Source organism: Nyctibius grandis, chromosome 7 (assembly GCF_013368605.1).
Source record: "Nyctibius grandis isolate bNycGra1 chromosome 7, bNycGra1.pri, whole genome shotgun sequence".
In the NCBI taxonomy this organism is placed as follows: Eukaryota; Metazoa; Chordata; class Aves; order Nyctibiiformes; family Nyctibiidae; genus Nyctibius; species Nyctibius grandis.
The window spans coordinates 36,542,828-36,614,916 of record NC_090664.1 but is presented as its reverse complement, the minus strand read 5'-3'; the positions used below and the strand labels follow the sequence as shown (position 1 = coordinate 36,614,916).

Genomic DNA, 72,089 nt, shown 5'->3' with positions numbered 1-72,089 from the left:
GTCCAGGAGGTTCCTCCAGTGCATTGATGATAACTTTCTGATGCAAATGGTGGATGAGCCAACTAGGAGAGGAGCGCTGCTGGATCTGATCCTCACTAACAAGGAGGGTCTGGTTGAAGAGGTGAAGGTTGATGGCAGCCTTGGTTGTAGCGACCATGAGATGGTAGAGTTCAGGATCTCATGTGGCAGGAACAGAATAGCTAGCAGAATGGCAACCCTGAACTTCAGGAGGACCAACTTTGGCCTTTTCAAGCAATTGCTAGGGGAAATCCCATGGGACAGGGTACTAGAAGGTAAGGGGGCCCAAGATAGTTGGTTAGCGTTCAAGGACTGCTTCTTCCGAGCTCAAGATCAGAGCATCCCAACAGGTAGGAAGTCAAGGAAGGGTACCAGGAGACCTGCATGGTTAAACAGGGAACTGCTGGGCAAACTCAAGTGGAAGAAGAAGGTGTACAGATCGTGGAAGGAGGGGCTGGCCACTTGGGAGGAATATAAGTCTGTTGTCAGAGGATGTAGGGAGGCAACTAGGAAAGCTAAGGCCTCCTTGGAATTAAACCTTGCAAGAGAGGTCAAGGACAACAGAAAGGGCTTCTTCAAATACATTGCAGGTAAAACCAACACTAGAGGCAATGTAGGCCCACTGATGAATGAGGTGGGGGTCCTGGAGACAGAGGATAAAAAGAAGGCGGAGTTACTGAATGCCTTCTTTGCCTCTGTCTATACTGTTGGAGGCTGTCCTGAGGAGCCCTGGACCCCTGAGGCCTCAGAAGAAGTCAGGATAGAGGAGGAATCTGTCTTGGTTGATGAGGGCTGGGTCAGGGACCAATTAAGCAACCTGGACGTCCATAAATCCATGGGCCCTGATGGGATGCACCCGCGGGTGCTGAGGGAGCTGGCGGAAGTCATTGCTAGGCCACTCTCCATCATCTTTGCTAAGTCGTGGGCAACGGGAGAGGTGCCTGAGGACTGGAGGAAAGCGAATGTCACTCCAGTCTTCAAAAAGGGCAAGAAGGAGGACCCGGGTAACTATAGACCGCTCAGCCTCACCTCCATCCCTGGAAAGGTGATGGAGCAACTTGTTCTTGGTGCTGTCTCTAGGCACATCAAGGATAGGGGGATCATTAGGGGCACTCAGCATGGCTTCACCAATGGGAAGTCTTGCTCAACCAACTTGATAGCCTTTTATGAGGATGTTACCCGGTGGATAGATGATGGTAAAGCTGTGGATGTGGTCTATCTCGATTTCAGTAAAGCGTTTGACACGGTCTCCCACAGCATCCTCGCAGCTAAACTGGGGAAGTGTGGTCTGGATGATCGGGTAGTGAGGTGGATTGTGAACTGGCTGAAGGAAAGAAGCCAGAGAGTAGTGGTCAGTGGGACAGAGTCCAGTTGGAGGTCTGTGTCTAGCGGAGTTCCGCAAGGGTCGGTTCTGGGACCAGTTCTATTCAATATATTCATTAATGACTTGGATGAGGGATTAGAGTGCGCTGTCAGCAAGTTCGCTGATGACACAAAACTGGGAGGAGTGGCTGAGATGCCGGAAGGCTGCGCAGCCATTCAGAGAGACCTGGACAGGCTGGAGAGTTGGGCGGGGAGAAATTTAATGAAATATAACAAGGGCAGGTGTAGAGTCCTGCATCTGGGCAAGAACAACCCCATGTACCAGTACAAGTTGGGGACAGAGCTGTTGGAGACCAGCATAGGGGAAAGGGACCTGGGGGTTCTAGTGGACAACAGGATGACCATGAGCCAGCAGTGTGCCCTTGTGGCCAAGAAGGCCAATGGCATCCTGGGGTGTATTAGAAGGGGTGTGGTCAGCAGGTCGAGAGAGGTTCTCCTCCCCCTCTACTCTGCCCTGGTGAGGCCGCATCTGGAGTATTGTGTCCAGTTCTGGGCCCCTCAGTTCAAGAAGGACAGGGAACTGCTAGAGAGAGTCCAGCGCAGAGCCACGAAGATGATTAAGGGAGTGGAACATCTCCCTTATGAGGAGAGGCTGAGGGAGCTGGGTCTCTTTAGCTTAGAGAAGAGGAGACTGAGGGGTGACCTCATTAATGTTTATAAATATGTAAAGGGCAAGTGTCAAGAGGATGGAGCCAGGCTCTTCTCAGGGACATCCCTTGACAGGACAAGGGGCAATGGGTGCAAGCTGGAACACAGGAGGTTCCACTTAAATATGAGGAAAAACTTCTTTACAGTGAGGGTGACTGAACACTGGAACAGGCTGCCCAGAGAGGTTGTGGAGTCTCCTTCTCTGGAGACATTCAAAACCCGCCTGGATGCGTTCCTGTGTGATATGGTCTAGGCAATCCTGCCCCGGCAGGGGGATTGGACTAGATGATCTTTCGAGGTCCCTTCCAATCCCTAACATTCTGTGATTCTGTGATTCTGTGATTCCAGGGATGCTCACTTCCACCTGCACCTAGGGCACCGAGGTGGAGTGGGGTGATTCGTGATGCCATATTAGAAGGACACTGGAGTACAGCAGCAAATCTAGGAGGAGTAGGAGCTTTTCCAGTGCTACAACAGAATGGAGTAGCTACTTGGGAACCACATGATTGGAAAATTCTCCAACAAGCGAAAGCTGCAGTTACCCAGTATGGAGTAAAATCAGATGCTACAAGGAATATAGTCTCCTGGATTTTTTCTGCGGATCTTTTATGCCCGCATGACTCCCGGAATTTAATGAAACTGTTGCTGACACCTACTCAGTTCCTGTTGTGGGGTTCAGAATGGGCACAACGAGCAGCCAATGAAGCTGCACGGAGAATGAACGATCCAAATGATCCTTTACATGGAGTTACTATGGATATTCTCACAGGCCAAGGAGCTTATTCTACGGTGCAAGCACAGTTACAGTTACCAGCAGTAGTACTACAAAAATCTGCACAGCTTGCATTTGAAGCATTCCAAGCCTTGCCTGGCTCCGCGATCCCGTCATTCGGATCGGTGGTTCAAGGAGCTACGGAGAAATATGAGAACTTTATTAATAGACTATGGGAAGCCGTAATGAATCATCCTGATCTTGATGAGGATAACAGGCAGCAGATGTTAAAGATCCTGGCTTTTGATAACGCAAACAGACAAACTAAACAGTTGCTCGCTAGCTTACCTAAAGGTGCAGGAGTGGAAGAAATGGTGAAGCGAGTCGAACGTGCTGATATGCAGAGAGCTAACAATACCGTTGCTGCTGCTGTGCAAAGTGCTGTTAAGGAGGTGGTTCGACCTTTGGCAGCGCTGGTACAACAAAGAGGGACACGACGACCAACGCGAGCGGGACAATCCTTTCAAGGAAATTGCTATCGATGTGGAGAGAACGGACATGTCAGAAAAGATTGCCGAGCTGCTGTCTGGTGTGATACCTGCCAGAGGAATAATCATTCAACTAAGGCGTGTCAGGGAAACTTCCACAGGAGCGCGGAGAGGGGCCGCGTGAGGAAACAAGTCAACCCATCATACGAACCAAAGGTTTTTTACAACAGCACCAACCAGCAACCCAAGGAAGCCTGGGGTTCGACGTGGAAATTACAGTAGATGTCACCTTGCGAAGTCAAGAAGTACAGAAGGTCCCTACTAATGTACAGGGTCCGCTAAGCGGGGGTTTCGATCCCATGGGAGGACTTCTGTTAGGACGATCTTCTGCTGGTATAAAAGGACTTATAATACTTCCAGGAATCATAGATGCAGACTATACCGGGATCGTATATATTATGATGTATACGCTTAATCCACCTATGTTTGTGCCAAAAGGTAGTCGAGTTGGACAAATAATCCCCCTTTCTGCCTATCAACAAGGTGCTAATACGACTACCTACCGTGGAGATCGTGGATTTGGCTCCACAGGACCAGCGGTATGTTTTACCACGAGAATGGACAACAGACCAAATATGTCAATCACAATGTCTCAGAACAACACTCGTATAAAGGTACAGGCCTTGTTGGATACAGGTGCCGACGTCACCATTGTCAGTTGACGCATCTGGCCAAGTAATTGGACACTAGAAACACCTGATTCAGACATTGCTGGCATTGGTGGGAATTCTATGACAGCTGTTAGTCATCACCCTGTGACCTTACACTTTCCAGAGGGACAGCGTGTAACTTTGAAAGTTTATGTCTTGTCCTTGCCTGGGGTTTTGGAAGCACTCATAGGGCGAGATGTTTTAAGTCAGATTGGTGCGGTTCTTACAACCACCCATTTTTGATAATGGCCGCTGGAGAGCAGTCGCCCAATCCACCCTTGACTTGGTTATCAGATGAGCCTGTGTGGGTTGACCAGTGGCCTATGACTGAAGAGCGACTGCAGATTACTAAGGGACTGGTGGAGGAACAGTTAAAAGCAGGACATATCAAACCCTCAGTTAGTCCTTGGAATACACCCATTTTTGTCATCCCTAAGAAAAGTGGAAAGTGGAGATTATTACATGATTTACGGAAAATTAATGAGCAAATGCAAGCAATGGGAGCATTGCAACCAGGTATTCCGTCACCTAACATGTTACCAGCAGGATGGCATATATTGATTGTAGACTTGAAGGACTGTTTTTTCACCATATCTTTACATCCTCAGGACACCATGAGGTTTGCCTTTTCTGTTCCTGTTATCAACAAAGCGGAACCAGCTCAAAGGTATGAATGGGTAGTTCTACCGCAGGGCATGAAAAATTCACCTACGTTATGTCAGCTTTATGTGGCATGGGCACTGAAACCATTGCACCAGCTATGGCCACAGACTATCATCTATCATTATATGGATGATATTTTGTTATGTCAGGCCGATCCTTTTTCAGAAGAAAGTCTCCACAAACTAACAGCAACGTTGGCGGAGAAAGGTCTCGTGATTGCACCAGAAAAGATTCAACGAACTGATCCCTGGAAATACTTAGGATGGACAATTTCAGATGCTCAAATCCGGCCTCAAAAGGTGGAGCTACATACAGATTTGAAGAACCTGAGGGATGTACAAACACTTCTCGGAGATATTCAGTGGGTCCGTAACTGTGTCAGTATCTCGAACACTGAGATTGCCCCCCTCACCGAACTGCTGCGACGATCACACCCTGCTGACACCATACAGCTGTCTGAGACTCAACAAAGCACGTTGCGGTCAATCATCGCCAAATTACAAACTGCATGGTCGTCGCGACGCATTTGTGAACTACCTGTGTCTCTGCTTGTAATTAACAGTGAAAATATGGTTTGTGGTGTCATTTGTCAGTGGCAAAACAAAAACGGGGAACTCCCCCAGGGCTACAACCAATGCCACTACAAATGCCACAATAAAGATGAAGCTTTTTGGGTGTTGGAATAACAGAAAATGAGGTAAAATCTATTGTTCAGGCATGTCCGAGGTGTGGGGCTCAGGGACCAGGCATTGGTATTGGTGTAAACCCGAAGGGTTTGGCAGCACTTGAGCTATGGCAGATGGGTGTAACACATATTCCAGAGTTTGGGAGACAAAAATATGTACATGTCACAGTAGATACTTTCTCGAGGTTAATCTGGGCATCTGCAATGTCCGGAGAAAAGGCACAACAGGTTTGTAAACATTTGTTGGCGTGTTTTGCCGTTATGGGGGTGCCAGAACAGATCAAAACAGATAATGGGCCAGCATGTACCAGCCAAAAGTTTCGTGTATTTTCAACACGCTGGGGAGTGAAACATGTTACTGGTATACCACACTCCCCGACAGGTCAAGGGATCATCGAACGCACCCATAGAACCATAAAGGAATATTTAAGAAGACAGAAGGAGGTAGATACTGATCCAACATCGCGGTTGCATAAAGTGTTGTTTACTTTGAATTTTCTGTGTTTAACAGGGGACCGAGAAGAACCACCGGTTGTTGTACATCACCAGCAGTTGAAATTTAATAACAACACCATTATACCTCAGTTACAGGTGATTTATCGGGAACCTGCTACAGGGGAGTGGAAAGGACCGGTGCCAGTGATCCTTAGTGGCCGGGGATATATGTGCGTGGCCACTGACCAGGGACCACTTTGGGTGCCGAGCCGATCAGTAAAACCACACCTCCCCGAGAAATCGCATGGGTGATGGAACTGGTAAAAATGGTTCTTACAGGAGTTCTTGTGATTGCAGTTATATTGTTAATGTTACCATGTTTATTTTCTTGTTTGCAGAAAGCATTAATGAAACTTGTGAATCAGGCCTGGCTTGCTCACAAACAAGAAGGGGGAATTGTAGAGGTTTGGTTGAGTGAGAAGGGGCACGATCCTGTGTCAGTCACCGAGCAGTCTGAGCAACCCAGGCTTTGAGCAAGGGTTAAGCCCAGAGCTAGCGACCTTGCACTCCCCTTGCACGGTGCAGAACAAAGAACCCCGTGGTGCCTGCTTCGCGGGAAGCAAAACTACATCCGGGAGGGGAGGGGGCGGTCACGGCTCCGAATATGTAAACCTATGGACCAATCACAAGTGCGATCGGGGCGCGTGATTAACATATGCATAGTCTACATAACCACTGCTTTCTTTGTTAATAAACGAGAAGCTTCCATACTCACATTGAGATCACGTAGCTTACTCCGGACCGATCCCCAGCACCTGCGAGCGCGCCTCCCCCGGTTTTCCCCGTACTACATTTACCTAATCCCTCTTTGCACTGTCTGCCTTCCTAAGATCCTGTGCTAAAAAATTTCAGAAACTCACTGAGGAGAAGGAACACGCCTCCACAAAATCCAATGTGAATCAAAGTGAAGACATTTATTAAGCATAAGCTGTCCCTTTTATACATTTTGTACTTTCCCTGGCTGTAAGCATGTGCATTGCTATTCGTTAATATTACTAAACATACTCTTCTTTGATGTGTTGATTGGTCACTGCTCTGCCACTGGTCCTTCCTTAATTGGCTCCATCAGTTCTTGTTTCTTCTCCTCCGTGTTCGGCTCCCACCGGCTACTCCCTCAATTCTTGTTTGCTCAGCTGCTGTTTTTCCTCATCTCTCGAAGGTCGGCTTGTTGACACTAGCTACATGAATCTTCTCACGCAGCTAGGCCTTCACTCCATACTCTCATACTTCTGGCTCATTACATGACCATTCTGCTCCAAAAACCCCTCTACAATTCCCCCTTTCTTTTCTTGAGCCAGAAAGGCCGTGTTTATTGTCCGCTGCAGGGCCCTTTGCAAGCAGGAGAATAAACACGGTAATACAAGGATGATAATACAAATCACAAACAATCCCATCAATAGCATTTTAATCAATCCGACCAGCCACCCTCCAATTCCCAAATTACCCAACCAGTCATCCAGGAACCCATGCTGTTCCCGTATTTTCTGTGTGGCATCCATGAGCTCTTTGATCTGCTTATGAATTGACCTGGAATGATCGTTCAGATCCATGCAACACATCCCATCAAACTCCTGACATCCGTGACCGTGCACTAATAATAAAAAATCTATAGCAGCTCTATTTTGTAAGGTAGCATGTCGGATACTATCTACATCATTGGCTAATGTTCCTAAAATTCTAGAAGTTTGATCAGCTCTTTTTGCAACCCAGCAAGCTAAATTTCGCAATTGTGTTAGTCCTTGTGCAGCAGCCACACCCGGTGCAAAAATAGAAGAAAGAACTACTTTGGTCCTAGACCATAGTTCTACCTCATCTTTACATTCTTTCCCTAAGGTAGTGACACTTCTTTTAATCTTGTGTAGGTTAGTGTGATTTAATATGACCTTTCGTGTAGGCATTAGTAAGCTTAATTTACCTATGGTACACGGACCTCCCAGTTTTTTACTGGGCAGCCCTGGCCAAGCCCTATCTCCACAAATTAGGAATAAACCTTCTGGTAATTTTCTAGGCATGGCCAAATCCGGTGCTGGCTCTGTTCGACTACGCCCTACGTTTGCACACCAGATAGATTCATTTTGCCACAATGGATTACTGGGTGTGACATTTTGTAATCTCTTTATGTCGTTCTGATAAATGTTTGATCCCTCTGTGTAATTGAAAAACACACAAGATTCTGCCTCTAAAGTTCCTAGGATGTCAAGTTCTTGGGGCTCTAAGGGACTGACAGGCAAGCTATCGTCCCATAAATCCCAATGTTCGCCACATTTTATTGCATTCTCACAGAGGCTCTGTTTCAGCACATTCAACCCTGCCACTATCTCCTTACTTTCAGATCTGTTTAAGGGGACCCCCACTAGAAATGTATGAAAGGGTTGTTCAGGCTGAGCTAAGGAGGCACAAAACTGCGTCTGGTTCAAGCTCCGCATCAGAGTCACCCAAACGTTGTGACTCCCCTTCCATGGTGTAGGTGGAAGGACTATCGGTTGATGACCTTTTGTCAGGTCCAGGATCCAAAGCAGGCTTAACACAGAAAAAACAACCCCTTGCTTTATCATGACTGCGCCTTTTGCTCCCTTTTCTATACCTCCCACGCAAACCTTTTTTCACACTTCCCGCAGTCAGGGCACTGGATCTCTCGAGAGGTCAGTGTTCCGAGGCAGATCCTGAGTTGGCTCCTGTAGTTCAGGTTGTTTTTGTAGCCACGGCTTCACCCACTTAGCTGGTACCCATTTGGCTCCTGTATCTGTAACGACACATGCATACCCTCGACCCAACGTTATTAATTTCATTGGACCTTCCCACACACCAGTCACCCCATTTTTTACCATCACTTTGGCTTGTTCCTGTTCTTTCTGAAAAGCCTCCATACCTCCCTTTAACCCTGCACCATGTTTTACTGCTGGAGGTACAGAGTAGTCCTGTGGCAAGCGTAAAAAGTTTAGTACATAAAGCGCTTTACACAACCTGTCAGGAGGAGATAGCCCTGGCTCTCCCCCTTTTTGTTTTTGTAAAAGGTGTTTCAGAGTTTGATTCATGCGCTCCACAATAGCTTGTCCCGTTGGTGAATGTGGGACACCTGTTATATGTGTTATACCCCACAGCTGGAAAAAGTCCTGTGTGGCACGTGCCACATAGCCTGGGCCATTGTCCGTTTTAATCGTCTGTGGAATGCCCAGGGCCGCAATAGCAGAACGCATGTGTCGTTGAACGTGTTTGCTGGATTCGCCTGTTTGTGCTGTAGCCCAGGTAGCAAGGGAGAAACAGTCAACACTCACGTGGACATATTTCAGCCGTCCAAATTCGGGGATGTGTGTTACATCCATTTGCCATATCTCCAACGGTCCAGTACCGCGGGGGTTGACACCAGGTGCTAAACCACCCCCAAGATGTTGACAGTCTGGACAGGACTGGACTATCCCACGTGCATCTGCACTGCGTAGCCCAAACTGACGCCGCAGTACCTTAGCAGATTGATGGAAAAAGGCATGAGATCGTTGTGCTTGAGCGAAGCGATCAATTGAAGGCGCAGCCCAGGCAGGTGCGACAAGTTTGTCTGCCCGAGCATTGCCTTCAGCTAAGCCTTCCAGGAGTCCTGTGTGACTACGGATATGTGTGATGAAATATGGATGCAGTCGCTCTGTCAGCAAAAGCCATAATTCATGAAAAAGTTGGTATAGTTGTTCATTAGCTATCTCTTTGAGCAGAGCACGCTCCATCCTCTGGACAATCCCTACGACATATAAAGAGTCACATACCACATTAACAGGTGCTGTGTTCCATCGCCTGAAGACCTCCACCACAGCTCGCAATTCTAATTGTTGTGTAGACCCTTGAATGTCAGATAAAATTACATCATGCCACTTCCCATTGTCTAACCATGTTAGTGCTGCTTTTTGAGCTTTGCCTCCAGCATCTGTAAAAACGGTGACACCACTGACCGGACGTTCTGACCTTTTTGGTAATTCTTCCCATTGACCCAATTGCAGCACGGAGAAGTATTTGTGAGGGGGTAGATGTACCTTCAACTCGCCCCTATAATCCAATAACGCAACTTGTAATGGTATGGAATTTTGTAATGCCCATTGTAGATACTCTGCAACCAGTGGAATAACCAAAAAAGCAGGTTCGACGCCTGCTATCTCTACAACCCTCTGCCTTCCTTTCATTACAAGTTGTGCTATGGCCTCTACTTTCGTAGTGATGGTACGTTTTGGTTGCATAGGCAAAAAGATCCATTCCAGCACATGTAGAGGATCCTTGTCAGTCACCCACTGCATAATTAATGCCAGGGGGTGGCGATCGTGATTGATAACCAATACTCCAATACTGTAATCTGGGTCCCAACGGTGAGTGTATGCCATAGCTATTTTGGTACTCAGGTGTTTCAATGCCTGCTCAGCTTCCTGTGTCAATGTGCGGGGGGCATCTGCACCGCCTCCTCCCTTTAGCAATTGCATCAAAGGTGCCAATTCAGCATTGGTGAGACCACACAGGGTTCGCACCCAATTGAGGTCTCCCAACAGTTTTTGTACATCATTTAAAGTACTGATATTCACACGAATTTCTAGTTTTTGGGGTCTAACAGTTGTTTTGGTAATTTCCCACCCAAGGTACTTCCAGTTTTCCTCCTGTTGTACCTTTTCTGGAGCTATTTGCAATCCACCTTTTGCTAGTTCAGTCTGCAGTGTATGAATCAATTGTTTTTTATCCAATTGTTTCCCTGCTATTAGAATGTCATCCATATAATGGTATATAATCAAATTTGGAAAATTCCTTCGCACAGGAGCAAGTGCCCAGGCCACATACATTTGGCACATTGTCGGTGAATTTTTCATTCCCTGTGGTAACACAACCCAATGATAGCGTTTCATAGGTGCAGCTTTGTTCACTGATGGCACCGAAAAAGCAAATTTCTGATAGTCATCAGGGTGCAAAGGGATGGTGAAGAAACAATCTTTTAAGTCAATGATTAAAATGTCCCAGTCTTTAGGGATCATATTGGGGGATGGGAGCCCTGGTTGTAGGGTTCCCATATCATCCATGACCTCATTGATTTTTCGAAGGTCATGTAACAAACGCCATTTGCCACTTTTTTTCGGAATAGTAAATATTGGGGTGTTCCATGGGCTTGTTGTGGGCTCAATATGACCTTTTTCCAGTTGCTCCTGTACCAAGCTTTCGAGGTGGGCGATTTTTTCTGCAGACAGCGGCCATTGATCAACCCAAACTGGGGTTTCTGTTTTCCAGGTTAGTTTTAGGATTGGTCGCCCTTCATCAATGGCCGCCTCTAAAAACCCTCACTGTTAGTTACCAAGCGTGCCCCTAATTGACTTAATGCATCTCTCCCCAGTAAACAAATGGGGACAGGCATCACATATGGTCTTACTGTACAGGTACTCCCATCCTGCAATTTGCAACAAATCACATTTGTACTGATTTTAGTGGTCTGTATTCCCCCGACCCCCAAAATGGGCGTAGGGGGGATCTCCAATGGCCACGAATGAGGCCACGCTGCTTGACTGATTATTGTAACGTCTGCTCCAGTATCAATCAGCATAATTACCACGCAAGTTTTCCCACCAGGTTCTTTTAGTGTTACCCGTTCTGTTGGTTTTGCCTTACTGATATCCATTGCCAGATAAATGTCAGCCTGGCCTGTTGATCCAAAACCCCCAGCCCCTCTTATCTGATTCCCAGCTGTGGGCACAGCTGATTTAAAGGGGACCAGTTGTCCAATTTTTTCTCCTTTGGGTATATGAATTGGTGGCAGGGGGGTCCATACCATAATAGATATGACCCCTGTAAAATCGGCATCGATTATACCGGGTAAAACGAAAAGACCTTTTCGGGTCGTAGAGGATCGCCCGATAAGTAAGGCACTCAACCCGTGACCCAGTGGGCCTTTCATATCGGTGGGTATACATTGCACTTGCGGGTCTATCAGAGTCACCTCTACTGCTGTGGCAATGTCGACCCCAGCACTCCCTCTTGTGGCGGCGGCGACGCCATCCAGGCAGCCCGGGTGGAAGACCTGTTTTGTGTCATCGCGCTGGGTCTCCTCGCGCTCGCCCCCCCGTTTCCCAGCCGAGTTCCCTGCTTAGTGAATCTAGATCGGCATTCATCTGCACGGTGACCGTATTTCCGGCAGCGATTGCAGGTCCCTGCAAACTCGTGACTTTTTTACTCGGCATTGAGCCTTAAGGTGTCCCGGTTTGCCACAGTTGTAACATTTTGGTCCCTGATCGCCTCTCCCTGATCGTACTAGAGGTTTCACCGCAGCCGCAAAGGCTGACGCCATGTATCCTGCTGTTTCTTCCGTTGTTCCTACGCGCTCACACGCATCCATCATTTCTGCCAGGCTAGAATTTTTGGGTAATGTCTGTAAAATGCGCTTACAAGTAGGATTAGCATTGTCGACTGCCAACGACATTAGCAACGCCTCTCGAGCTACATCGGTCAGCGATGCCCTTTCCAATGCTTCACGCAATCTTTCTAAAAATGTCATATAAGGCTCAGATGGACCTTGCCTTATTTTTGTATAGGCAGGAATTACTTTCCCATCTTCTGGGAGGGTTTTAAAAGCCTCTTGGGCTAAGGTGGCAGTAAGTGCCAAGGCTTCTGGTCTAAGTCGTGCCTGTCGTTGTGGATCACTAAACTGCCCTTCTCCCACCAGTTGGTCAAATGTTATCCCTAAAAGAGGATCATTATCTCCCCTCCCCAGGTTTTCCACCGCTGCAGCCTGTGCTGCGTCATGCCACCTCGTCCGCCACAAGAGTTCCTGCATCGGGGTTAAAATCATCGCCATCAATTGCTTAAAATCAAAAGGTGTTAAAAGCATAGACATAAAGATACTATTTATAAATGCTTGGGTATAAGGTGCATGCAACCCATTTTGTTGTACCGCTTTCCGTGCCTCCTTAACAATCTCCCACTGTAATCCTACCCAGTGCGGTGGTTCTCTCCGATTTCCCAAAATAACTGGGAAAGCTGTGGGCAGAATCTCCCCCTCCACTAGCGCATTCCGTATAACTCCTCGCCACCGTAATCGCGGATCGTCTCCTCCCCCGTCCCCCATGACAGAGTGCATACCAACATTCCCATCCATATTTCTCATGCGGCTAGTCCCAGCCGCCTCAGCACCCCCCCCGGCCCCCCTGGCCCCCCCGCGTAGGCGTTCCCTTTCTTCTTCTCTCCTCTGCTCCTCCTTATGCTGTCGCTCAGTTAAGGTCGTCTGTCTTTCCAGGTCTTGTAATTTTGCTAACAATTTTTCCGCCCAAGCCACCGGATCCTTAAATTTCCCTGGACCGCCGGCAGGCGATGGGGGAGACGACGGGGGCAGAGGGGGATATTCGTATTCGGCGCGATTTGCGAGATTGGCGGCTCGCGGAGGCTTGAAGGGTGGGGGGGTGGGCTCGGGCTGATGCTCATCAACCTCCATTTCCTCCGGTTTAGGGGGCTCCCCTGTTGGTTTAGGGGGTATTTCAATTTTCTCCTGCTCTTCTGGTGGTGCGGAGGGGTTTGAAAAAACCGGTATTGGCGGCTGACCAAAAACACGAAGACCTCTCGCCCCAGGGTTAACCTCTGTTGGACGCAGAGCCGTAAAAGCCCCTGCTGCAACAGCCCTCTCTGCTTTCATTTCTTGAAGAGCAGTAAGAACAGCCCTCCATGCAGTCGCCAGTTCTATTGCCTCCTTTTCCCCACTGCTTATTGCTTCCCATAAACCCTTTCCAATATCTTCCCAAGTGTCCACCTTAAAAGCGCTCTGGGGGTCCGAAGGGAACCCATGCTCTCGACACCAAACTAACAGTCTCCGGAGCAAATGCTCATCATGTTTCACTCCTCTCTTAGAGAGGATATGTAGGAGAAGCCTTACTATCGCACTTTCTTCTTTAGAAATATTTTGGCCCATCTCCTTTTTCCCCCGGCTGCTCACCTCACTAAGTGTCCCGTTGCAACGTTCTTTTCTTTTCTTGCGAGTCGTCCTCCGTCTCGCCCCGGTCTTCAGACCTGCTGAGCCGTACTCCAGCCGGTGTACCTCCTTCTGGGCTATTCCCCGAACTTGCCGTCGATCAGCGTCTCATCAGGGTCACCATCTGAGGAGAAGGAACACGCCTCCACAAAATCCAATGTGAATCAAAGTGAAGACATTTATTAAGCATAAGCTGTCCCTTTTATACATTTGTACTTTCCCTGGCTGTAAGCATGTGCATTGCTATTCGTTAATATTACTAAACATACTCTTCTTTGATGTGTTGATTGGTCACTGCTCTGCCACTGGTCCTTCCTTAATTGGCTCCATCAGTTCTTGTTTCTTCTCCTCCGTGTTTGGCTCCCACTGGCTACTCCCTCAATTCTTGTTTGCTCAGCTGCTGTTTTTCCTCATCTCTCGAAGGTCGGCTTGTTGACACTAGCTACATGAATCTTCTCACGCAGCTAGGCCTTCACTCCATACTCTCATACTTCTGGCTCATTACATGACCATTCTGCTCCAAAAACCCCTCTACAACTCACTACCTACTGTGTAAAATAGTATTTTGTTTCATCCCTTTTAAATCAGTCTCCTATTAGTTTCAATTAGTGTACTGCAAAATTTGATCAATAACAGTTCTGTATCCATTTTATCCACCACCATCATGATTTTGTAACCATCACCAATATCTCTCATCAGCTTTCTCAAGTCCAGATTTAAGTATTTTCCTTCTAGTTCCTCTCTTATAAGACAGTTGCTCTGTCCCTAAATAATTTTACTTGCCTTTGTACCCTTTCAAACCCCATGTTCTTCCCACTTCAAACAATACTCAGGATGTGGGTAGGACACCACACTCTTGCATAGCTGAAACAATGTACCTAAGGAAGTGTTTGGTTTTTTTTTTTAGCAGAACTAGCAGAACCCTTTCTTTTCCTCATGTATTTCTGAGCAAGTACTGGTAGCAGGCATTTCATTTAGTTAGCTACCTTAATTAAACACTGCTCCTGGAATCGCCATATTGTTTTGTAGTTCATCTTAACTTTGGTATTGATGCATAAAGGCAGTAATCTGCAACAGTTTTCACCCTTCTCCCACACATTCTGTAAGGTGTTTGCCTCTAAAAATCAACACAAGGAAAATGTGTGCTGAGGTGGGGGGTGGTAGATAAATATAGCATGACGTACACTAAAGCTTATGAGTAGTGAAGCTGAGGGCAGGAAAAAACATACCTTTATTTCTAAGAGTCCTGTCCCACAGTATGTTCATCGCAATCAGAAGTTAAAAGGAGATGCCTCTTGCTGCTGACATGAGAGTAAACTCTAAATACGAATTCACCTGGTGACTAGTTAAGCATTTTAAAGGAATTTACTCAAACTACAAATAAATGTTGCTTGGATTTACCACAGCTGCAGATGAACAATGCACCCTGTGCTCCTGAAGAAAATCTTGCTTTAACCATTTTCTTTGTGTCTTGGGGAACATTCTCTGTGAGCCATTATTAATCTCATGCAGCACTCAGCTCGGAAGGGTCAGAGTTGGTATTGCTGCCTGTTGAGTATACCTTAGGAAAACTACTAGAATGCTTTTGTAAAAATAAATATTTATAATCCAGATATTTTCTACAGAACTTCATGAATTTTAACAAATTGAAATATGACCTTAGACTGAGTGGGAACAGATTCAGTTCTAAAGGATAACATTTAGAGTTGATGACTGACAAGTTTTACTTGATTCTCCCCAGTTTTCCTAAGGAACGGATGCTTGTTTGAATCCTTCTCTCTCTCTCTGAACCGCTTATTCAACCCACCCCCCTGCCCCGCTTCCTGAAGTTCCTATTTTTCCAAATGCTCCTTGTTAATATGTATCTAACCCACTAAATGCAATCCTTGGTGGACTTAAGAAAATATCATGTCCCCAAACCAGAACTGTTAAATAAAATTGCTTACTTTCAAGCTGTTTACAGAGAAGTAATTTTCCTTTTAAATTGCTGTCGGGTTTCAGCTAGCTCCATATAAACATTGGATACAGTCTGCTCTTGTTTTCTTCTGGCTTTTTTAGCAATATAGCGCATTTTCGACATACAAATCACTTGGAAACACCAATAGTCTAAAAGCAAAAGAAATTAAAACAGTATATGTAGTGACTCACGGAAAACATGAGTATATTGTCATTCTTTTTTGTAGTGACTACTTCCAGCTGTTGTTAACATAACAATAATAATACAGGAATAATGTAGCGAGAGTGTTTATACGTAAAACAGTGACACAGCACATCACAGAATCACAGAATCACAGAATCAACCAGGTTGGAAGAGACCTCAAGGATCATCGAGTCCAACCGTTGCCCTTGCACCACCCTGTCAACTAGACCATGGCACTAAGTGCCATGTCCAGTCTTTTCTTAAATACATCCAGAGATGGTGTCCTGGTTTGGCCTAAACCAGGCCGATTTTCCTTTCAGTGATTTTTACTTTCAGCTAAGTCTCCTTCAAGTAACTGCATTTTCTGAAACTAACTGCATGTTTTTGCAGACAGTGTCTGCTTCCAGGACTGATAACGCTCGAAGTTTGTAGTTATCACTGAGGCACCGGTAGGGATGTTGTGCAGAAAGGCTCTTGCTGTACTTGTTCTTGAGAGAAACCAAGGTCACTGCTGAATTCCTCATTGCTTACGAGTGAAGAGCCGAAGGGGGGTCGCAGCTGCAGGGGGGAGCAGACAGGGCAGGTGACCCAAAATTGACCAACGAGGGTATTCCATTCCATACACGTCATTCTCGGTATAAAGTGGGGGGATCACGAGGGTCTCTCTCTCTTTCTGCTATGGCCGGTGTCCAGGGAGGACTCCGTCTGTTTTCCTGCTGCCCCCGATCCCGATCCGTGCGTTCCTGAATCCAGCTCTCGACCATCGCTAGGCCCAGGCTGGGCCTTCCCGGAGCCTGCCCTGCAGTGCCGGTGGTGACGTGGCTGACTTCAGGGGAGCTCAATCTTGGTTTTGTATATATATTTGTATATATTTGATTATTTTTATTATTATTATTATACTTTTTTTTTTCATTATTATAGTTTATTAAAACTGTTTTAATTTTCCAACCCAGAAGTCTCTCTCCCTTTTCCCTTTCCCTTTCCCTCTGGGGGGAGGGGGGGGGATAACAGAGGGCATCTGCCGCAGGTTTAATCGCCAGCCCAGCTTTAAACCGTGACAGATGGTGACTCCACCACCTCCCTGGGCAGCCCATTTCAATGTCTAATAACCCTTTCTGTAAAGAAATTCTTCCTGATGTCCAACCTGAACCTCTCCTGGCGAAGCTTGAGGCTGTGTCCTCTTGTCCTATCGCTAGTTGCCCGGGAGAAGAGGCCAACTCCCACTTCACTACAACCTCCCTTCAGGTAGTTACAGACTGCAATAAGGTCACCTCGGAGCCTCCTCTTCTCCAGGCTAAACAACCCCAGCTCCCTCAGCCGTTCCTCGTAGGTCAGACCCTCCAGACCCTTCACCAGCTTGGTCGCCCTCCTCTGGACTCGCTCCAACACCTCAACATCTTTCTTGAAGTGCAGGGCCCAGAACTGGACACAGGATTCAAGGTGCGGCCTCACCAGTGCCGAGTACAGAGGGACGATCACTTCCCTAGACCGGCTGGCTACACTATTCCTAATAGAGGCCAGGATGCCATTGGCCTTCTTGGCCACCTGGGCACACTGCTGGCTCATGTTTAGCCGGCTGTCCATCAGCACCCCCAGGTCTCTTTCCACCGGGCCGCTTTCTAACCACTCTTCCCCCAGCCTGTAGAGCTGCATGGGGTTGTTGTGGCCGAAGTGTAAGACCCGGCACTTGTTCTTGTTGAACCTCATGCCGTTGGTCTTGGCCCATCTATCTAACCTGTCCAAATCCCTCTGTAGGGCCTTCCTACCCTCCAGCAGATCGACACTCCCACCCAGCTTGGTGTCATCTGCAAATTTACTGAGGGTGCACTCAATCCCTACGTCTAGATCATCTATAAAGATATTGAACAGCACCGGCCCCAGAACTGAGCCCTGGGGAACACCGCTAGTGACCGGCCGCCAGTTGGCCTTTGCCCCATTCACCACCACTCTCTGGGCTCGGCCATCCAGCCAGTTTTTAACCCACCGAAGAGTCCACCCATCCAAGCCCCGGGCAGCCAGTTTGTCTAGGAGGATGCTGTGGGAGACAGTGTCGAATGCCTTACTGAAGTCTAGATAGACTACACCCACAGCCCTGCCCTCATCTACTAAGTGGGTCACTTGGTCATAGAAGGAGACCAGGTTGGTCGAGCAGGACCTGCCTTTCATGAATCCATGTTGGCTGGCCCCAATGCCCCGATTGTCCTGCATGTACCGTGTAATGGCACTCAGGATGATCTGTTCCATCACCTTGCCTGGCACCGCGGTCAGGCTGACAGGCCTATAGTTCCCTGGATCGTCCTTCCGACCCTTCTTGTAGATGGGCGTTACATTTGCTAATTTCCAGTCAGCTGGAACTTCTCCAGTTAACCAGGACTGCCGGTAGATAATCGAGAGTGGTTTGGCAAGTTCATTTGCCAGTTCCTTCATTACTCTGGGGTGAATCCCATCCGGGCCCATAGCCTTGTGGGTGTCCAGCTGGCACAGCAGGTCACTAACCGTCTCCTCCTGGATTACGGGAGGTTCACACAGCCCCCCGTCCCTAACTTCAGGCTCTGGGGGCCGAGTCTCCTGAGGACAACCGATCTTGACATTAAAGACCGAGGAAAAGAAGGCATTGAGCACCTCTGCCTTTTCCTCATCCCCTGACACTACACTACCCTCCTCATTCAGCAAGTGGTGGAGGCTCTCCTTGACCCTCCTTTTGCTGTTGATGTATTTGTAAAAGCTTTTTTTGTTGTCTTTGACTGTAGCAGCCAAATCAAGCTCTAATTGAGCTTTGGCCCTTCTAATCTTCTCCCTACATGACCTGGCCACGTCCCTATAGACCTCCCAAGTTACCCAACCCTTCTTCCGGAGCAAGTAGGCTCTCTTTTTTTCCTTAAGTTCTAGCCTAAGTTCTCTGTTTAACCAGGCCGGTCTTTTTCCCTGATGGCTTGCCTTCCTACAGACTGGGACAGCCTGCTCCTGAATATTTAACAATTCCCTTTTGAAGCATGTCCAGCCTTCCTGGACTCCTTTGCCCTCCAGGACCGATTCCCAAGGGACTCTCTCCACCAGCCTCTTAAACAGGCTAAAGTCTGTCCACCGGAAATCTAAGGCAGAAGTTCTGCTCTTGCCCCTCCTTACTTCCCCCACTATCGAAAACTCTAACATTTCATGGTCGCTACTCCCAAGACGGCCACCGACCCTCACATCTCCCACTAGTCCTTCTCTGTTCACAAACAACAGGTCAAGCAGGGCCCCTCCTCTAATGGGCTCATTTACCACTTGCATGAGGAAGTTGTCCTCCACACATTCTAGGAACCTCCTAGACTGCTTCCTCTCTGCCATGTTGTATTTCCAGCAGACATCTGGCAAGTTGAAGTCGCCCACGAGTACAAGGGCCGGCGACCGGGCGGCTTCTGACAGCCGCTTGTAAAACACCTCGTCCGCCTGCTGATCCTGGTTGGGTGGTCTATAACAGACTGCCACCGTAATGTCTGCCCTGCTGACCTTCCCCCTGATCTTCACCCATAAACATTCAACCTTGTCATCCTCACCATCTTCCTCAATTTCAACACAGTCCAAGCACTCCCTAACATATAGCGCTACCCCACCGCCTCTCCTGCTTCGCCTGTCCCTCTTAAGGAGCCTATAGCCATCCATAGTTGCACTCCAGTCATGAGAGTCATCCCACCACGTTTCTGTGATGGCAACCACATCATAACCTTCCTGCTGTACAGTGGCCTCTAGCTCTTCCTGTTTGTTGCACATACTGCGTGCATTGGTGTAAACGCACTTCAGCTGGGCTAGCGGCCTTGCCCCCGACACAGGCCTGTCACCCCTAGGTTCATTTGTGGCTGCCCTGGTCTTATCCCCCTCCCCCATCGAACCTAGTTTAAAGACCTCTTGATCAGCCCTGCCAACTTCTGGGCCATAACCCTTTTCCCCTTCTGATTCAGCTGTTCCCCATCCGGCATAAGCAGGCCCGCTGTCATGAAAGCCGCCCTGTGGTCAACAAACCCAAAATCCCACCTACGGCACCAGTCTCTTAGCCACATATTAATCTGTTGAACTTTCATAGTCTTTTCCCTATTTTCACCAAATACCAAAGGAATTGAAGAGTATATCACCTGCGCACCTACCCCCTTTACCAAACGCCCCAGGGCCCTGAAGTCCCTTTTGATTGCCCTGGGACTTCTCTCTTCAATCTCATCCCTACCCACCTGGAATACTAATAGTGGGTAGTAGTCAGAGGGCCTCACCAGTTGAGGAATCCTCCTGGCAACATCCCTTACCCGTGCCCCAGGGAGGCAGCAGACTTCCCTGTGAGTCGGGTCTGGCCTGCATATGGGTCCCTCCATCCCCCTTAGCAGGGAGTCGCCTATAACAATTACTTTTCTTTTCTCCTTTTTGGAACTGGTTGCAACCCTCTTACTTGGTTGCTTCTGTTTACGTGGCCCCGTAGAGGATCTTTCACCTGGATTTGTATCTTCCTGACACTCAGGAAGACGCTCAGGCTCCAGCACCTCATACCTATTCTGCAGGGGGACATGGGGAGGGGAGGAAGGTCGGGATGGGATTCGCTTGCCACCCCGAGCAGGGACCTGCCTCCATTCCCCCCCGTCCCCTAGGTCTCCTCCTGCTCCTTGTGGAGGAGGAAGAGGATCCTCCACTACCTGGGGAGCATTAGGCCCGTCCGTTTTCCCCAGGACAGGCAGGGAACAGCACTGCCCGTCATCCTCTTCCTGGGATGCTCTTGTACTCCTTAACCTTTCCACCTCCTCCTTGAGCTGGGCCATCAAGGAGATCAGGTCGTCGACCTGTTCGCACCTCACACAGGTGAGGTCTCCGTTACCCTCAAGTGCCAGGGCCAGGCTCTGGCACTCCCTGCAGCCTGCCACCTGCACCTCCGCATGCTTCCGTGGCAGGCCCGTTTGGGTTGCCATGTCTTTTCTGGCACCCACAAGGGACTTAGGGCCCCGCCGAGTGGAAACCATACCTGCCTGCCCGCCTACTCCGCTCGCCGCCCTGCCTGCGCGAACTGCCGTGCAAACTGCCACGCCCCTGGGGCTGTGCCCTCCCCCGCCCCGGGACACACACAGGCACTGCTGACTCACACAGTCACTGCTGACTCCCCCTCTCCCCTCTGGGCAGGGACTAGTCCCTGTCCTCCCAGAGGCTCTTTATCACCCGATCACAGGGGGTGGTGCTACGCCCCCTCCTCTCCTGATTCGTTGCCGGGAACTTCCGGGTCCAGGCGGGTCTCGGGCTGCTGCTCGGGGGGGCCCGGAGCACGGAAACCGCACGGAAACCGCTCGCCCGCTACGGCCCGATCTCACCCCTCACCAACCTCAGTCGCTGCCGCCGCTGCCGCCGCCGCTGCCGCCGCTGCCGCTGCCGCCGCCGCCGCTGGGCATCATGCTGACAAAGGGTTGAGAAATGCTCCACAAATAAGGGAGTCACTGCCCAAAGGAGTTTAGTTTTTACTCAATGCCTCAGGAACACATTAAAGCTGCTTTAGGTATGACTAGTCTTACGCTCTCCAAGATCTCTGAGTGAGGGTGGTAGATTTGAGTGTATACATCAACATAGCCAACTTTTGTTCTGTTAGCCTGCCTATACCACAGTCTTTGCCTGTATAAAGATATTGGCTTTACAGTACCTATGTTCCCCACCAACTGCAAGATAAAATACTCTGTTGTTTGACAGGGATGCACCAGGGTCATCACTGATGTAATTTTGAAGGTTCCTGTCATCAAGAAAATGGCCATTCATGCTTTTAATTCTGATGGTCCTTTTATGATGGCTTTAACCTAGGCTGCTATGTAATAGCACACAATCCCAGCAGCTCGAGGAGGAATCTGGCCTTATCCACAGGCAAGAAACTGGAGAGAACAGTGGTACACCTGGACACTTGTCCCATGATATTTTCTTTAAATGTTCATATGAAGTAAACATTTTTGAAATTCAGTTTCTAGCCTTGGCTAAAACTCAGGTTGGGAACTCATCCAGGATATTACCCAATACTAAGAATCTTAAACTGATATGTAAAACACCTTCATAAGTAGTTAGTTTAATAAAGAATCCATTTAATTTGATAAGAATGGAGCTCTTAAATCATATTTCACAGAGGACCACACATGAAAGATTAAGGATGAAAACAGCATAATAAAAAAATATTAGCAAGACAAAGAATTAATTTAGGGTTTTATGCAACACTATCACTAAAACTAACCAAGCTTTCGTTTTTAATTTGCTAATTGAGCCAATGAATATTCATGATCTCTACCTTGTAGTAATTCCACAGTTCATTTGTCTGCTATGTGATTTGCAACATTGCCATAAAAAATCCAGACTAGGAGAAAATGTCAAAGAAAACTAGCTGACTGTGCAAATTTCCCTTCTTTGCACATTGCCTCTTACTCCCCACGCAATAATACAACACTATACTGAAGACCCTGCTCAGACTTAAATTCATGTCCTTTTGAACAGGGAAAGCAACTGACCACAAAAGATGTTTATCATTTAGAGCTCTATATTAATTGTACCTTTCTCTGATTCACCACAGTTGAGAGAACTGGCTTTACATTTTTTGCTTAAAAAGATGGCACTTGCAATTGTCCACTATTTTTCTACTAGAAACATAAACCAAAGATAAAACTGTAAAATTACTGAACATACCAAGTACTGCAGTGATAACTCTGTGCAATGATTGCTTAAGGTTGGCAATAATTCTAGATTACTTTCTTAATGGTTTAACATAAACCATTGGATTAATGTTTGATATAAAAAAACCCTTCTAATTAAAAAAAGTGTGACTAAATAATCATAGAATCATAGAATGGTTTGTGTTGGAAGGGACCTTAAAGATCATCTAGTTCCAACCCCCCCGCCACAGGCAGGGACACCTTTCCTCTAGGCCAGGTTGCTCAAAGCCCCATCCAACCTGGCCTTAAACACTGCCAGGGAGGGGGCAGCCACAGCTTCTCTGGGAAACCTGTTCCAGTGTCTCACTAATCTCACAGTAAAGAATTTCTTCCTAATATCTAATCTAAATCTGCCCTCTTTCAGTTTAAAACCATTTCCCCTCGTCCTGTCACTACTTGCCCTTATAAAAATGAGTATTTTAAACTGTGTAATTTTAAAAGATTTCTTTGTCTGTAAGTTATTAACCTGTCAAATAAAACATTATAGTTATTTGTTGCCACACCTTTTTAACCATGTTTGTTTTGTTTAAGAATACACTGTAGGACATGCCCAAAAGATAGAATTACTGAAACCTCTGCTGAATTTGTAAGACCATGATGAATTTCACTGACTAAAGTGTTTGTGTAAGTGCAATTTATGCCATTCCAAAACCAATTTAAATGTAGAAAGTAACTCACTGGTTGTGACTAACATTTGCCATGCAAAATTCATCACAACAGGTGTCTCAACTCCCTGAGATATTTTCTCAAGGAAAGAGAGATAAAGTACATCAGCTAGATACTCACAAATTATTGGAGATGAATTCATCAATACACTTCATCTATCATAATTATACAAGGCTACAGTCCTGCCAGTCACTGCATGATGTGCAGCATAGAGCACTTGACCAGAGTGAGCAGAGCCTACACAGGAGCACAGATAAACCCAGCTTACATTAGGCAAGCCTCCATTTTTAGCAGCAGTGAATTTCAAATAAGCAGCTATACATGGTTACAGGCTTGTTTACATGTAGGTTTATTATTTCAGTTTTAAATATGATATTTAAAATGTTTTTGCTAAACTTGAAAAAAAAGTTGGCGTATCATTTGTTTTGTTATAAAGAAACTTTGTATTTTTCATTTTAAACTGACTAAACGTCAAGCTACAGTTCAATGAATATGAGGGCATCTGTGCAGTAGACTGAACCAATGTAATGATTGATTCAATTTTGTGTACAAACAAGAATAAAACCTGAAACTAATTATAACTGGAAATAGTCAGTGTTCCTTGACTTTTTTAGTTTCCAGGCAGGAAAAATATAGCAACCAAAGAGCAAGAAAGGATATTACTACAGGGATTTTTGTCTGGTCAAAAGATATTCTTTCTTTTGCATTTACAGACACAAAAATAGCAAAACAAACCTCCCTTCCCCCAAAAAAAAACCCCAAAAAACTGTCAACGGCTAGAAAGCTCTTAACAATATAAGAAAATATAAATCCACAAAAATCTATTAATATCAAACAGAATCCTAAAATCTTGCCCTGTGAGTTACTAGTATACTCATGTACAAACCTTATTTTCTTCAGCAATTTAACAACTGGGCTCAACTGCCTTTTAAACTGCATCATGACTAGGGTTTCACAGTTAATAGCACATCAGGAAACCAGCAATTATGGAAGTTGTCCTACAGCTCTCTCCAACACTCCTGTTATTCTCAGCCTTCTCTATGTTCCGGCAAAATCCTTTCTCTAGCTACTGTAATTATCTCCACAAGTCCAGCTGCCAATTTCTTCTCCTTCAGTTATCTACTTACTTCACATCTAAACACTGTCACAGATCAAACTGTTGTGCAATACAGCCAATACTAAACATTTTGGACAATTTAACCACCTGACAATGAGAAATCCTGTGGTGCTGCCCCTGTGACACACATAGTCCCACTGACATAACAAATCCCTGATTCCATCTGTCCTGACCTCAAGCCTTTCCCCTAACTACTTTTCCTATTCCTATTTTTCCTTAGACACAACTCTTAGTTCCTTTGTTGGCTATCCCCCAAGATACTCCATTTACTCAGTGTCAGCTCTGATTTGCCCCAATATCCAGCTCCTACAACTCTCCTCTTAGAATAGGTCTTGCGTCACCTCCTCTACAAATCATCCATCTTCCCCTTCACCTAGACTTTGGGATTGCTCAGTCTTTTGTAGCTTCCCTCTATTTGCCCTTTGTTTAAGGCACGGTATATAGATTCAAAGCGGATATGCACAAATATAGGAACAGGTTATAAATAAGTAAATATGGGGGTTTTGTTTTAGTTTTCACAGAGACAAACATATCTGTTAGCTATTCAGCAAGCTGTAACTTTAGTTCTGCCTGCTTCAACACATGCAATCTTTTGGGATAATGCCCAGCTGAGAATTTTTTAATTCCTGATCATTTCAGAAAAAAAGACCCCAATCTTGGACAAGATTCACAAGAAATGAAATTTACAGGGGATTTATTGTTTCTCTGAAATGGAAGGATTAGAAGACCTTTGAAAGGGGGGAAAAAATACCTTTTGAAGTCAGTTTCTTCTCTCTGAAGATTTTTACTTGTTATTGTTAGAATGGACACTCTGGGGGGACTGTCTCAACTGAAGACCCAATTGCATAATATTGGGAGATCTGGACTCAGGTAAGGAGGTCCTACATTCTTAGGATACAAGCAACACTGGAAATCATTCTTCTCTACTTTTTTTGAATTTGTAATAACTTCCCCTGTGTAAACTTCCTATCTTATATTTTCCTTTTATAACAGATTTTTTGATTTCCAAGTGTTCAACACAAAAGAGAAGAAATATTCTTTAGAAAATTCAAAATATCATGAAATTATGCAGAATTTGCCACAGATGTATAGGAAAGCTTGATTCTGATTCTAGAAAAGGAATTCAGCTATAGCTTAAGATTGCAAATTCCCCTTGAAAGCAAGTGTGCTAGACTTTCTATTATGCAACTGAAAATAAAATGGTTACTTCTTTACATAATCTTTTGATTACTCAACATGAAACCCATATGATAATGATCCTTCTTTGTAGTCCTGGAAAAAAAGTAAAATGAAACTAGGAGTGTAAACTACTATATTAATTTAGAAGTTCCTGTTATTGTAACAAAACAGTCTTTGATTTAATAAGAATTGCAGTGTTTCCCCACTCATTTCAAATTATTTGAATTGAATAACAAATACCTGGTATCTAAAGTAAAAAGTAGCAGTAAAGTACTGATGAGATAAATGAGAGGAAAAATATAGTCCTACCTCTAATAGATGATTTGCCCTCAAAATTCCCTATTTTGTCTTGAATATTTTGTCTGTGATAAAGTCACTTTTGTTAATATTTCTTCAAACCTGTTCAGTAAACATGTTCCTGGCCAATGAAGGGAAAGTACCTTAAGCAGAATTTGTTTAAACAGTCTTAGCTGTTCACGAAAAACAATCATTTCAGTATGATTCAGGAATGCCCAGTAATTTCTTCAATGTAATTATTTCACCTACTTTCATCAGCCTTTTTGTATTCATTTTCTTTTCATTTTCTCCTACAGCATACACATGTTCAAGTGTGCAGGAGCCTTTTCAGAGGAGTTGAATTATACAGTGGTTTTACTTGCCTATCAGTTCTGAGATGTCAACAATCTTGACAGGCTTACATCTTCTAAACATTTTCAAGAGATCAGTACAAGCTTCAGCTGGATGAAGGAGATGTATCAACTATATAAATCCAGGTATTTCATTCTTTTGTTTTCTTTACTACAGCAAGCAGGAAGTGTAAAGTATTGGTTGGAGAGGCAAAGCTTCACTTAAAAAAAGGCTTCTAAGCTGTTTGAATTGATTTACAGTATATGTGCACGTATGCACATGCACTTCCATAGAAGCTGTGGTATGGCCTTTTAGATAGATTCCTCAGCATTCAGTTTGGCTTGGAATCATTTCCAGTCACCTGTTCTTCACTCCTGTATTGGTACAATTCAGTATCTGAGAATTTTGAAGGTAGGGGTGTGATCGTATAGATAAAGGTTGAGTAGATGAGCATTTTTCAGACTAATATTTCTCAACAAAGGCTTTCTTAGGATAGTTAAAATCATTGAACTCCAGGAACCTTTTTCAATGGTGGTCACTGGCAAGGTGGACCCAAATTGCTTGGAAAGCCTTTCTGACAGTCCATTATGTAGCCAGTGAAATAACTGTATAGTCATGTTAGTAACAATTAAATGTGTTTCCTAATATATGCTTTAGAGGATAAAACCCACAAATATTTTTGGGAGGAATGAGAAGAGAAAATACTGTGAAATAATGGGTTTGTCCAATTCCACTAGAACCTTTAGACGCAATATTATAATTTCCACTTTGTATTATTCAGTAAGAGTAGGAAATTATTTCTTCAGCTGCTCACTGCCCTGTAACTGCAGTTATGGGGACATGGTAATCAATGTTTCTGATGATACAGACAGCTTTCAGGTATCTCTTATTTCCCCAGCAGTTGTAGGACAGCATTTGGTGTCACATAGCTAGGCATAGAGTACATTGTTTATTTCAGGAGGCTGTAAGTTTATCAGTTAAAAGAAAGCTGAGGTTGATTTTCTTCTGAAAAGACTTAATTTAGTAGGACAGCTGGCTTCCTCCTGCAAAGCCTGAGAAATTCCAGAGATGACAGAACAGCAGAAAACTGGAAAAAAAAACACCCCAAAAACAGCACATCACCTAATCAGAAGACACACATCTCTGAATGTGATAAGGTGGTTGAATGGATGCTGGTTAGAAGGCTGCTCTGCTGAAAAGCATTATTAGTTGCCCTGTCCTAGGTCTTCTTAGGTTAAGCAATCAGCATTCTAAGAATCCTTATATTGGAAGGACAAATTAGCCTGTTCTGTATTTCCAGCATGGTGCAAAGGTAAAGACAATGATGAAGGTTCATTACTTAGTCCCAAAGGCAAATTATTAAAGGATGTTTTTAAGGTAAGTGAGAAGCAATGAAAGGCCCAGAAAAGCAATCTTGCAGGAAATAAAACAGCATATTTCTGAAACAAAGCTGACACTACAGAAACAAAGCTGGGAGACTGTTTAATGTTTGTTTCTGTTGTTGATGGTAGTGGGAAAATATGTAATCTCTTTATAAAATAATCAAGAGATATGATAGAAGAATAGCTTGACAAGAATTGATTCAGATAAGTCTCACAATCTCTGGTCTCTGATTAAAACAGTTAATTACCATGCTGTTTTCTGGCCTTGTAATCTATTAATCCCTTGTGCTATATAAATATTTATTTGAATTTGGCATAGCCCTACATACTTGCTAAGCACCTGAATCAACAGAAAAGCAGTATCTTTAAGTATAATAAAGTCAAACACTCAACATTTTTCACAACACTGAACATAATGGATTTCTACTCACGTTCTGAGCTCTTATTAAGGCACCAGTATGGAAGTTCTCAAGATAGATAGTCTCTTAGTAAACAGAGCTAGAAGCCACTCCTGATGAAGTATACTTGTGGCTTTTAGTGTTACAGAAAGTGTCTTCTGGTTAGTCAGTGGAATCTGTCTCCATGAATGATTCCATACAAATAAACAGATCATATTTCAGGCTTGTGCTTTAAATGCTGGAAAACCATTAAGTAAGCGAGCATGGAACTTGAGTGCATATTTTCTTCAGTAGAATACATATGGCAATGTCTTGTGAAAACATACACTTTCTTTTCTAAGACAAAATTAAACTGCTATAAACTGTCAATTCCTGAGTGGCAGACAAAGGAAAGTTAGCTGAGTATTTTAGACAGTAAAAGAAACACTTTGAAGGAATCACGCCAGTGGACACGTGCAAGACAAAGTACATTTTATAGTCCTATGAGATACTTAGTGTAAGGTATTTCATCTCTTTATGTCTCTGAAAGGACACTACACCTGCTTTTGTGAAAGCAGTGATGAAGACAACAGTCTGTTGCTCAAACGTCACTGGGTACTTATGCAATAGGTGAGAGTCATGTACCTTTTAGAAATATTTCAGGCTTCTGACATGTTTATTTAAAAGATAATGTCATAGAGCCATACTCAAGATACTCAAGAACTTGAAGCTTATTCTTTAGCTGAGTGAAGCTCACTTCTTTTCAACCTTGTCACTAGCAACAACAAGAATTATTAGAACAAGTAGTACTACAGTGGCTCAGACCAGAAGTCCATCTAATAAATTGTCTTCTCTCTTACAGAGTCTAATAATGGACACTTACAGGAGCGTACAAATAAGCATATACTGAATAATTCTTCCCTGCCACACTATCCTGTTTTCTTTGAATTGAAGGTTTAGGAACCTCCTGAGCCAGAGGTCACATTTGAATGACTGTATTCAGCAGGCCCTGTGGAACTATCCTCCAGAAACATGGCAAATCCATTTTTGACAATATGCCATCCCATCAGTCTTATAAACGTAAGCTCCTAGTGCATTTAACCTTGTTGCGTCCAGTAACCCCATAACAACGTTGATCATTTTATTAACTGTCACTGCACATATATTTTTAGGGTTAATTTTCCCAAATACATTAATTTGACTTTCAAAACACTAAAGTTAATTTCCATTTTATTATCTCCTAACTCAGCTGTGGACAAATCTTCTGCAGGTGTCCACAGTCAAGCTCTAATTTTGACAACCATGAATAATTATGAGTAATCAGTAAACACGGTGGTTAGCTCTTTCTTCCAGGTGACTCAGGAGTTTTTGAATCACACATGACCCATATTCTTCACATTTATTGGGTCCTTCTAGTAGAGTTGCTAGGCCTGATTTTCCAAAACAAAAATCACATTCACTCTTCTATAAACTATCAGAGGTATTTCCTAATTCTTTCCTTATTACTGTTTTTACTGGTCTATGTTGGAGAAAATTAGATTATCTGTCTTATAAGGCTCAGGAGACACAGAGATTGTTTTATAGACTGATGTGGTATTTGTGACTCGCTATTCCTTTGGCCCTGGAGCTGTTCTCAAGAACAGGTTATGTACTAGAGCAAGCAGCAATTTCAAGTTCTTTTTGAACAACTTCTAAGATATTTTTTCCTTTTTTTTCTTGAAGTATGTCAAATTTGAGGAGAACGTGATCAGTATTAGAGTGACCTTCACCCAACATATCACAAACAAAGCCTTGTGTTCTTGGGATAGATTAAGCTTCTGTTGTGAGCAGTGATGTATGTGTACACGTACATGTTCTTTCTGTATGATAGCTCATATGATAAATACAAGTCTATGTGCAGGTAACCGAACTCTTCCATTATTACTGCTTTCTTTATTTGAAGTCTCTCAGTCTGTTGGAGTCAATAGCAGCCTAGTGAACAGTCAAAAAGATAATAAAAACAGGAGAAAAGTACTGTTAGCAGTTACACTGATGCTCTCTGATGTGTCAAAGTCATATTGTTCCTAAGTGCAATTCCATTTCACTTCTTGAAAAATCTGTAAAGAAATAATTGTACCTCATTAAAGTCTAGAAAAACCTAAAAACAACAAAATGGACATTTACTGAAAGACAGTAAATGGACATTTACAGAAAGACTAGGGATGCAGTGAGCTATCTTCATCCTGACAGGAAGACAAAAAAGTTGGAAAGAAAAGTGGCCATATTTATATCCCCAAGAGGGACAAGTCTGGTGTGTAAACAAGTTTCTGAAATTGTGCCAGGAGAATTCCTGTCAGTTCTGTGCCACTAATGATGATAAGCTAATGTTCTTTGCATTTTTGTAGACTTTTCAGTTTTAAGATTTAAAAGCAATTAACTGATCTTGAGACCACTTCTGCGAGATAAACATGCATTATTATCCCTTTATTAGAGAGGGAGACGCTGAGGCACACAGTTTTTGATTTGCCACATAATGAACTGATTACCAGAATGAACAGTGAATCACCCACACGTCCTCTGTCACTAATGTTGTACAAACTGACCCTAATAGCATGTATGATGACAAATGCCAACCTGGAACATTAAAGTGACGGTCCCACAAGACTTGTGAGAGGGGAAAAAAAATAAAAAGAAACAAAAAAGAAACAGAAGAAAATTATCAGCATTTTACTACTTCTGCCTCACTTACAAGTCAAACATAAGAACTATATGAAAAAAATTCTGCATGCTACATTAGACTAGAAAAAGAGACAATTCTAGCTGGAGAGAGAAGACCAGGACATTATCTCGTTCATCATTTAAAAAATTAATTACGAAATCTGAATCAGTTCCTGCTCATCTCCACTGTAGATCACTTGTTTGCCCCAGGTTCCGGGTGTCACCTGTTTCGCTTTGGCGAACCCTGTGCCTGCCGGGGAGGGTGGCAGCCCCTCACAGGAGAGCGTGGCCTGCCCTCCGCTGCAGGTACGTCCTGCACAGCTCCAGCTGAGGTAATTCACAAGGCGCCTCGCTGCCCTGGAGAGAAAAAAAGTCTCCCGTCACGCCACAGAGCTCGTCTTTAGCCCCAGAGCTGCCACCAGCCGACACTCCCTTCAAAACAAACCCAACACGAAGCCGCACAACCCGCCCGGGCTCATGCCCGGCCGCCGCCTGCCGCTCGCTCGCTAGATGGCGCCGCCGGCCTCCGCGCAAGATGGCGCTCCCCGCCCCCGCCGCCATCTCGGGCGCGAAGCCGCCGCGCCGCCGTGCCCCCGCGCAGGGAGCGCAGCGGCATGGCGGCAGCTCCCCTCGGACGGGCTACCCGCTGCTCTGCTCTCATCGCCCTCATCTGCCCCCCACCCCCGAGCCGTGAAACAAGAGAGACCCCCAGCCCCAGTGAGCCTGACTGGCTCCGGCAGCTCCCATGGAGGCGTCAGGGGAGGCTTCCCCGCTCCCTGCCGGGGAGTGCAGGGCGGCGGGGACGGCACAAGCTCCCCTTCTCGAGGGTTCACTGGTGTGCTGTACGCATCAGCTGCTGCTCAGGGAAACAGAATTTGGCGTACTTTAGATACAGAGATTGTGTCACGACTGTGAGCAGACACACTTCACTGATCTCTCACCCGTCCTGGCGCTGGGCTGGGAAGTGTTCATGAGAGTACAAAGGCAGATGGTTGGCTTGAGAGTTTATTTTGGATATAGTTCCACTGTAGTTCGAGTCAACGATTTGTGCTTTCATACGAAGTTCTGTCAATGTTCTTAACATTTTCTTAAGAAATACCACCTGCTCAGTTTCCAGTCTGAATTAGTATGAAAAATAAAATCAACAGAAATTTTTTCATTTAACGGAAGTTTTGTTTCCAAAAGTAATGGTTTTCAAGCAGGGGGAAAAAAAAATCTATTGGGACTGGTATTGGTAGCTGTTGTCTGAAATACAGAAAGAAGGAAAATGTTATGTGAAAATGTGTCCAGAATTTTTCTTCCCATCACTGTTGAAACTAGCCTGAAACCATTTCCACAAAACTTGTTTATCTTCTTCTTAAGTCACAGTAGGGTTATTGGTAGAAATGTGAAGATTACAAGTTTATTGTAATAAGCAGTTTAACACCTGGATTCACTCTTTATGTTTTGTCAAAGTGTGAAGCTTTAAAATATGTAAATAATTAAGAAACCCTTAAAGTGTAACAGGGTACACTTTACTTCTATTTTCCCAAATGTTTAAAGTGCTTAAAATACTCAAAAGCCTGAAATTATTTTAATAATTATAATAAATGAATTTGCATGTTACAAATTTCACATAATTCATAAAGGGAATGTGTAAACCTCATGGCCCAGTTCTGGTTCAGCTTGTTACATACAGCAGTTTATAAAGGTCAGCAAAGAGAAAAGTAGGCCCACTGATACTTTCTAAAGTCTATAATAAACAGGTAGCAGAATATAAATTAATTAATCAAAATTAGTGCATACATAATTGATAGACAGTAGCAAGAAGACGAATTGTTTCATGACTCCTTTTAGGATCCGTTGTTTGACAGATATGAGAAGGATTGAGAGAGAGGACTAAGTTTTATCATCCTGGGTACTGTATTTACTCTCTCCCAAGGGCTCATGATTCACTGCAATGCTACTGCGGGTCTTTCTCTTGCAACGTGAATGCAACCAGGATAGCTTACAGATAAATCCAGCCATGGCCAGCAGTGCCAGTCCTGCTGTCTACACTAAAATCTTCCATTTTGTCAATAGTTTAGTCCATTGTGCAGCAGTAGCATGAGATACAAAATGTTCTAACAAACAGATGCAAAAGCAAACTAGCACAGAAAACTGAAAAGATTAATTCTTGGAGAGCTGGCTTTGTAATTGTGAGACAACAAATTAGTTGTAATTCCATACATTCCCGTGTTTTAATTCTGGTGTTTTGAACACGTTATCATACCAACTCTTCTGTTGTGACAGCTGAAAAATAAAACTTTTCCTTTGGCTGCAAGAAGACGTCATATTCTGTATTTCTATTACTGAATTACATTTTCCTGTCCCAAAATTATCACAGTCTAGTTACAGGGGAGGTGGTGTGTCCTTCAGAAACCAGTGAGGAAAATCAGGCAGCATTTATTTATGAAAATGAGAGGAAAAATCCTACACAAATACACATGCACACATCAGTATAAGCACTTATATTTAACAACAGTGCTGGGGTGCCTTCTCTTCTCCACTCTGAAGCTAATCTAAACAGGTATTCATGGTAAGCAGTGTTTTTCGTATCCCAAGCACTGAACTGACAGTGGTTTTAAGTATACAGGACTTTTTCAAGAGAAAAGAGAAACATGCAAACAACTGACTTGTGCAGAAACACTGGGATTCGGGATTAAGCATTGGAAGGGGTAAGGGTCTCCTCTTCCCGGTGCAGTTTAACCAAGAGCAGCACAGCCCTCTTCTGTCTCTGAGCAATGCATGAGGTGTGTGGCCAGTGTTTGAGTCATATACAATATCAGGTGCAAAAGACAACTACAGAGGAGTCAGAGCGTTCAGACACATTGATCTCTGCCCCAGTGGCTGTTCAGTTGTTTGAGACTCAGTAGATTGAACGACCCGTCCTTGCTGTGGCAATGCTGTCCCGCACTGCAAGAGGTGGGTGATGATGACAGTGCCTGCCTGACGTGAGCAGGTCTGGTCAGAGCTGTGGCCCTCCTCTCAGCTCTTCCCCCAGGTGTGAGCACTGCTGCACTGGCTCACTCTGCCCTCACCTATTTTCACTGCTGTTCTCACCACAGTGCTCCCTGTCTTTCCTGTTCCTGTAAGAGGCACTTTGGATCAGCCTTTGCAGTGTCTCAGTGTCTTGCAGGAGGATCAGCAGCATACCTTAAGCCTAGCCTGGAACCCTGTCCATTTCTTGTTCAGGCATGACGTTCAGTCTAATTACGAAATAGATGTACATAAAAGTGCATGTATATCAAAAGATTTTCATATGATAACACAGATAGCTGGCATGCAGAGCAGCCTGACTATTGAGCTCTCCATTCTCCCTGCATGGTGGCGATACCAGCAGGCTCCTCCTCTGGAGGTTGTAGGCTGTGCTGGATTTTGTTACCAGAATACCTCTGTTATGAGCTCCCAATTTTTACAGTTAAGTAACAAAAAACTTTAAAAAATTTAGTCTCCTCTATTGTATGTTTCCTTTTTTCTTTTGCGAAAGGTGATTTTAATTTATCAGATTCACAGTAGGATCCAGCAGCCTATACTGTTTGTAAGTATAGAACAGGAAAAGCACTTTCACTATTTACTCATCCAAAAAGCATGTATTACCAGATTTCTGTAGCACTTACCAGGAAACAGTTTTATCTCCAGTTATCTCCATGGGAAGCAGGTGGTGTTTTTCTCATTTGCACAGTTTTGTGCAAAGTTCTCTCAGCTGTTTCCTGTTTCTTCCTGGAAATAGCAGTGACTGTTTCTTTATCGCAGGAAGTGGCATTACAGGACATATTATAGTAATTTAAGGAATTTCTTTTTATCTAAGTGCTTTTATCTCTGGGCTTTACAAGGTGTTCAAAGGACATTAATTGTAAAATTTAATTTTGGCTTACTTAATTTTTAACTATTTAAAATAAACTGTATGGCTTTTTTTTTTTTTTTTAAAATCACGTCTCTTGGTTAAGTGATGTCATACAGACATACCAGAAAGGGAAAAGCCTCACAATCTTTAGACACCTTTCTATATCTGTCATTGGTGAAACTTCTTTACAAACTTAGCCAAAGGTGTAGAATAATGTGTGTCCATCCAGCAAAGGAGTGCAGGGGCAAAAATGGAAAGCTCAGGAGGAAACATGTTAGCAGGGGTGCCCCATGTTTTAAGATAGCCCTTGATAAAACAACTGAAGTAAGTATTCCTAAAGGAAAGGGTACTTCCATTCTAAGTAGCTATCGTCAATAACATTTTTACTTAGGAGCCTTTGTTATTTACTGGATATCTGGGAAAAAAGGTAAATAATAGAGGTAATACAAGTGTGTTCTCAAGCTTCTCAGGGGCATAGGCACAGATGTCCTGGTGCAGAAACCTATTCCACTTATTCCAGATATTCTCTTCTATTTAAAAGAGATCTTTAGCATGGCATCATCTTTTTGTTAGTCAGAGACCTTAACCATAGGGAGAAGATATGAAATTCTGGCTACAGTTCTTACAGCAGGGCCGAGGAGAGAATCTATTTCCTGTTACAAATGTTTGGTAGAACCTCCTCTGCTCTAGCCGTGCTCCTCCATATGACTCTTCACTGAGGCCGGTTAGTGCCAGGTGCCCACTCATGGCTTGATGAAAGGTGTTTTCATAACTCTGGAGGGATAATACATGTCTTAAAATATGCAGAGTGATAAACTGCCCCCCTGAGGCAAACACTGCTATTGTGTACAAGTGAAGAAAAGCTGAAAGGGGATCTGGGCAGTACATTATCAAATGAAATTACAACAAAAATGGAAGACTTTATTTTTAAAAACTACATCAGTAGTTTTATTTCTCTAAACTGGAGAGTTATATAATGCAGTATAAGATAGCCATTTATTATACATTCTTGGATTTAATAAAGAGGCATCTCTGCATACTGAAAGCATCATTATTGAAATAAAACCCAATGGAAAAATCATCTACTGTAGTATTTTTATTATTAATGTGAACCTGGCAGAAGAATGTTGATATTTACAGAATAATAGAAAAGTGCAAGGCTGTAGGAAATGGCATAATTAATTCCCAAAATTAAGACTAGAGGTAGAAATAAAGGAGTCTCTTCAGTTTTTTCCCATCTTTCCATCTATTTTTTGGTAAGGAAATAATATTTAATTCACAGATGCAGGTACTATAACATTTTTTACATGAACAAAAACATAGTGTCATAAACTGTGAAGCTGAAAATCTGAAATGAGCGCTATTTCCCATCATAGTCTAGATAACACTGAAGTAATACAGCAGGAAAAAAAAATGTAAAGATATGAGTAATGATTTCCCCTGTGTGCAAAAAGGAGAATTTCTATGTTGAGTTAAATAAAATAATTTCACATAGTAAATATCTCTCAGAGGTTTCCTGTAACACCTCTGAAGGCAGCTTTTCAGCTGTGCTCATTTATTTATGTGAAACATATATGTGTACTCCCCAAACTAAAAAAAAAGAAACTGTAGCACTTCGGAGGGAATTTTGGAGTACATATGTGTATGTATTTATATAAATCCATGAACTTTATATTTGTGAAGAGAAAAGACTATTATGTGGGTAGGAAAATGCAAAGCTGGCAGAAGATTTCACTGATTCATAGGCTAGTTTTTTTTTAGTTGGAACAAAAGGGCGTTTTGTCAGACTACATGTCGGTATGTGCATCTTTTTCTTGGATATCCACAGTTGCTTCTGGTCCACTCATTCTGGTTGAAATATGTAGCAGGTTTTGTCTTTTCCTCCTCAAGTAGAAATAAATTATACTTCCAGCTCCAACTACAGAAAGTACTAGCAGAACGAACAGCCAAATGATGCCAGCAGAAAGTTCTTTCTCCGTTTTCCCTTCTGCAAATGGATGAAATGGAATCAACACCTTTGATCTTAAGAGATTTCAGAATCTAGTAATAAATGGGATTTCTTTAACCAGAAATCAGACAAATGCAATATGCGTGTAGATTTTCAGTTCAACAAGTGGTTTTGTATTTTTTTAATTGACAAAACCAAACAAGATATAGTTAAATTTGATCAAAACCCAATTTACTTCAGAATAACCTTATTTCCTCTACATACAGGTGAAGTTTATGGACTTTTTAAAAAAAATACTCTCAAAATGAATATCTAGAAACTATGTAATTATATTCTTCTTGTATTTGAGGATCTCCTTATAATTCTACTTAAAAGGAAGCATGCTTACCTTTATCTTCTGTTGACATCTCTGTGTTTTCAGGAGCTTTTGGAAGGAAAAGAAAATGTTTATTCTGAATGCTTTAAAAAAAATGAGGCATTTTAAACTTCCTAAGTCCGGATGCTCCTGACAATGCTTCCTAAATCCACTTGCTGGTGACAGTTGCTTTCCCAGAGAGATGGAGCTAAGCATGTGTAAACCTCCAGTAGGATGATTAGCTTTTCCATTCCAAGAGCATCTGACCTCCTCAGTCAAGACAACCAACAAGACATGAAATTAGAGTCAGATTTGTGTTATTTCTAAAAGTGTTTTCAATTATGTTCATTTCTGAGAAACTGCCCACAGGATCCTTAATCATTTTAAGGTGTTTTCTGAAACAGGAAAAATTTCCTGAATGAAGCTCTCGAGTGTTAGAGATGTATCATGAACATTTTACTTGAGCTGAAAAGGATCTGCTGTGAGTTTAGCCCCTTCTGTCAGAGACAAGCATTCTGTGTGGATGTGGTTCCTATGGTAATTGCACTTCCTAAACTTATCAGGTAAGGGAAAGGTGAACAGATATATGAAATTCAACGAAGCAAAAAGTTCATGTTCTGGACCACTTTCATTTAATCTCTATTGGTAATCGAACTCATGCATTTTCTGGCAGATAATAATTTTGCTATCAGGATAATACCAGCATTTTATTAAACATGATTCTATCGTACTGTAGATAAAGAGTGCCACAAGAATGTATGTTATCGTATTCCTGTAATCCATCAGCTCAGAGGACAGTAATGAAAGGAATCACCAATTCCAGCATATCTACAAGACAGAGTTTTCATTGCACTCATCAGAACAAGGGTGTTTTTTGAGAATATATTAGGCTGAAATTAAACAAAACATTGCTTTTGATATTAGATTGTATGATAGTTGGGGAAAAATTCTACTGAAAACTGACTTTTTATTAAAAATGAGTGGTCTTTGACCAGTCTTTTGCCTAAACATAGGGGTCTTAAGTATTCACAACGGCTGCATGGTGCTGATGGTAGTTTAACAGGATTTACGGCAGATGCAGCCTTCCAAGGAGGCCATGGGGGGCTCAGTATTTAGGCGGTCAAATCCTGCAGTTAGGGACTATTGGTTTTGCACACAAACCTATAATGGTTTACGTTTTTACGTTATACAATGAAAATACATTGTCAGACATTATTAACCTTAATATATTAGAAATATTACTTACTTTTTGTTTTTTTACAGATGTATCCTTTTTTGAAAGAACAGACATTGGTGTTCCAGTAGCCAGACAATGCACATACTTCTCCACACTCTTTATGCTTTCTGTTTGAAGGTTCTCCCATTTGCCAGTTGACAAAATCTATTGCAGATTTGTCTGTCCATAGCCACTGTCCTAGTATTTAAAATGAGCATATGTGTATAAAATACAGGGGTTTAGACAGATAGAGTAAGTTGTGATGGGGAAAAAAAATTATAGCATGAATAGGTAGTTAAATGTTTCAGTTACATTTCTAAGCATATGTAAGCATGCTTTGAAATAAACTGTGCATTTTTTGTATACATGTATGTTCAAGTACACAAATTTGCTTTCTTTTTAATATAACGTATCATCATTTTGTATGATATGATAATGTATGATTAAATATTGAAGATATTACCTCTGTCATTTGCCTTTAGCCCTATCCAAAAGTTCGGTGATTTTCCATGAAGTATCTTAATGGTGTCTGACAGAAAGTTTGCTTCAGTATAGTCTCCTACTGATACCAAATCAGCAGCTGAAAAAATATTAATGAACACATCACAATGTCTCATTTTCTTACAGCTTAAGTCAATAAACACATGAAAGAGATGTAAGAAGATGTAAAAGACACTGATTCTTGCACATAATATTCACTAGTCTTGTTATGGTTATTATATCGCAATATTGTATTTTGAGCACAACTGTGAGCTGTATGGACACAAATCAGCACAAACACATGGATTTTTGTTTAGCCTTTGGTATTTTAGAGAAGAAAAATTGCTCTCCTGCAAAACTTTTTGGATGGGTCCAACCACACCCCAGAATGTGATGCAAGTAGGCTGAAAGTGGTGATGCAGTCAGCACCACGCATGTTGCCACTACAGCTCTGCCACTCACCAGTGGCTGGGCAGTATTTTTGGCAGTGCCTGACGTGATGTGTTGCAAGGGTAGATAGGATGTGTAAGCAGCTGGGGGTTGCAGTCCAGAAGATGCCCAGAAGTTGATTTATAGTTGCCATATGCCCTGGCATTACAAATACACAAAGCTGTGTTGAGGTCATCAGGAAATGACCACCTTCCTGGCCTGGCCAGGAGGTAACATGTAGGTAAAAGTGTAGGAATTTAGGATATCGAACAGTGTCCAAATGGGACCTTTCATTCTGGTTATTAGTGTAATGTTTACTTTTTCTAGTAATTATCTGATTTATCTTTCTACAGAACCATTTCAGGAATTCTGTTGTCCTGCAGGTGTGAAGTAAAATGCCTTTGCAAAGCTACTTTTTCTGTTTACTCAGTCATAGGTCAATGTTTTCATACATACAAGGAAGTGCTGCTAGAAATCCTTGTATTCTCTCTTATGATTATAATACTATCATCACTCAGACATATAGTGCTAATGCATGGGATGTTTCCTATTCTCAATCACACTGAAATGTTTGCTGTATCACATCAATTCTCAGTGAATAAGCAGGAGAAATCAGAAATATGGAGTAAAGTGTCTTTTCCTCTCCCCTGATCCACATACAGCCCTTCTCTCCAGATCGTAGACAGCAGTGGGGGCTGTACCAGAGCACGAGCTGCATGGCTGGGTGTATTTTACTGGTTCATGAAAGCTAGATGACTCCTCCATCTTGTTTTTTGTCCAGCCAGTGACATCCAATTAATAAACTGTGCCCTGGAACTAACAGAGACAACTTTCCTGTGAGTTCGTGTCTCCTAGTTTACACTGTGTGTGGATTCCCTCTTGTCTGGGGAAGGGAAAGCTAACCCTGCAGTCTGTGCCTTAGTGGGACTCTAAAAGTGTTTATCTCCCCATTACTGATTTCTGTAAAACTAGTAGGAATTTCATATTTTTGAGATATTGATATTTCACCTGGAATTTGAGGTATCAGATGCCTCTGTCTCTGACAAAGTTTAGTTTTATTGTGAAAAAGCATGCTCAGAAAAGCAAGCTAAAAAGCATTGTTTGAAGTTTGAAAGTAATTTAAGATTTGCTTAGCAATATCATCCATTACTGTATGTGTTTAATTACATCTTCGATCTTTCTAAAACAAAACACTTACCTAGTCGGGCACATTCCTGATGAGCTTGAGACCAGCTTCGTTTCCTGGAGGCCTCAAAGTAGTAGCAGTGACCATGGAAAGGTATCCAAGATTTGTGTCCTCTTGATTCAGGGCATTTTCCAGGAAGTTGTGGGGGCTCAGTAGGGGCCGTTACTGATAGGAGATCAGGTAGTTGGAATCCAGTTATTTTATAAAATTTGGTTTTCCCATGATACTAGTAAGACAAAACTAAACAGACTATATTCAGTTTGTCATCATAGAAGAAAAGAAGCATGTTCTAGAAAGAGCTTGAATATGGCTTTGATTTTTTGTTTGAGAGAATATTTTTCTTCATTTTTTTTTATCAAGGTGATTAGGAAGATACACTAGTCTAGAAGAAGTATGGATTCTGTCTAATGATGATTTTTGTAATGACACTAGTCAATAAAATGCCCATCTGGTTTTCTGGCATAAATATCTGCCTAATTAGTTAAAACTGCTGTTTTTAAAATGTCTTCTGACACTTCAGTCTCATTTTTTGACAGGATCAAAACCTTATAGCAGAAACTGAGATTGTGAATGAAAGTGCTGGTATAACTACACATGGCTTGCAGGATTTTTTATTAAAGTGCATCCTGAATAAATTCCATAGTGATTGATATAATAGGAAGATTTTGGATGAGAAGATAAATGCAGATGGAATGAAAATTAAATATTCTGCCAAATTATGTTTTCTTCCTGTGAGTCTTCTATTTCTTTCCCTATTAAGGAATATGCAGCTCTCAAATTAGATTTCTAGGATATTAAAGTGGAAAGAGACATTAGGTATCAAATCTGAGGATTTTTGTGAAATTACATCATCTTAGAATTCAATTTGACATGTAATTTTAAATTTTCTAATGGTTCAAGGTCTTCCATAATGTTGACGAAAACAAAAATATTTAGCTAAATTGTGAAATCATATTTATACTTATTTGCATAGGAATTATAGAAGTTTGTGCTTGGAAGACTCCTCGAGGGGTTATTTACTTCATCCTTGCACTCACAGGTGACATGAACTTGTTATATACTTATACCGTTTCTAACAGATGTTTGTCCAGTCTGTTCTTAGCAACCTGTAGTTATGGAGATTCCCTGACCTGTTCAAAGCATTTATTAAAGGCTTCTGTACTTATAAAATTAGAAGGTTTTCCTTGCTGTATTTAAGTCTATTACTCCTTTTCCAACTCATGTCAGACATAGTGAAGAATTTAATTCCGTTTCTTTAGGGCTCATTTTCAATATTTAAAATTAATAATCTGGTTTCTCTTAGCCTTTTGTTTGTTAGTTTTTTGTCCAACTCAAATTATAATCTTTCCTTTTATTTCTTTTTTCCTAGTCATCTGAAAACCCTAGTTGACTGAGAGCTTTTAAAACTTTGGTGCCCCAAACTGGATACCAAATTTCATCTGATGGTTAATCAAAACAGATCTCATAGGAAGTCAATGACTTTTCCTACTAGAATATATAGTTAAGAAATCAATGAGTATTCAATCTTTTGTTTCTTAGGCTTTCGGTAATTATTATTATGAATTGACTTCCTTCTGGGAAGAATTCCTGTCAATATTTAGAGCTAGTTAGTTATCTATTCTTGTCTTCGTGTATACTAGTGTATAAAACAAGTGTTTTTCCAGTGGCTTATTATATTTAGCACAGTCGACAAATCTCCACATCCTCTAGTTAAAACACTTATATTCAATTGCTTACCGTCTGATTTTTTACAGACGGAAAAGAGTTTTTCCTTGCAAGAAGCTGTCTTCCAGGTGCCATCAGTGTCTAGGCAGACACATGCTAACGTCTGTTTCGGTTCCCCGCTGGACCATTTGCTGTAAACTAATCTCCATCTGTCAATCCATTGATACTTGCCATTGGTCTGGAAGCAAAATCTATATGGTAATATCAAGGTTGCTGAGAGAGACATAGCTGCTACATAGGATGCTCAGAGGACTCTCATGTAACAAGTAGGGAATCATATGCTTACTAATGCCACCTCTTTGTGCTTGTAAATTCTAACTGCAACAAGATGTACTGTGTCTGTTATACACAAATACGAATGCAGGATGTTTTTTCTGCCCTGCCCTCCCCCCCACCTCGCCCCGGTATCTAATATTAATTCAGATCATTTTTCAAGCATTGGGAAATGAAAGGGAAAAAAGAAAGGGGTCGTGAGTGAAGGCATAAAACTGGGAGTCAGGTAAGCCATTATGTTGGTACAACCACTCAAAGGCCTTCATGGAAAATGGGAGTGTAGGTGGGAGTATTCTTAATAAGCAGTGCTGATTGCCATCACTTTGGTTGTAGTTATCGTGACTGTGATTCATGGGGAAGAATGTAGTATGTCAAAATACACCTACCATCCAAATGTTCACCCTCTCCTGTCATACAGCTGATGCAGACATCTCACAAACAGAAAGGATTTTTTTTTTCCGTAGTATTTTGACTTCTTAATAGGAGCAATTACACCAATTGTATTTTCAAATGAAAAAGGTACGTCAATTGGTCAATATGTCTGGAGGTCATATAGCCTCCAGATTCCTTTAACTATTTTTTACTCCTGTTTCTGTCCACAACTGTATTTTGCTACTGCTACCATGAATAAGACTGCTCTAGGAGAACGTGTGAGCATAAACACACGTGTAAAACCCATTCTTTTGCAGGTCTCAGATGTGCAACCTGAGATATCATGTCACTGATCTCAGAGATGCGTAAACACATAGCAGAAGGGCAGGATACATGTTATTCCTGGACTATCTTTTAGCTTAAAATAAACTCAAAATGTGGGAGATTTTACAATTTATATTTGAGACCCTTTAAATGACTGCAAACATCACACACCGTTGTTATATACTGGTTTGCAGGAGCATTTCCTTGTGCTCAAGCATGTGAGAGTTCTTAGTTCATTAAAATCTCCGCTGTATGAGACTTATTCAAAGAACTCCAGCGTACGTGGGTACTGTATTGATGTAACATGCTGCTTTCAGCACTACACTGGCAGAAATTCTTATAGGTTTCAAGATGAGAATATGCAGTATGATCAGGTCCCACATCAGCTTGACTAGCCGTATGTAATGTATATGTTCTTACCGCGTTGCTGTTAAGACCAATCCACAGAGGCTCTCCATATTCCTGTGCAAGTAAGAACAACAGAGCCTGGCTATATGGGTCTAAAATGCTGGCAAGTTCTGAGGCATTGTTATTGCAGTTTTTCTGTGCTTCCTCCCAATTCATTTTGGAATGGGTGACAGAATAGATAATGCCATGGGAATGGTCAAAAGCAAAGTCCAGCACTGTTGTTGATAACTTAAAGAGTTCAGGAACTGTAGGAATAAGCAAAAGAAAAACCCCAAGAACAGTTAAATCTGAAGGCCACATATTTGACTTGAGCGATTGAAAAACATCTTCATTATTTACAAACCTAGTAGAAAATTGCTAACTGAATGGAACACCTTCTCATTAGTTCTCTCAAATAACTTCAAAACAACAGTGAACTTTCAGGATGAAAGAAATATGTTTTTAGCCTCTGGGAATTTTGAATACGTAAATTCACAGTATCTTATATTGCAGAGGTAAATTCACCCCATCAGTCAAAAATAACACATATGCCCTGCCTGTTTTCAAAATACTCTTTGCGGCTTAGCGTCTTTGTGTCTATGTCAGGTTTATTTGGATAAATGTAAAACTTACCAGTTATGATAAGCAATAGATCACTATGAATTTATGTAATTAAAATGTTCATGGTTTTTAGCTATTTAATTACATTTTTAAAAATAAAATCATTTTGCTTCCCTACATTCTGATATTTTATTTATTATTCCCTTCTCCAAAACATTGCTAAGTAACACTGGCATGCAAGATGGGCCCTTAGGTTTTACTGACCCCTTAAGTAAAAAAAAAAGGATAAGTGATCTAAAGCATGCTAAAAAATAAAAGTGATTTTAATCATTGTGTTATAAATTTCAAGATCAGTGATACAGAACTCACCACTATTCTTCTGGCATATGTACCCTCTGGATTTATAACACTCCTCATTGTTCCATTTTCCTGTGTCATCAGCATGACCTCTCTTCAGAGAAACACAATCAAACTGTTGGAGTAAGGGAAAGAATATGAGTACATTACATTGATATTAAAAGTTATAAACCAAATTACTATAACCCTCTGGGTAGTTTCACTCCTTTTTTCTTTGAATTCTGATATTGCAAAGTTTGTATTACAACTCTAGAAACACCTTCCTTTTATCCTTTTCTGTCGTTTCTTACCTCCTCTGTGGTGGCCAACTCCACCTTGGTACTGTCTTGTAAATCTTTGTAATCTTCAGCTCAGCCTGCTTGTTCATTTGGTTATTTTTGAGGAGACATACTTGAAAGGCATTATTATTTTCAAGAACTTTCTGTCACACCTTCTGTCTCGACTAATGAGCATCTCTCAGTAAGTTTTTTGAATAAGAATGAAATAAAAATAAATGGAGGTCATGCTTTGTATTTGGCTTGCAAAGCCAACTTTAAATAGTTGTTATTCTTGACAGAATCATCTAAATTGTGGTTCTTGACAGAGTTACCATCAGCTCTAGTTCTTAGAATTTCTCTTTCAGCTACACCAGATCAGATGCTGAGTGCTTAAGAAGCTGGAACTTTAAGTTTATTACAACCTGCAGCAGCCTACTAAGCTGCCATGCAGAAATTTTAGGAACATCTGTTTTAGCAGCTCTTGACTCTAGTTTCTTAAGCTTGAGTAACTTTTTGATGTTATTTCACTCCTTTGAAAAGGATCCTCTGAAGGAGATAGCTGTTAGTATCTTAAAGGTGAAGAAGAAAAGTAGAATGTACTTTTGCACTGTCTTTTTTCCCCCCTCCTTGATATTTCCCAGGAGAGTTATTAGAGCTGCAGTAAAGTAGAGCTGCATATTGTGCTGTATCCTATATGTCTTCCTGCATGCCTTGGCCAATGGCTCAATGGACAAGAGCCGAATGATGTGGCTCAGGTGCAGATTAAACTGGCTGTTTAGAGGTTTAACTTCAGTGCTAGCAGTGGAAAGGGTTTGAGTGGTTTAGAAAGTAGTTTACATCTGTTGGCCCTTAACAATTCAATTACAATTTTAAATAGGGAAGAAGTAGAAAAAAAATTAACTCCTTCCTCTTGCATCCTCTCCTGCTTCCTTTTCAAACATGAGTTAACTTTTCAAACATGAAAATATTTCCAGCATGTGTTAACTTCTAAAATTCTGATGTTGTATATACATTTTCTCTAAAATGAACAGCAAATTACTATGAAAAAGAAAATTTTATTCAATCTATCCCATCTTTATTCAATCTGTCCATTGCCATTTTGTGCTCTGAGGTAGCTAGAATACTCAAACATTGAAACTTTTTATTGCTAATCGCAGTGTAAAGGTAGATGAATAACTTGGGGAGAAGGCTGAAGCAATATCTGTAGCAAAGTGAGCTCTTTACTTGAAGTGATATTGCTCCTCAGATTTAACTTGATGGTAAATGCTAAGTGGTATTTACCTGTTGCAGATTGTGGCCATCTTCTGGGTGCAGACTGGGATACAAAACAGGTTCTACAAGTTTTGGGGAACCTGGAGCCCAGTTTGTATAGGAGACAGCACTTCCATCAGTCCAAACAAAGTTGAGTTCACTGAGTATATCATTCAAGCCAATCCAGGGATCATTTGAAACATCCTTCAAATGGTAAGTGAGAAAAGCTGGAAAAAAAGCCAGTAGAAAAGGTGAATATGTCATGTCATTAGTCAAGACATCAGCTCATAAACAAATCCTTAAGTATTTTGTTTGTTAAAGTCTTATAAATACGTTTTAATTCGGGTTTGATCATAAATTTACCCAAGTTTATTGTTTCAAGGTTATGCTAAACCTTTGCCTGTGTAAAGTCTCAAAGAGTGAAAGTATTTGGAACTATGAAGTAAGACTGGAAAGAAGAAAGATACAGAAAACCTGCCTGACCACCGTATTATCTAACGAGTTCACTTATTTCAACACTCAGGATGAGCTGATTGGCTGATGGAAAAGTGTAGCTGTATATAGCTCCAAATGGAAGCCCAGGAACATAGGCAAGGTGAAAATGTGCCTTCTTCTCACATTCTGCTGCTGAATTAAGTTGCAGAATTTAGGCAGTCATTTCAGAGAGGTATAGTAATATATCCCTTTCTATTTCTGTCAGAAACAGAACATGGATTCCTTTTCTTTCTCGGTGTCTAAAACTACAAATGCCAGGTCTGGATTTGTTATTTTATGCTAATTCATACCCTGTAAATAATGTAAAGCAGTTTGCATGGAATAGGAGAAAGCAACCCTTAGCATCACTAACATGCCCTGGACAGATGGTTCCAGTTCTTCCAAAAAGGTTTCATACCATGGCCATATAACCCATGTTGAGTGTGCATATTATAAAATACATACATTTACATACTGTCTCTTTTTGCTGTGTTCTTCTTTGCAGGAAATGACCACTGTATACAGAGTAAATGCTATCTATTACCTGAAGAGCTGTTGCACTATTGTACTTGTTCACTATTGCACCTTGTACTTGTTCATTGTGTATGCTTGCCAGATTTCCTCCAAGGTTCATACAAGTTCTTCTTGCAGTATGCCAGTATTCATAGGAGGAGCCAAAAAATTTGTAACACTAGGGAAAAATGAGTATAGACTGTTAGTGAGTGACAACAAAAGGAGTTTAGGTTTGAATTACACTAGTTGAAGTAGAAGTTAGCCCAGCTCAGACCCAGAAAATAATTTTTCAAAGTTAACAGGGACTCAGCTCTGGAACCAAGTCAAAACCATTCACAAATTTTATATTTACTCTTTGTCTTTCTATGAGAGACTGAGAAAGAAACAACAAAACTCAAACAACCATTTACAGACCACAGCAGGAGTCTGATGAGAATCTAATGTGTTAACTAACTCAGAGATTTTGAGAAGCCGTACTCCATCATTAGGAAAAGACAAAGGAGTGCTGACTCTGTAAGAAAAGCCCAGCCCAGGGTTTCGTGTGGAATCATCTGAACTTTCTGGAAAACATTTTTGACCTAGAGCCTATGGTCAGTGTGCTCTCATGTGTGTATTCAGCCTTCTTCATTTTACAGCTCTTTTATTAATGGAAGTATATGACTCATGATTTCTTAAAAAGTGCGTAGTCATCACATTACCAATTCACATTCACCCTTAAATGATTTTGGTAATTATGAGTGTGCCTAGTGTGCCCTCTCCATGTTCACAGCTCACCCTCTGCTCTGTGGCACACCCGTAGCACTGTCAGAGAATTATCTTGCATAGTTTGAGGAAAACAACTACTCTGATGACGGTAACAAAAATGCAAAAAAAGTGTACTGGCATAAACTCCACTGGTGTGAGTATCCACGGGTGCTTTCATAACAATATTGTATATATTAGAAAATAGAACCCTTGCTTAATAAGCACATCAAGTTTGTGCCTTTTGAGAAGAGGCAAGCATCACATTGAAGCCTGTTTGGAAAAATTTGGCCTTATTTCTGATTTGTTCCAACTCAAATGACTGATTTTATGCTATAGTTGGTGCTTTCAGTTGAATTCAGTTCATTTTTTTTGGAAGTGTATACAATGTATCAGTTTTTCCAATGTGTCTCAGTTGACCTTTTCTCAGGAAAACAAAAATCTGTGAAACCACCATTTTGCAAGAATTAGGCAACTGGTTCAATTTTTAATGCCACTTTGGATAATCGCTGTCGAAAGATATCTGAGAGACAAAAGTCCTCTTGTGTATCTTTAAGTACCATCCCAAGGACTAATATCATTGTGCTTAGATGGATGTTATCATACCTGATTTTTAAATAAAAGCCAATCTTCAGGACATCCTCCAGGAGGTGAAGGTACCGCTGAAGGAAGTGTTGCGTTTATAAAACTTCTGTGCCTCTCACAGATATAGCCATTTGAAAAACCACAGCTGACATCATTCCACAAGCCTGAAATCAATTTAAATACAGACAATAAGACGCTGAATAAGATTGAAATCTGTGGGAAAGTGAACTGGCTTCTGTGCTTGTAGGTTTGAAAGTAATCTGCCTGGGAATGTGAGATAACATGCTTCAGCTCAACTCTACCTCCCATCATCACTGCTTACAGGAGGACTTTGATCCTACTGTGACTGTGGGAGTAGTGGCCATGCGAGATGGCAGATATGGCAACTCCGTGACGTCTGAGTAGAACCCACCCGAACAGCTTTATTGCACTGAAACATGCAAGTGTAAAGTAATACTTTATCAGTGAAAACACTATAAAATGTGAAACATCATATATGTTCTATTCCTTTGCTAACTATTCTCTAATTATTTTTTTGAAAGATAAGTTTACTGTTGATTTGAATAGAACATATTTTTTGTGCAGCTGAAAAATCAGTGATCAAATTTTCCTCGTGTTCCATTAAAATCAATTTCTTATATTCCACTTTTATGGCTAATATTGTCCCTGAAGAAACCTCATATATAGTGACTATACTTTATTATGCACATTTTCCCAAATTGCTGGGAAAGAATGGATTAAAGTTGGCAAGATATTTTTAACAAACAGGGAAAGAGCAGTACCCATAAAAATACTTTTTTAAAAAAGTTGTGTAACTCACCATCCTCTTTATTTAAGACCACACAATTTTCTTGAGTATCTGTGAAGCTGGGCTCACCCTGTGCCCAAGCTGCATAGTGCACCTGGCTTCCATCCATCCAACTGAAAAACAACAACAGAACAGTAGCGGTTGCTCAGAACAGTTCAGAAAAATCTACCTTAACATGCTAGAAGTCTTTTTTAAAAAATTACAATGGAGTCTGTCTGTAAATTGAGTTTCCACTAGGATTAAAAGACCTTAGATAATGAAAACCCTGCATGTCAAGTCAAAGAACAAAAATACTTACATTTTTAACAGACATTATCTATGTATTCATAGCATGTATATTCCCTATAAAAATGCAATTTAAAACAGTGGTCTTACAATGTAGTTAAACCAAGGGAGAGCACATATTTCAACATGCAATATAACTCTCTGAACCTGCATTTAACTGACTCCCTTGCAGTGGTCCCTGCAGAAGGAACTCTGGCAGTACAAAACTTCTACAACCTCTTTTTATGAATCTTGATGTAGTTTGTTTACCTACCTAAACTGTCGATCAGCATTCCGAATTAATCCTATGAGATATGACTCCAATTTGCCATTTTTTAAGATCTAAACACAAAAATGTACTTTTAGTTAATGCTTTTGAATATTTAGTAGTTATCTCATATAAAAAAGTGTAGTTTTTGCTCTATGGAAGCAAATAAATAGATGAACGCACATTGTATAAATGATTGTGTGTAGTCACCAGAGAGGACCCCTGTTGAAGTAAATACCACACAACATGTACTTTTGCTTTATTATCTTTTTTTCTGCTTTCTCAGTTTTGGCTGCATTACTGGTACGATCAAAGCTTTCAAAATTGTGTTCTCAATTTAAAAAGAAAAAAGAAAGACGAGAAAAAATTCAGTATAAAATTTTTTGGTATTTTCCTGTTCTTAAGCAGCCATGTAATTCCTGTGTCTCAAGCTGTCTGTCCTCTCCTCCTTTCATATCCTTTCCCATAGAATAAAAGCAAGTATCTAATAGTCTGAAACAGAAAGGAGCTTGTCTGGCTACTTTGGTGTTAGTAAACCAAACAGGATTATGGCAGAGGTTTGAGGCAACATCATGCCATTAAATAGTTAGCATGCCTCTGCCATGGCTTTGGCATGTGCCTATCAGAATCGTCTCAGGCAACGTGTAGGCACTGCCCTTGAAATACATCAACAGTTTTGATACATGTTGCAGGAAAATTAATTAATGAACACCCTAGTTTGTCAGTCCCTGACCTGGACCAGGATAAACCTTCCTTTGAAAAGTTGCTTTGTACAGCAAGCATGACGTGGTATGTGACCATCAGAGCTATGCTGGCAGTAGCCTCACATCTACACGTAACACTGTGCACATATGATAATCAGATGAGCGGTAACTGCTCTGGCAAAAAGACAGTTTTCTCAGTATACACCTAATCTGCCTATTCATTGCCCCTTATACATGTTTGGTCATGGGCAGAGCTCTATTTCATTTAGAATATACAAGAATATACCTACCCTAGTTAATGGTAAATTCTTTCATATTTATTTTCCTAAAGAGAAGCTCTGTTCTGTAGAATAAGTATTTTTTCACTAAACATTTAAATCTAATGCGAATAAAATGTAGTAATGTTACGCAACAGGCACATTCTGCTGTACTTCACAAGCATACGCAGCAGGGTATATAGGCCATATATGGTATAACATAGTCAAATTTCCTCTTACATATTTCCACAAAAATTTTCTTTCACTGTTATTTCCAATAGTAGCAAGATATCCATGACTGCTTTTGCAGAATGTTCTGGCTTTCTCCATGGGGCTCTTTTCTGTGCTGAAAAAATATTGTTTGTCCCCTTTTAAAATCCAGCCATCTTCTGTGACTTCATATGCTGCAACACAGAAGAGGAATGTCTGTATTCTTCATGGTCCTTACACAAAGCTGGCGTTGTTACATGATACCACCCTTTAGGTAAGAAATGAACAGAAGCTTACCAGCAGAAGGGCCCAGAGGTTCTGGTTTCAAGGGTGTCCCTGTAATGAAATGGGAAAAAAATTAAGATGTAGAATGTTTCCCAAATGTTGAGCCAGTATATGTGTTGAATTAGTGGAAATTATCTTAATGTCTATCAATTTTCTGTATTTCACATATTCAATGCAAAATATATGTATATAGTATCTTTGGTGCACAGCAAAAGTGGATGTTCAGGGAATAACAGATGTATTACAGCCCTACATGTCTGTCTTGGTAGAGTTTTGGTAGGTGCATCTTGTTCGTTCTGAATGTTCCCCAAATTAGGTGACTGAAGTTCATCTGAATGAGTACTTGTTTCTGAAAGAAAACTAGAGCAAAAATACTTCACTTCAGTGTTGGTATACTTTGCACAGTAATAAGAGATTCTTTATGGACATTGTCTTGTATATGAACAAGAAATTCAAATACTAAACAAATTTTTGCTTCAAAATATTTTAAATTTTATTAGTATGCCTTTTTTTGTGGAACTTTTTTTTTTCTGTGAAACTACTTTGTGAAGAATCACATTTGACTGAAAATCCACAAGCTTTTGAGAAATAAATGAAAAAATTCCACATCACATGGAGTGGAATATTGGAGCAATGTACCTCTAAACATGCAAGGCCAAGAGCTATAAAAATGTAAAACAAATGTCACTTTTATAATTTTTTTCCACAGGAATTCATCATAATGTTTGTGTTGCTATATATGTAATTACATTAAATGAAGTGTGTGACACACATGCTTGGGTAAAAAAAAAGTCATGTCACCTTTTGAAAATAATCTCTTGTATGGTTCGTTAAAAGATTTTAAAAAAAATAATATATGTCTGTTCTGGAAGTACAAAGTATTATGACTATTTCAGCGTCTTTCAGTATGACATTATGCACTGCTGACTAGTGATGGTAATTTCTTCAGCCTATAATTTCTGCCATTTACACATGAATAATAATTAACAGTATACAACCACTAGTGACACTTTTGCTAATGATTTTTAGTTGTGGTGATCACACAGGTGAGGAATTACAAAGGAAGTTACCAGGAAAAGTATCTTCACATCTCTTTGAGATAGATTCCTATGACTTTACAGGCACAAACCTCAATATGAGGAAAAACTTCTTGACTTTGAGGGTGACAGAGCACTGGAACAGGCTGCCCAGGGAGGTTGTGGAGTCTCCTTCTCTAGAGGTATTCAAAACCTGCTTGGATGTGACCCTGTGCAACATGCTTTAGGGGAACCTGCTTTGGCAGGGGTTAGACTGGATGATCTCCAGAGGTCCCTTCGAACCCCAACCATTCTGTGATTCTGTGTGATTCTGTGTGACCATTACTTTCTAAGCATGAGAAGCTGAGACAATGTGCCTTGGTTAGAATCAGATTATTTTGAATAATTCATCAGCGCAGAAATGATCTTATTTAGAAAAGTATCACTTTAAACATTAACCCTTGCTTCTTGTGCGAAGGAGCCTAGAGAGCCAGCAAAGCAACACTCCCATTAGTCTTGTAAGTAAAATGTGTAACTCAATATGCAGCTGTAATTGATTCCTCTCTTATTTTGCTGGATATCTTTCTCAACAGTAGTTACATTTTGAAAAAAAAAACCCACAGAAGTATAAAGATAGAAGACTTTGCTGCTGGTATGAGAGGAAGATATGAGCCTGCCTGTTGTCTTAAAGTATATACATTTTGAAGCTTGGATAACTGTTTTTTCATTACAGCAAGCCTGTTGTTACACGAGTTTCTTTACATGGCATTTTACAAAGAGAATGATTCTAGTATGCTGGTAGTTTTGTTTAAGTTAGAGTAGGTGTAGAATTCAGCTTGTGTAGAATTCAAGCTGCACCTGAGCAGAGGAGTGAAGTTTCACTTCACAAAGGATACAGAGATTTAAAGTAATCTTTTTTTTTTTTTTGCAAATTGCAATCCTCTCTTCCTCCCTCTCTGCCACCTTAGCCCCCAAATTGGAAACTCCCTACAAGTAAAAGTTCCAAGAAAAATACAGTTTCATGTCAGTCAAAGCTTCTGTTTTGACAGAAATCTGCTTTTGGGCAGAGTAGTGGATTTTACCATATAAGCCCTTGAGGTTGCTTTCACCTTATTTTCTTCAATTCTATAATTACATAAACAAGTATATTTTCACTGAAGCTTATCATAGAATATATTTTTTTATATAAACCAAAAAAGTTTCACAGTTGAAACATTGTATTCTGAAAGTATTTATGTCTTGACCTATTTTCCATTATGCAGAATTCCTGTGAAATCAACCAAATTTTCTACAATCATATGACTTGCAGAACTTTCTGTTTTCATAGATTCAGCCTAAAATTCTTCCTAATGTGAGTTTAGAGTAAAAAGTAACCTACCTTTCTTTATGTCACAAATCCAGTTATGACTGTATTCACATAGCACATTAATCCATGAAGACTCTTCACTGATCGCTCCACAATATTCAAATGCAGTATTGTAAAAGTAATGTTTTTTCTTATAATTCACCTACAGAGGATGCACAACTTTGATTTTTATTCTTATAATACAGGGAAAAAAGTTGCATTCTGGAAGGAAAGAGAAGTAGCACTGAAGTTTTGAACCACTCCTTACTTTCCTCCTGTGGCTGTGCAGCCTATGTGGGCTATTAAAGTAGTATAGTCTCCACAAGAAAAAAGAAAGGCTCTGGGTTTACACAGCGTTTAGAAGACTCCGGCACTCCCATGAAAACTTGAGTCAAATGAGGTTATAAATCAATAGCAGGGGAAAGGAACATGGTAATATATCACCAGAGGCTAATAAAAATCAGGAGAGACCTTTCTCATATATTTGCCACTCAGATAATCATAGCTGCAACTAGCTGCAACTAGCTGCAACTAGCTGCGTCCATGTTACCACTGTAGTGATGGTATAACTTCAGGGTTTACTGGCCTTTTTCTTTTCCAAACTGGTATGAAGAATAATGATTTAGAGTTACCCAGTGGCAAGGTAGATATTTTTGGGAATTCTTATACAACTTTCATTCACACCAGTCATGGAAACAGCTCCAACAGCAAAAAAGTCAGAACAGAAGGAAACTGGCAAGGTCCAACACTCACCGGGGATCCATCACTCCAGGACAGCCCACCATCAGGATCCAAACACTGCAAACCTATCCAGAAAGGCTGAGATGATGGGGATTTTTTTCTAGAGTGTGAAAAAACGTGTCATAGAGGAAGAGGATGTATATTGTTAGCTCTGTTAAATTTTGCAAGTTACGTGGGACTCTCACACTTATTGAAGACTTTACATAGAGTAGAAATTTTAAAAAGAGCAAAATGCTGTTGGTCAGCTAGTTCCCATTAGCAAGTAAGTGAAGTTCATGCCTTAAAATTTTCTACTTTGCAAATGGTTGTGTTGAAAACACAGCACATTATTGCTTTTCTTCGTTGATGTTGTGATTAAAGTGTTCTTTGAGAAATAAAATATTCAGGTTTGCTGGAAGTCACAATTTAGTTTCAAAACGGTTCAGGGAACAAATTTAGACATGAGTCTGAAGGAGAACACTCAAACAATTTGGTTGTTGAGTTGGGTTTTTTTTTAATTTAAAACATTTGTGGATGATGACAAATTTTAGGAACTCCAAAAATGTCTTTGAAAATGGTACCCATATGAAATATTTTCTCAGTTCTTTTTCTTATGACCACGATAATAAACAGATGTAGATTTTCAACTAATTATCTCAGGAGCAACACAAGAATATTTTTATTTATCCCTACATAAAGTATTGTTACACCAAAATATCAATTATTAGATATTTTGTTTGCTTACATTGTTAAGTTTTCTATCACTATTTGCTCTTCTTCACTTCTAATGGCAGCCAGGTCTCCTCCTATTTCTCTGCAGAAATCTCGGGCTTCAAACCATGTTTTCTTTTGGTTTTCTCCTCTCACAAAAACCTATAGATAAATTTTAAGGTAGAACACTATGTTTACAGCATGCTAAAAATAAATCTACTGACTGCCTTGTATAAGCAAAATAGGAAAATATTTCATTGCAGCCATTATATATAATATGGATTAAGGAGTATGCTACTTGAATAACCTTATGTATCACTGATAGAGTGATAATTGCAGTGATTTCCGTGAATAGTTGTGTTAAAGCTTACTACATTTGTGCAATAACGTGCCATTCTCTGAAGTTTAGACACCCTATCTATTTGGTGCTCTTCTGTCTCATGAGTAAGATTATTGGAAAAATTAATACTTACTCTGAAGCATGAATTAGTGCTATTGCTTGTGTCCCAACCCAAGGGACACCTGGAATCAAAAACGGTTTCAGGAGCAAGAGGAAGAGTAATTTTTTCAGCTAGTTTTTTGCAGAGAAATTTTGCCTTTACTTCACAGTTCTGAACATCCCATAGTCCAGCTGCATTCCCAGTCCTTAGGGCAACACAACCAGCTTCATTCCCTTTGTGAGATATAAAAGAAAATTGAAATGTGTTTTAAAGTGGTTCCCTTGACATTTTTACAACTCATGTGATTCATTTACAAAAGATTGTTTGAAATACTAAATGTAGTGTCTGCTCAAAGGTGGAGCTTTGTAAAAAGAGGAAACCAGCAAGTGGAGTCCTTCATCATCTTCCCTCCCCTTTGAAAAGCTTTACAAGTGCTTGAACAACCCCTCACCTGCCTCTTTCTTATGCCACTTACTGCAAGGATTTGGCAGCCTGTCACCGAGGCTGGAAAGGGCTGCACCCTTTCTGCTCAGTTTGATTTTGCTCTTGTAAGCAATGAGGAGCCAGAAAAGAAATATTTTCATGGCAGTTTATATCAAAGACACTCCTATTTCTGAGGCAGAATGTTCATATGTGTCATCATGGATGTGTTTTAGCAAAGTTGGGAAACAGTTTAGAATTACAACAGAAAGTCGTACAGGAAGTTCCTTAGTAGCATAAATTTACTCCAATGACAGAGTACCAGGCATTGCTGCATTCCAGTTTGTGTACAGAACACCTTCACCAGTCACCCACTTGAACATCCCTTGCTCTTCCATGTCTGAGAGACCAATCCAAAAGTAATTCTCAGAGCTCAGACCAACGAGGCTGGTCAGGTAGGCTTGCTCATATCTGAAATGACAGGAGTCAGATGGGGATTAGGCTTAGTTTACCTTTAGTCTGCCATTTCTTAGCACCCTAAACTACATGGGACTAGAATGAATGGAGTCTCCATTAGGTTTCCTTTTAAGTGGAAATATGTTGCTTAACCGGATAGCAGATGGAGTAGCCTCAATAGCAGGTGAAGCCATGCTGTATTGAGAAACTGCTCCTTACAGAAGAGAAGCAGCTGTGGTCTGTTTTTTCAGAGTAAAGTACTGGAAAACATGAATGTGTAAAATATATTTAGTTAGAAAAGACCTACTGTATTTACTGATTTTTTTTTTTTCAGAAAAGGATATTCTGGTTTTCTGGTTTCACACTTTTTTCCCAAAATGTTCACAACTATTTCATAAAATTACAAGATTATTCCATCAGATGTAAAGGTTTTAAACTCTCTTCATACCTGTCTCCGATACTTGCTAAATAACCACTGCTCCTTTCACAAGTTTTCTTTGCTTCTGAAAACGTTACAGAGGTATGTCCAACCAGGTAGCAGTAAAAACCATGTCTTTCCCAGCCCTATCAAGAACATGTGGAAATATATTTGCAGTAAAAAGAGTGTATGTTATAGTGCTTGAATTTCAGTGCCTTCTCTTAAATCAACATTTTTTTTAATATAACCTAATGCAGTAATATATTAATTTGAATTCCAGTGGACTAATGGAAATTAAGCTCAGTAAACATCCATAAAGAAGAGATTTAATGCATATGAGTCCCCCTTTTTTGACAATTAGTAACAGATAAATTTTAACTGATAAAAAAGTCAGAGGCACACAGAATGGAGAGTGTATTCAGAAGCGGGTAAGTAAAATACTTCCTTGCTCAGAACCGAAGAGAGTAGTTTGTGTTATAGTGAGATGCTGACTCAAGTTTCCTGATGTTTCTAGGCTAAAAGAACAGTAACTAGACTAATTAATTGATTTAACTCATCAGCTCGCCTAAAAAGTCTGACTGAAGAGGTAGCATAAAAACTATTGAAAAGCAAAATCCTAAAAATTACAGCTGAATTCCGAGTCACCTTTCCCTTCTATACCACTCATAAAGGCAACTTGATTGTTTTGATTTGGCTTCAATAGTGAGATTTGTCATCATCTTGCATCATGTCACACAGTCCAGAAAGGGTTGCGAGTGTCTACTACGTCTTAGATAACCACAGATGGTTGTAGAATATAACAAATAGGCAGAAAACCGCAGTAATGGCTTTAGCCTCTTTCACAGTTCTGGGAGATAATGGGCATGATGCATATTGACTAAAAAATTTCAAAATAACTTTATTTTAAGTAGGGGATTGTAGTGAAAATTATCACCCTAAATTTGATGTACAATCACTCTTGTTAGGGGGAAAAAAGAGAGTTTTGATGTCAAGTGGAGCTTGTGAAAACAATGGATTTTTGCTAAGCAAAGTCTTGGTAACGCTTTCTTCTTACCTTCAGGCAGGCAGGATCAGTCTTTACTGTCCCAGAAACTCCTTGTAGTGGGTTTCTTCTGCAGATGTAACCCAGCTTTTTGTCACAGGCACTGTCTGCCCAGTATCCATCCTAGATGCAGTTTGGGAAGAGGTGAAAAATAATGAGGCAGAACCTCTTTCGTTTAGAAATGTTATTGATTTTTTTGTTTAAGTATTGCTTCAATGGGAGAATAAAGATCTGTACTTTTTAATGAATTCCAAGTATTTGTGCTTAACTGTGAGGTTATGTTAAGCTAACTAAGTGTCACAGGCAGACTGTTAAGATTTGCTTGGCATATAATTTACATTCACAATCAGATATGAACATTGATCCAGTTATCTCTAATGTAATTTTAAAATTAATTTAGAACAGCCATCTTTCTGAGTCAATAAAGATACCATTCCCTGATTGATTTCTAAGTTGCATTCATAAAATAGAAACAAAAGTCAAATAGTATAGCACTACATAAATGTGGAATGATTTTACCTCTCCTGCCATAATGACACAATCCTCTTGCCCATTGATTGCATGGGTTGGTTCTCCAGGCAACCATTTGGTATATGTCACAGGAGTCCCATCACTCCACTCAAAGTACATTTGAGTGTTGAGGTCATTCAGACCAATCCACAGCTCATCCACAGCTTCTAAGCACAGAAATTCACCTTTGTTAGTACTTGAGTTGAAACAGTCCATAGGAGCAAGATTTTGTGGAGCTAAGCTGAAATTGTCATGTCACAATACAAATTCATCTAGATTAAATGACAGTGGAGATGTATTTTAAGATGTAATGCACATTCTTCTTTCAAGAAGTTAAAAAATGAGGTACCAGCAGGAAATGAGATTCCTCAGCTTTATCAATAAGTGCATTACTGTATCTATAGCTACAAGGTGTTTGAGGCAGATAATCTACCCAAATACTGCAGTAACTACAGCTGTTATTTCCTTCAAGTGATTTCATGCAGTGCAAAACAAAAAAAAAGCAAAATGAAAAGAATGAAAAAGAAAATTAAGAGAGCACTAATGATTCTGCTTATGTTTTTTTGGTGTTTGGTTTTCTTTTAACCTATATATCTGCAGGCTTCCCTATAAATATTCATGTCAAACAAATAAGAATTTTTTTTTTTTAAATCCTGTAAGATTTCTAATAATATAATTCTTCATTTGTACCAAAAACTGCCCCATAGAAATACTCACTGTAGCCAAGCTGAGACAGTATGAAGCCATGCTCCTCAGGGTTGTGGATACTGGCCAGATTGCCATTGCTCTTATTACAGGAAATTAGGGCTTCTCTCCATACTCTGGGGTCTCTATGAACCATGAAGCAGTGATCTCCATAGGGCAGCCATCCTTCTGGGCATTTAACAGGCTCTGCGTTCCCTGAAAATCGATAGATAATTCAAGTTTTTAAACAGTGTGAACTGAAATCTAGAGTAATTGCAATTACATTTTATATCACTTAATTAACTAATTAGAATGAAAATGGAGTGATTAAAAATAAGCAGTACTTCTATTCATTCTGCATACATATAAAACATTTTAGTCTGTTTGCTGTTGCACACTGTATTGTTACAGAAAACATACCGCCTTTAAACAAAAGAGGAAAATAATGGAACCAGTGGTAACTGAGCTTCACGAGTGTGAAATATTCACTTTTGGACAGAGAAATATTTTGGAATTCCCTGTATAGTGTTTTTTGCACTATATACCCCATCCAATTATGTTTTTCATATTTCATAAAGGCATTATTACTGCAGCACAAGTGATTCTCTGCACGTGTGGCTTTCCGTACTAAGTGTCATTAAATAAATCAGAGAAAAGCGTAGTAAAAAAGCGGTGAGAAGGAACTTGCTCTTTTTTGCCATCTTTCTAGGTTGCAGGCAATCCCACTGATAAGGTGGTTTGAGCCTGTTGGTGCCATCTCTCCAAGATTTCAGTGATAAGCCTCGGTGTTTTCATTAGATTGGACTGCAGGAAGGGTGTGAGGCATCTCTATCTTCACATCCATGCAGTCCATGATACTTTTGTGACAGCGTAGGGCTTAGACCAGTGCCTCTGGAATCGCGAATAATAACAGGAAATAAAAATTGCTTGAGTGGTTACTGGGTGACCACTCTCTATTATCTACTGGCAGTCCTGGTTAACTGGAGAAGTTCCAGCTGACTGGAAATTAGCAAATGTAACGCCCATCTACAAGAAGGGTCGGAAGGATGATCCAGGGAACTATAGGCCTGTCAGCCTGACCTCGGTGCCAGGCAAGGTGATGGAACAGATCATCCTGAGTGCCATTACACGGCACATGCAGGACAATCAGGGCATCGGGGCCAGCCAACATGGATTCATGAAAGGCAGGTCCTGCTCGACCAACCTGATCTCCTTCTATGACCAAGTGACCCACTTAGTAGATGAGGGCAGGGCTGTGGATGTAGTCTATCTAGACTTCAGTAAGGCATTCGACACTGTCTCCCACAGCATCCTCCTAGACAAACTAGCTGCCCGGGGCTTGGATGGGTGGACTCTTCGGTGGGTTAAAAACTGGCTGGATGGCCGAGCCCAGAGAGTGGTGGTGAATGGGGCAAAGGCCAACTGGCGGCCGGTCACTAGCGGTGTTCCCCAGGGCTCAGTTCTGGGGCCGGTGCTGTTCAATATCTTTATAGATGATCTAGACGTAGGGATTGAGTGCACCCTCAGCAAATTTGCAGATGACACCAAGCTGGGTGGGAGTGTTGATCTGCTGGAGGGTAGGAAGGCCCTACAGAGGGATTTGGACAGGTTAGATAGATGGGCCAAGACCAACGGCATGAGGTTCAACAAGAACAACCCCATGCAGCGCTACAGGCTGTGGGAAGAGTGGTTAGAAAGTGGCCCGGTGGAAAGAGACCTGGGGGTGCTGATGGACAGCCGGCTAAACATGAGCCAGCAGTGTGCCCAGGTGGCCAAGAAGGCCAATGGCATCCTGGCCTCTATTAGGAATAGCGTAGCCAGCCGGTCTAGGGAAGTGATCGTCCCTCTGTACTCGGCACTGGTGAGGCCGCACCCTGAGTACTGTGTCCAGTTCTGTGCCCCGCACTTCAAGAAAGATGTTGAGGTGTTGGAGTGAGTCCAGAGGAGGGCGACCAAGCTGGTGAAGGGTCTGGAGGGTCTGACCTACGAGGAACGGCTGAGGGAGCTGGGGTTGTTTAGCCTGGAGAAGAGGAGGCTCCGAGGTGACCTTATTGCAGTCTACAACTACCTGAAGGGAGGTTGTAGTGAAGTGGGAGTCAGCCTCTTCTCCCGGGCAACTAGCGATAGGACAAGAGGACATAGCCTCAAGCTTCGCCAGGGGAGGTTCAGGTTGGACATTAGGAAGAATTTCTTTTCATAAAGGGTTATTAGACATTGAAATGGGCTGCCCAGGGAGGTGGTGGAGTCACCATGTCTGGATGTGTTTAAGAAAAGACTGGACATGGCACTTAGTGCCATGGTCTAATTGACAGGGTGGTGTCAGGGCAACGGTTGGACTCGATGATCCCAGTGGTCTCTTCCAACCTGATTGATTCTGTGATTCTGTGATTCTGTGGTTCCAGGAACATTTCCAGTATTTAAATATATTTGGTTAAAGAGATAACAGTATGCTTTGTTCTGTGCCACTTATCAAAGCAGAAGACAAATGGCAATGCTTTTTTCTAATTTAAAATAGCCATGAAATTTCATTTTAGTGACCCAAATTCTGTCTTTATCAAAGGGCTTTTATTTGCTTGACATACCTGATGGAAGAATGAAAGGATCCAGTGTGGAGTTTTCCTTTTTACAGATATAGCCAACTTTCAGCTCACATGGCTGGTTTTCCCATTTAGCATCTCTTCTGGGATTTAATACTGCACAGAGTTTCTCAGGCTCAGGCTCAGGGCTTCCTTCATAGAATGAAAACCAAATTATTTTTATGTAGCACAGGTTTTATGTCAGCAGCTGAAAGATCAATTTGCTTCCAGCCTTTTCATGTGTCAATTACAGACTCATGACTTCATTACTACAGTTATCTTTCTACTGGAGATAAGGAAATGTAATTTAAAAGTACCCATCAAAACATTTCTTTAGGTGCTTGTTGCATAATTCACACTTTCTGCCATATTTGATTGCAGAATAGTGGTCTCAAAAATAAGACATTCCTATAAGTTCTGTGAAAATCGTTGGCTGGCACAGAGAAGAGAGGCTAAACTTTGAGCCTGCACTGATGGAAAGGCTGCAGCAAGTCCTTTCCTTGCCCTCCAGCCTGTTTAATCAGCCTGTGCATATGGGTCAGCCATACATCTGCTGAGGAATATGTAGCTCACAACCAGTTGCAGAATAAATTACGTTGTTGCCCAATCAGTAGATGCTGGACTGAAGAGTCCAGACATTGAAGGGGTACCTGGTGCTGCTACAGCTGCAATGCCATACACAGACTGTAGGAAATCAGAGTTCATAGCTTCGCAGCTCATGAAATATCTATTTTTATACAAAATTTGTGGTCAGAACCCAGTTATGCTAATAGGACTAAGTAATGAGCTTGAAACACTCAGTTACATTCATGAAATCAGAAGACACAGTTTGAGCTAATATCTTTGGGCAGGAACACAGTAAGGCAGCAACTTAACATAGTCCATATTCAGACAAGGAATTTTACAGATGTGAAGAGAGAAGAGCGTTCTTCAGAGTAAAGAGCCACCAGCTGATAACAATAAAAAGAAATTTCAAATCCTGAAAGTTGGAGTTCTAGCTCTGCATTGTAGAGCTAAATGAAGGTCAGTGAATTAATATTATTTGTTAAAAATATGAGAAAAAAGCAAAATGCCACCGATCTGTGGGATATGTTTTCTGGCAGTTGAGTAGGAAGTGGTGGGAACCTAGATTGGTCAAAGCCTGACAGGGTAGGGTTCCTCTTTATGGGAGCATGTTAAATGTCTTCTACTTTCTAGAGCTGTGTTTAGCAGAGCACAAAAAATAATAATATGGAATTCCTAAAATAAAATATAAGACCTATCTGTTGGATGAGGCATACCAAATCACGTGTAAAAACAAATCTCATTTCCACAATGCCCTTGCAGGGGAGCATTTCCTTTTTATGTCAGGTTCTGGTCCGGAAGCTTTCAGTGGTGTGCTGGAACAAAAAAAGTTACACGCCTTTCTGTTTGTCCCTTTGGCAACTTGGCTGCGGATTTGCTCCTTGCTGCAAGCTGAGCCTCAGCCTCCTCACGTACCCTCACACTTGCTGTGTGTCTCTCCCCTGCCTGCCTCTGCAACCAGCCCACCAGGAGGTTCTTCAGGACCATTGTCCTTGGGGAATGGGCAGTGTTTTCCTCTTCTCAGAGAGGTCCACAGTGCGATGACTTTTTTTTTTTCCCTCCCTCCAAAAGGTACAACTTATGATAATTTTGCAGTAAACTGGAAATGTGTAGATTAACTCATCATAATAGCCATCATGCAGGGACACAGGAACTCCAAGGCTGTGGGCTGCTTGACCTGAGAGCCAACTGCTCTTCTTCTCTGCAAGGCTTAAGGAATTTGACCAGCTCAGCAGAAGGTAGAAAACCCTCTACCAGACTCAGCAGCTCTGGGCTTTCCCTTCATCTTCTGTGCCAGATAAAAACAGGTGTCACCTTTGAGACTTGGGGAAGGCCAAAAGATGGAATATGTGTGCATTGATTCAGCAAGCAAACAGTCAGCATTTGCTGCAACCCACTGTTGTCATGGCAGTCATTAAGCGACTTTCAAAGATAAACTGCCAGTGCTGTGAACTCTATTTACAGTCTCTCTTGAACGTTAAAGAGGAGAGAAGAAAACAGGAAAAGCATAAAAAGTGAAGAGGAAGGCTTTGAAAGACTGATGCTCACTGACAGCTGAGTCCATGGAGGATGTGGGGTCTGATAGCCCTTGTGAGAGTTGAAGAAACGCAGAGGTTTTGACTGACTTGAAGGCATTCCTAGCACACTACAGCTCAACTAGTGCTTTTCACTTTATCTACTTCTGGTAGGAGATGAGTTTATTTAACTCTTCTGCTTGAAACTCCTTGTGATATATACAGTGAAAAGCATCATTCTCAGCTTTTTTAATGTCTCATAAGCCTTTCAACTCTATTTCCTTGTGTTCATGGGGATTATTACAGGACAGTAATTAATATGCATTCAGCATTCTGGTGGGAAAGATTCATTCAAAAAAACTTAAAAAACCAATTACTACCTTGTGCCCAGTTAAAGTATCTGAAGGGAATGCCACCGCTCCACTGCCAGCCGCTGTTGAGATTCAGGCTGTTAAGCCCAATCCAGAGAGAGGATCGCTTGCTGTCAATCAAATCTAGGTAACCAAAAGAGCTGAATTCTAGTGAGATTTGCTAGGAAATGCTCTGCATTTTCAAAGTTTGGAGGAAGATAATAAATGTCTGCTTAGTGATTTCTAAGTTCAGTCAAGAATCCATGTTTACTTGTAATAAACTCAGAGTTTATTCTATAGTTAAAGGCTAGAGAAAGGCAAAAGACTATTTTGCATATATTTTATCTGAATGTAATGCTATTCTACAGGTACATGTAAGCAATAAGCTTTGAAAACTAAAACACTGAATTGCTATTGTTAATATTTATGTAACAAGTTTGCTTGAGTGTGATGCAATTATTACAGGGCCTTCATTCTACAGAGTCTATGCATAAACCCAGAAAGTCTTTAGATTTTTAATAGTGTTTTGTACAAGATTTGTATGGTATTTCCAAGAATCAATTTCATTTGATATATGTGAAGAATACTGATTTCTTAACAAAAAAGTCATATAATGACTGCCTCCTATAATAACTTTCCTTCTTGTAAGGTCCCTTTCTGGGACCTTTCTGGTGTTTTCTGAGCTTGAGACAACTTTTGCTTAATTAGCCAGAAATTCTTAACTTTCTTTGAAAAAATAATAATAATAGAAATAATTTCAAATGGCAATTCTACAACTTACACAAGCTCCACCTATAAAAAGCTTAATTTACAGTAATTATGCTATTTCCATAACAGTAAATATGCTAATATTACATCAGCTATTCATTGTAATGTGATTAAAGCACTGAAACATTTGTAATGAGTCAAAAAAAATATTAGACACTGTTTTTACAGAATCTTGCTTATTAGTTCACCTCTTAGATACATTTGTTCATGTATCTCTGTGACACTTAATAATTCTGCATTCTGTTGCTGGCAGCTTTTCCTCGCTTGGTGCCACGTGAGAGCTGACTGGTAGTTTATCTGGTAGTAGGTTCCTGTCAAAGGATCTGTACTCCAAAACCTGCCATTGTCTGTGTGAGAGAAAGGAGATTTAGTATTGCAGTTTCTTATAAACACCTTACACAAACATGTTATGAGAAAATTTAACTGCAAGCTTACTTGGATTCTGGAGCAAATAAGGCTCAGACCCCCAAAACCCATACTCTTCCTTTAGCTTGCTCCTTGTTAAGTAAAAAAGGGTTTGCCATTGACATTAACAGAGATGGGCCTTTCATCCTTTATTTTCAGTTTCCCCTATCAAATCTGATAATCTCCAGGTGAAAAAAAATACTGTAAAGAGATCAATAAAGCAAAACTGCACCTTGGTCATTATCTACTGTGAAAACCTGTTCAGCAGCTCATAGGCTATGCCCAAATTAATTCTTGGCTGAAAGACAACTGAAATGAAAACATTTCCAATGATGGAAAGTTTGCTTTTCTAACTATGACATCATTAATTACATTTGCAATGCTACAGGCTTGGGGAAGAGTGGCTGGAAAGATGCCTGGTGGAAAAGGACCTGGGGGTGTTGGTCGATGGCCGGCTGAATATGAGCCAGCAGTGTGCCCAGGTGGCCAAGAAAGCCAACAGCAGAAATAGTGTGGCCAGCAGACTAGGGAAGTGATTGTCCCCCTGTACTCGGCACTGGTGAGGCCGCACTTTGAATATTGTGTTCAGTTTTAGACCCCCTGCTACAAGACAGACATTGAGGTGCTGAAAAGAGTCCAAAGAAGGGCAACGAAGCTTGTGAAGGGTCTGGAGCACAAGTCTTGTGAGGAGCAGCTGAGGGAATTGGGGTTGTTTAGCCTGGAGAAAAAGAGGCTGAGGGGAGACCTTATCACCCTCTAAAACTACCTGACAGGAGGTTGTAGCGAGGTGGGTGTTAGGCTCTTCTCCCAAGTAACAAGCAATAGGACAAAAGGAAACGGCCTCAAGTTGCACCTCAAGGGGAGGTTTAGATTGGATATTAGGAAAAAAATATTCACTGAAATGGTTGTCAAGCATTGGAACAGGCTGCCCAGGGAAGTGGTGGAGTCACCATCTCTGGAGGTATTTAAAAGCTGTGTAGATGTGGTGCTTAGGGGAATGGTTTAGTGGTGGACTTGGCAGTATTGGGTTAACAGTTGGACTCGATGATCTTAAAGGTCTTTTCCAACATAAATGATTATATGATTCTATGATTTTTTAAAGTGTATTCCTTATTTCTAGTCTGCATGTGTTTTAGGTAATTGGAATTTTGAAATCGTCTTCCGAGAGCTCACTGTTAGCAAAACTGTTGCCTGGGCAAGTGCTAATAAGCTGTGATTACCACTTCCCCTAATTTTCTCTTTTGTTGAGGAAGAGATACTGAATTTCTTGAATGATTCATTAGAAGAAATGTTTTCTGTTTTTTATTTTGTTTCTTTATTACTGATTCACTTCAGATTTTTAACATTATTTTTTAATTGTAGACTCAGGTGTTAGTGTTAGTGTCCCAACAATGTTATAATGCCAAATACTTCCTGTTTGCCAGTTTATATAGTGAGGATGTTCTGGGATTTTTCAAGCTACTGCATGCAATATTGCACCAGGAAATAATTTTCAGTAATACCAGTGAAAATGGTGGTGGTAGTTGGTGCTTGATAACGAGTTCAACCTTGGTTCGCAGAGCAATAAACCTATCAAAATGACAAATAGTGAGTCTGTGGTTTAGCACTGAAAAATTAGGTCTGAGGCAGCACTTTTAATATCTTCATTAACACCGTATTTTGGTGTCCTTCATCCTGCACTCAGATGCACATACATTTATCTGTTCAGATAATGTTAACGTTACAAGGGAAAGGTTGGCGATGCTGCTATTTCAAGAACTTTGAGCCAATCTTCTTATTTTGTGTCTTTCAGAAAAGAAACTACATCCTCCCGTGGACTGTAGACCAATCTTGTGATACAGAACAGGGATTTGCACGGGTAGAAAAGGTTATACTACTGTTACCACAAATAGCAATGAGGCAAGAAGAATTAGGCTGTGAGTAACATCTCAATTTTCAAATGATTTTATGCTGAATGCAGTCGTATTTAAACCATACTGTTTTTTTCCTGGGTGTTAGCTGCTGATGGACACACCAAGACAACTTTCAGCCTGACCGTAGGCTCATAGGAAACATTTTTGTTTCTTCTGTAAGGAATGTTATGGCATGGAAGAGACATTTTAGAGTAAAATAAAGTCATTACAAGGTTTTTCCCTTCCATATTAGTAACAGCATCTCAGTATTGATATATTTACCTAAGAGTGTTGTGTTATAGCATCTATGTCAGCATTTGGGACTTACTGCCAGTTGGACAGAACCCATACAAATGGTCCGTGTCGAAGTCAGGTGTTGTGGCACACCAAAGCAAGCCATCTGACCTGCCGGCAGCCGTGCACCCGGTGCGCCATTTCCCACTCAGCTGGAAGGGGAAGACACATGAAGCTCCGTTGGCATTTCCTAACAGCGTAAATAGATCTGAGGGGAGCAAAAGAGAAATGATAATATAGATACAAGAATCTGGGGGACCCAGTTCTCTACATATCAGTACTCTCCATAGAGTATGTGGAGAAAGTGTTACAAGTGTTACACGAGTGTAACTGGGGACCTACTGTCACCAGCTGTGTCTTCCAAGGAAGTTCTGGGTAGGTCTTGCAATTTACCATTAAGTTATGATATTGCCAGCTGTAATGGCTCAGATAGAGCAGTTTCATACTGTAGTCAAGAACTATGAAAAAACTGTAATGATTTTTGTCTCATATATTTAAAAATAATTTTCCAAAAAGAGCATTATTTTGTTTTTCATGTAGCTTAACTTCCCATCATTCACTAAAAATAAGTCATTGATTTAACTGTTAAATGTTCTGAGTCTTTTTGTCATCTGAAATCTTGTAGAGGAACTAAATGGTAGTGTGCATGGAATTATATCCTTGTATTTACTATAGGAGTATTAAACTTAAAGATTTTTGCCTTTCATGCAACAATGCTAATACAATTTCACTAGTACTAGTATACAGTTAAATAAAGCACTTTTATTAAAGCTAACAATTAAAAATAGCCTACCTCCCCCTTTTGCTTTAAAAGTAAAGAAAAAGCAAGGCAATTTTGCACATACTACATTCTCTCTGACGCTAAGCACCTGTATGCCTCCAGGATGGAGGAACGCAGACCTGAGTATGTGAATGAATCATCCTCCAGCCCAACATTGCCTGAGGTGGAACAGCTGATGTTAGACTAAGGGGAGCTGAAATCAAAAGACCCTATCCGTGAAGCAAACAAGTGGGTTCAAGACACCATAGAGATTAACCTTTAAACTTTACCTTCATGGCCTTTAGAACACAAATCATCCATGGTTCCATAGATCTTCCATTTATTCATCGCCGCTGATTCTGTGTTCAGCACGATATCGTCTTCTTTTCTTTTGCCAACACTGAGAAATAAATCTTCCCCTTGGATTGCCAAGGTTGCATTTCTGCACTCCCATTTCTGGAATTCACTTTTCTTATCGCAGGGGTACAAAGAAATTTTAGCCTGGTTTTGCTTGTAGAGCACTCCCAAACATTGTGCAAATGCCACGCTCATCACCTGGTGATCAGACACCCACCTGAATTTTTGTAAATCGGTGTTTCTGTTGCAAGCAGCTGTTGTGACTGGAGGAGAGCTCTGAGCAATTAAACAGAGCTTAGTATCCTCATTGTATATTAAAAATATTTCATTGTCTGTAAAACAATATAATCGGAATTAATGTATTTGTGGTGAGCACATGGTGAGGGGAGCTTCTGAGGAAAGAGATGTGCTGTTGTTTCTATGCTGATCTGACTCATGTCAGGAGGCTGTAAATCTGAGTCATTTTTGCAAAGATCAAACAGCATTTTCAAGACTTTTATTTCCTTCTGGGAAGGAAAAATAAGTGCAGCTCATGTAAATACAATACAGAGGAATAAGAGCGCATAAAGTACATTATGACAACTTCAAATATGTCATCATATAATGGAATTTTCATGAGTGTAGTGGATTTCGTTTTTCTAAATCCCTCCGGAAATACACATTTCTTTCAAGATTTCCAAAAGAAACGTGAAAATTTAGAAGTTTGCCATCACTTCGTGCACTATAGATTTAGCTCACGTTACATACATCTCCACGGGGCTCACAGTTAGTGAGTGAGCCTTCTGTGACTCTTGCTCCTTCTGTAATTGACATGTTCTGTTATGGTTTGGGCTTTTTTTTTTAAGGATTAAAAACTGTGGAACAGTGACTTACTATCTTGCCTTGTTCCAATGTCCTCTCATTAGTATGTCTATCATAAGAAGCCAACATAATTCTCACAATCAAATCATGAACTTTCTCACAAGAACCAACACTGGGCAGTATATAGAGGTAAAGATACTATAGGTGTGTGCTTGTGTGCCTGTGCATTGTTATGGAAAGACAATATGTGAATGCTAAACAAGCTAGCTAACATGCCCAGAGGATTGTAGGCAGCCTAATTTAGTAATTCATCAAGACAAGTAGGCCCTGCTGGGAAGGGCTGCCCAGTACTGCAGTTGTGCTGCCGACATGTAAAGCAGGTTGTTCAGTGCTGGGCATTGTCTGTGAACACAGCTGCCTGCTTTTCAAAACGTCAAGTAGCATACAGCTCCTGCTGGCTTTGGGTCATGAGGGAGTGAAATTTGGACTACAGGGAATATTCTAGGACCTATGGGACAGGAGGGCAAGGCTTTGCCCTTCAGGTCTCTGTGCCTCAAATTCCCACCTGGAAACAGAGATGTAGTATCACCCCAGTATCCATCCGAGAGAATAACCACATAACAGACCATGAGATACTCTTCCAAACACAAAAGTAACTTTGTAGGACAAGAGTAGGATGTTAGAGCGCAGCCAATGTTGAGTAGTGAACAGAGCAGGAAGTGTCTGGGAAATTCTGCGGAGCTATGACAGGAAGAATAGTTCTTGTTAGGATATCTGTATTTAATGCTTGAGCTCTCCCAAGAAGGCCCTGTATTACTTTGACCAGCTTATTAATCTATGGAAGTTTCACTTCTTCAGATCTAAATTTGGAGCTAAGACCTAGTTTCTTCTTTCCTTGTCCATTTAGACAGAAAGTTTTAAGTCTTATTAAATCTTCTGTTTCTTACTGCTGAGTAAGTGCTTCATGTAGTGCCCTAAGTTTCAGCTATTGCCCTTCATAGTATTTTTGGGTCTAATAATAGGAGTTCTTGCTGAAAACTGTGATGTTCATGCTTGGGATATCATGTCGGTTTGTGTCCCAGCTCGCAGAGCAGAAGGGGAGACGCTCTTTTTGCACAGGCTAGTGCTGGCACAGCTCACGGGGCACAGTGTCTGCTTTCAGAAGCTGTGATTTGTACCCCACTCTTCCACAAATCTGATTAATTGAAGGACAAAGGAAAAATGTCCTTGAACCTTATCACCATCCTTTCATCAAAAGGGAGCTGTGATCTGTCCTCGGTCAACTTCAGAGCCTTAACTACACCTCTCATCCTTACTCTGAAAGGCATAAAGGTTATTCCAGGGCTGTTCTTGACTCTGATCTTTTAAATATTTTTTCACTGGCATCTGCTCAGCCACAGTATTACATCTCACATCAATCCACAAGCTACATCTTATCCCACACAACCTCATCCTAAGGCTAGGAGATATGCATACAGCACCCTATTTAATTCCTTTCTCTTTTTTATTTTTTCAGAATTCAGTCACATATACAGACAAGGACTATGGAGCACAGTGTGAAGTCCATCTACTTCACAGAGCAGACATGACATAACCAATAATTAAGCTGTATCCAAAAGGAAATCTTTATCTGCATACATGACTCTGTCTTGACTTCTGATTCCTAGCTTTACCCCATCTTGACTTGTCCCCTCTCTTTAGAAGTGGACCAACATCTCTGTATCTGCATCTTTTCTAAACTTCTATGGACCCCTCCAGTTAAGATGAATATGAAATGTAGGGCAGTCAAGTTAAAGAGCCCGAGAAACAAGCAAGACAACAAAAACACCCACTTTCACATCCATTTTTGCAGGGGATAAAACACAAAGACTCACCGAGTGTCTGAAAAGCGGTGTGAACGAAAGAGAGGAAAACTAAGACTGTAGAAAAAATCAAGTGTTTCATTTCTTTCTTCTTATTCACAAAGAGATGAGCTGAAATTAATTGCTGCAGTAGAAGTCCTTAAGGAACCAGTTGGTGCTGGCTCATTCTCAGTTTTGGAGAGTTTTAGTTGAAAGAGAAACTCTGGGCTCTAAATAAGGAAATATCCTGTCACGTGGTATTTTGAAATCTGTAAATAATTACAAAATTCAGACTTTGCATCTGAAAGTGAAGTTTCCTTCCATTCAAATGTAGTGGCAAAGTTTGAACAGTTCAACATCATTCCACTGAATTATGTTTAACTTCCTTTGTTCTGTTCTGGGATTGTGAAGTCCTGACCCTCAACGACAAAGCAGCAGGGAGTGCACTTTAAGTGGATGTGCTTTAAATCTCATACATACATACCTGGGAAACACAGAAAAATATATGTGCAAATTCCTTGGCAAGATAGGTCTTCACTCCTACAAAAGATGTCTTCATTTAATTTGATGCACTGAGTACTGTCGACTATTTCAGTGTGAAATATTAATCCAGACGGGACAATCTAATTTTTCTTGGCAACTTGACAAACTGGGCACTATGTATACACCTGGCTTTTATCTTCTTCGATTTATTAACTGGTAAAACTACTGTGCTGTTATTTCATGTGAATTTATCTCAGGAGAATGAATACAGATTAGCTAAATCTTTACAAATGTTTCTGTTAACCAGTGATTTTGACAACAAAACTGCCTTTCAAAATTATTTAATTCATAAAGTACAAATGACTTTTAATACTTAATAATTCTTTCTTTGTACCAAGTGGTACAAAGTAGATGTGGCAGTAGTGGCTTAGTAGATGAGGGCAGGGCTGTGGATGTAGTCTATCTAGACTTCAGTAAGGCATTCGACACTGTCTCCCACAGCATCCTCCTAGACAAACTAGCTGCCCGGGGCTTGGATGGGTGGACTCTTAAATGGGTTAAAAACTGGCTGGATGGCCGAGCCCAGAGAGTGGTGGTGAATGGGGCAAAGTCCAACTGGCGGCCAGTCACTAGCAGTGTTCCCCAGGGCTCAGTTCTGGGGCCGGTGCTGTTCAATATCTTTATAGATGATCTAGACGTAGGGACTGAGTGCACCCTCAGCAAATTTGCAGATGACACCAAGCTGGGTGGGAGTGTCGATCTGCTGGAGGGTAGGAAGGCCCTACAGAGGGATTTGGACAGGTTAGATAGATGGGCCAAGACCAACGGCATGAGGTTCAACAAGAACAAGTGCCGTGTCTTACACTTCAGCCACAACAACCCCATGCAGCTCTACAGGCTGGGGGAAGAGTGGTTAGAAAGCGGCCCGGCAGAAAGAGACCTGGGGGTGCTGATTGACAGCCAGCTAAACATGAGCCAGCAG

The 72,089-nt window shown here is 41.3% G+C and overlaps 1 protein-coding gene across 1 annotated transcript; it reads right to left on the bottom strand.

The window, feature by feature from the left end:
• Positions 1-35,612: 35,612 nt before the first annotated feature.
• LOC137665412 (macrophage mannose receptor 1-like) lies at positions 35,613-70,804 on the bottom strand. Its single transcript, XM_068404362.1, has 30 exons — positions 70,658-70,804; positions 67,916-68,314; positions 66,900-67,073; positions 64,463-64,621; positions 63,537-63,650; positions 61,085-61,231; positions 58,536-58,718; positions 57,828-57,985; positions 57,321-57,431; positions 56,297-56,412; positions 55,715-55,863; positions 55,006-55,205; positions 54,567-54,694; positions 53,855-53,942; positions 53,135-53,264; positions 50,753-50,791; positions 50,486-50,649; positions 49,291-49,358; positions 48,765-48,865; positions 47,966-48,108; positions 46,691-46,796; positions 45,662-45,858; positions 44,136-44,238; positions 43,239-43,471; positions 41,862-42,027; positions 40,137-40,289; positions 38,493-38,609; positions 38,060-38,227; positions 36,847-36,882; positions 35,613-36,497 (listed from the first exon to the last, which is right to left on the bottom strand). Exons 1-30 carry the CDS (start codon positions 70,725-70,727, stop codon positions 36,298-36,300), a joined length of 4,320 nt encoding a protein of 1,439 aa, XP_068260463.1. The 5' UTR covers positions 70,728-70,804; the 3' UTR covers positions 35,613-36,297.
• Positions 70,805-72,089: the final 1,285 nt, after the last annotated feature.

Bases quoted from the DNA above. Each gene is read 5' to 3' on its own strand.
- LOC137665412 (XM_068404362.1), bottom strand. From the start codon at position 70,727: ATGAAACACTTGATTTTTTCTACAGTCTTAGTTTTCCTCTCTTTCGTT. The intron at 56,413-57,320 runs GTAAGAAGAAAG...TGTTCTTGATAG, and splicing joins CTGATCCTGCCTGCCTGAAG to GGCTGGGAAAGACATGGTTT. The intron at 53,943-54,566 runs GTAAGCAAACAA...TTCACACTCTAG, and splicing joins GTGATAGAAAACTTAACAAT to AAAAAAATCCCCATCATCTC.